Source organism: Rutidosis leptorrhynchoides, chromosome 3, assembly GCF_046630445.1.
Source record: "Rutidosis leptorrhynchoides isolate AG116_Rl617_1_P2 chromosome 3, CSIRO_AGI_Rlap_v1, whole genome shotgun sequence".
Classification (NCBI taxonomy): Eukaryota; Viridiplantae; Streptophyta; class Magnoliopsida; order Asterales; family Asteraceae; genus Rutidosis; species Rutidosis leptorrhynchoides.
Genome location: NC_092335.1, coordinates 294831254 through 294903342, shown reverse-complemented (window position 1 = coordinate 294903342; position 72089 = coordinate 294831254). Strand labels below are relative to the sequence as shown.

The window sequence follows — 72089 nt, the reverse complement described above, 5'->3', positions numbered from 1 at the left end:
TAAAGCTTATAATCAACGCTTCGCCGAACTATCCTTGATGTGTCCTAATCTTGTTAACCCCGAATCTCAAAGGATTGAGCTCTACATGCTCGGTCTCCCAAAAAGCATCAAACAAGGGGTGATGTCATCCAAACCCACTACTCATCAAGCCGCTATGAACATGGCTCGCCAACTAATTGAAACGGTTGACGAAATCGTAGTTCCGGCACCTAAGGCCGAGGATAAATCGGGCGGCAACAAAAGAAAGTGGGAACCCTCCCAATCAAGCAACAACAACTTTGCTAAGAAGCCTTACACCAACGACGGCAAGAGAGGTTATGCCGGGAACCTACCTCTTTGCAACAAATGCAACAAACATCACTTTGGCGAATGTAGTAAGTTAATTTGCCACCGGTGCCAAGGAGTTGGTCATAAGGCCAACGATTGTAAAAGTGCCACTCCCGTTGTTCGAAAGTGGCCCAATGCACCAAAGACGGGCACTTGTTACGAATGTGGTCAAACAGGTCATTATAGAAATGCATGCCCAAAGAAGAAAGATAACCCCAACACGCGCGGCCGAGCTTTCAACATCAACACCGAGGAAGCCCGGGATGACACTGAACTAGTCACGGGTACGTTTCTTCTCAACAATTCTTATGTCTCTTGCTTATTCGATTCGGGTGCCGATAAATGCTTTGTATCCAAGACTTTGACTCATTCTTTTAGCACTCCACCTCTTCCATTAGATACCACTTATACCATTGAAGTGGCTAACGGGAAACTATTAAGTGCCGACACATATTACCGGGGGTGTACGTTAAACATTTTGGGTAAGGAATTTGAAATTGACTTGATACCCATGGAACTAGGAAGCTTTGATGTAATAATCGGTATGAATTGGTTAGTCAAAACGAAATCTCACATCCTTTGTGATCTTAACGCAATCCGAATTCCTATCGAGAATGGTGAACCTTTGATTGTTTATGGCGATAAGAGTTGCACCAGACTCAACCTCGTTTCGTGCCTTAAAGTTAGAAAACTACTCCGTAAGGGTTGTTTTGCGATCCTTGCCCACGTTAAGAAAGTCGAGTCCGATGATAAGCATATCGATGATGTGCCAATTGTTAGTGACTATTCCGATGTATTTCCCGACGAATTGCCGGGTCTTCCGCCTCATCGACCGGTTGAATTCCAAATCGATCTTATTCCGGGAGCCGCACCCGTAGCACGTGCACCGTATAGACTTGCTCCATCCGAAATGCAAGAATTGCAAAGTCAAATCCAAGAACTACTTGACCGTGGTTTTATCCAACCTAGCCATTCACCTTGGGGCGCTCCGATTTTGTTTGTTAAAAAGAAAGACGGATCCCTACGAATGTGCATTGATTATCGTGAACTAAATAAATTGACGGTTAAGAACCGATATCCTCTTCCTCGCATCGATGACCTCTTTGATCAACTACAAGGGTCTTGTGTATATTCAAAAATCGATCTCCGCTCGGGTTATCATCAATTAAGGGTTAAGGGGGAAGATGTCTCCAAAACCGCTTTCCGGACTCGTTATGGTAGTTATGAATTCCTTGTCATGCCATTTGGTCTCACTAACGCACCGGCGGTGTTCATGGATCTTATGAACCGCGTGTGCAAACCGTATCTCGATAAATTCGTTATTGTGTTCATCGATGACATATTGATCTATTCTAAAAATGAAGAAGAGCACGAACAGCATCTCCGACTTGTGCTTGAACTTTTAAGACAAGAACAACTCTATGCCAAATTCTCCAAGTGTGAATTTTGGTTAAAGGAAGTTCAATTTCTTGGTCATGTTGTAAGTGACCAAGGTATTAAAGTCGATCCAACGAAAATCGAAGCCATTAGCAAATGGGAGACTCCTACTACTCCTACTCACATTCGTCAATTTTTGGGTCTCGCCGGGTACTATCGTAGATTCATCGAAAATTTCTCTTTGGTTGCACGTCCTCTAACCGCATTGACTCACAAGGGAAAGAAATTCATTTGGGCGACCGAACATGAATCCGCATTCCAAATCTTGAAAACGAAGCTAACCACCGCTCCTATCTTGTCACTTCCCGAAGGCAATGATGACTTTGTTGTATATTGCGATGCCTCAAAACATGGTTTTGGGTGTGTATTGATGCAACGAACGAAAGTCATTGCTTATGCTTCTCGACAACTCAAAATTCATGAACGAAACTATACGACACATGATCTCGAACTCGGAGCCGTTGTCTTTGCACTTAAAATGTGGAGACACTATCTTTATGGAACCAAGAGTACTATCTTCACCGATCACAAAAGCCTTCAACACATTTTCGATCAAAAGCAACTAAACATGAGACAACGAAGGTGGATTGAAACCTTAAACGATTACGATTGCGAGCTTCGTTACCATCCCGGGAAGGCAAATGTAGTAGCCGATGCCTTAAGTCGAAAAGAAAGAGCGGTGCCTCTTCGTGTCCGAGCCTTAAACATCACCATCCACACAAACCTTAATAGCCAAATTCGGGTAGCCCAAGATGAGGCTCTCAAGGATGAAAACATCTCTCTCGAACACTTGAACGTCCTCACCTCTCGATTCGAAGTTAAAGAAACCGGACTCCGATATTTCGCCGGAAGAATTTGGGTGCCTAGTTATGGGGATCTACGAAGCCTTATTTTAGATGAAGCCCATAAGTCACGATACTCGATTCACCCCGGTGCCAATAAGATGTACCACGACCTTAAACAACTATACTGGTGGCCGAACATCAAAAGGGACGTAGCTACTTATGTTTCCAAGTGTTTGACATGTTCCAAAGTCAAAGCCGAACACCAAAGACCGTCCGGACTACTTCAACAACCCGAGATCCCGCAATGGAAGTGGGAAAGGATAACGATGGATTTTATCACCAAGCTACCAAAAACGACGGGCGGTTATGATACCATTTGGGTTATTGTTGACCGTCTCACCAAATCCGCACACTTCATTGCCATGAAAGAAACGGACAAAATGGAGAAACTTGCACAACTTTACATTAAGGAGATCGTAGCACGACACGGTGTACCTTTATCGATTATCTCCGACCGAGATGGCCGTTTCGTTTCTATATTTTGGCGTACATTGCAAGAAGCGTTGGGAACGCGTTTAGACATGAGCACCGCATATCATCCTCAAACCGATGGACAAAGCGAACGTACAATTCAAACCTTAGAGGACATGTTACGAGCTTGCGTGGTTGATTTCGGAAAAGCTTGGGACAAGCACTTACCTCTCGCCGAGTTCTCTTACAACAATAGTTATCACGCGAGTATTAAAGCCGCACCTTTTGAAGCGCTATATGGCCGCAAATGTCGTTCACCTCTTTGTTGGGCCGAGGTAGGCGACGTGCAAATCACCGGACCCGAACTCATTCACGAAACCACCGAGAAAATCGTTCAAATCCGAGATAGGCTTAGGACGGCCCGAAGTCGTCAAAAGAGCTATACCGACAAACGACGCAACGATCTTGAATTTCAAGTCGGTGACCGAGTAATGTTAAAAGTCGCACCTTGGAAGGGTGTAATCCATTTTGGGAAACGCGGGAAGCTAAATCCGCGGTATATTGGTCCTTTCGAAATCTTGGAGCGTATTGGAACCGTTGCTTATCGTTTAGATCTTCCGCCTCAACTGAGTTCCGTTCATCCTACCTTCCATGTATCTAACTTGAAAAAGTGTCTTGCCGAACCCGATATCGTCATCCCTCTCGAGGAACTTACTATTGATGACAAACTTCATTTTGTGGAGGAACCGGTTGAAATTGTGGACACCTCCGTCAAGACATTGAAACAAAGTCGAATCCCGATTGTTAAAGTCCGTTGGAACGCCAAAAGAGGACCCGAGTTTACTTGGGAAAGGCAAGATCAAATGCAAAAGAAATACCCTCATTTATTCCCAATTCCGGAAACGCAGGATTCCGAGGAAGAAACAACGACTACTACGCTTACTTAAATTTCGGGACGAAATTTCTTTTAAGGAGTAGGTAATGTAACATCCCGCCTTTTTCCATTTACTTTTACGTTATACTAATTTAAACTCCGTTATATGTTTATAACATCTCCCGTTGATACGCGTTTTAAATTATCTCGTTTAGGTAATTTACGCACCCGAACGAAAGTTGAGGGACTAAACTTGACAAGGGATCAAACCCTTGACTAGGTCAAAGGGTCAAACCCCTTTCACCCATTCATTACCATCTCCCTATCTCTCTCTCTTTCTCTCTAGCAAGAACACACCCAATTTCCTTTCTCATTCATTCATCATCTAAATCCGGATTAGGGAGCTAGCAACCAAATAAATTACATATTCGTGATCCTCTCTTCATCCTCTTCATTTTGGTACCAACTTCATCTCATTTGGGTAACTTTTTAAAATCACTAGATTTTGTGTTCTTGATGTTTTTAACTTATAAAAGTGTTAATTAGTGTCTATGGCTCAAGTCTAACATGAATATATGATTTATATGCTCGATCTCGTTGTTTTAGTGTAACTAGCATGAACTTGAATTTTGGTGTGTTGTTCTTGAATTTTAGATGATCATATGTTGTTAGATGTTGAAAGTTGATGTTTTAATTGTGTTACTAGCATCACTAGCTTCAATTTGATGTGTAGGTTGCCTTAGAAAACTTCATGAGCTTGATTATTGATTTTTGGTGGAATTGAGTTAGGGTTTGAAGAACTTGAAGTGATTATTTGATGCGTTGATTGCCATGAATTGTTGTTAGTAAGTTGTTAGTTGTATTGTATGCTCCATTACCTACAAAATGGCATGTCACATGTATGCATTGAATGCCCAAATCATTAAATGTGCATTGGTGAGTTTGAAGCATTAATGTGGGCATTGAATGATCACTTGGTTGGAAAACTCGGTTGTTACAAATGAGGTTTTTGATTGTTAAATTGTGTTTAGTTGCATTCTATGTCAAAAGAGCTTTCCAACGATATAAGGTGCGAGTCCTAAGTGTTTGTGGTTTGCGTTTTATGCTTATTTGAAGTTTGGATCAAGTTGGACAAGTGAAACAGACCAGGCACCAGCACCCGCCTATTGTCGCGGCGCGACAGAAGGGTGCCGCGGCGCGGCATAAGCCGTGCCCAGCTTCTGTCTCCGGTGTCCATTTTATGGAAAATGTTTGGCATACTACGGACCTCCGATTCACATGAAACTTGTTCTAACATGTTCATATATGATTAAAAACCTCAGAAAAATAGTTCGGAACCCGACCCGAACGTGTTGACTTTCGTTGACTTTGACCGACCAAAGTTTGACTTTTAATCAAACTTAACCAAATATTTGTGCAATCGTTCTAACATGTTTTTATACTTGTACCTTGCATGAAACATGACAATTTGATTCACATGCTATTATGATCGAGTCTTAACGAGCCATAGGACTAATTGAACATCCTTGACCTATCGTGTTTACCGTTATTGATACAAACCTATTGTTTAGGTCAAGACTAGCATTGTTCTTTGCACACGTTTACTTGTTGAAGTACTTTACTACTCGTGCACTCAAGGTGAGATCATAGTCCCACTTTTACTCTTTTTGAACTTACATTTGGGATGAGAAAACATAAACATTTCTTTACTAAGTGAACACAAGTACAGGAAAACAAACATTCTACATACGAGTTTAGAACAAAATCCTCAATTCGATTATCATTAGTTACACTTGCCGGGTGTAAGCGAGAACTTATGTTGTATGGATCCATATGGGTTTGACAAACCCTCATTCAAACGGTTCGCTACCGTTTACGAATGAAATATATTTTCGAGAAACAGTGTATGTTCTAGCACTAAGTGATGGGGTTCAATGGAAGGAAATGTTAAGCATTGATAATTGGGTGCTCGTGAAACAAACTTTTGGAATGTATTACTATTATTTCATTGATGCAAATCTTGTGGTTCACTTGTACTTACTTACTTAAACCTATGATTTCACCAACGTTTTCGTTGACAGATTTCTATGTTTTTCTCAGGTCCTTGAACTATACATGATACATGCTTCCGCTCATTATTTTGATACTTGCATTGGATGTCGAGTATACATGCATACATGGAGCGTCTTTTGGATACTTTTAAATTGTGTCGCATAAGATTCATTTGTACTTAAAACTTTGTATCGTAACTTGTGGTGGAACTATTCTTGTAAAACTTGAACAACCTTTACATTTGAAATGAATGCGACATATCTTTTGGTCAAACGTTGTTTTAAAGACTTATGACCACGTAACGGGACCTAAGTAGACGGCGCCGTCAATGACGATTTGGTCGGGTCGCTACATTATTTTTCTTATTCGCCGAAGAATCAGATCTTATAGATTTCGAGGATTTTCTTCAAAATCCCTTGAATTCCGAAATTCAAATTCAACCAAGGCTACGTCAAAAGTTAAGACGCGCCTTATTTTCTAAATTCAACCCTCTACGTCAAAAGTTAAGACGCACCTTATTTTTCTAAATTCAAATGTGACTCCGTCAAAAGCTAAATCTCTATCTCAATCTTCACTCGTACTATTCGATTAATCGAATCATTTTATCCGCATTACTCAATGATGATAAAACTTTATTTATCAACTCATATTCGTCATGAAAACCTTTTATTGTTAACCATGACCACCTCGCTCAAATTTCGGGACGAAATTTCTTTAACGGGTAGGTACTGTGACGACCCAAAAATTTCCGATCAAATTTAAACTTAATCTTTATATATTTCCGACACGATAAGCAAATTCTATAATGTTGAGTCTTGAAAATTTTGGAACTGTTTCATATATTCAATTGGCCTTTGACTGTTTCCCGACAATTCACGAACAATTGTGTGTAAATAAATAAGTAAATAAATATGTATATGTAAATATAATTATAAGTGTATATATTAAGTTAAATTAATATAATGCCGTTTAATCATTTGAATTAAATATGTAGAGTAATATACAAAATAATTAATATGTTATTAAAATAAATCTATATAAATATATATATAAATTCTATATACAATTAATAAAATATGTATGTTGTAATATATATATATATATATATATATATATATATATATATATATATATATATATATATATATATATATATATATATATATATATATATATAGAATATATATAAATATTCAAATATTCACATATGTTATAGAATAAGTATTACGTAAGTAATAAAATGTAAAGTTAATATATTATTTGAAATTACAAGTTAAAGTATGAATGATATATCAATATTATTATTATTACTATCTTTATCATTAAAAAGTTATAATTTTTATCATTAATAAAATTATTATTATCAATTTCATCAAAATCTTTATTATTGCGACTTATTATTATTATTACTCTTATTATTATTATTACTCTTATTATTATAGTTATTAATATTATTATTATTAATATTATTAATATTATTATTATTATTATTATTATTATTATTATTATTATTATTATTATTATTACTATTATTATTATTATCATTATTTGTATTTAGATTATTATTAGTATAATTATAATTATTAATTATTAATTATTAATAACAATTATATAAGATCGTATGTACAACTTAGGATTCCAAATCAGTTTCACATATATTTCAAACTGTGCTTAATTGATTCTTCAGCACCTAAACACGTACGAACCAGGAATCAAACACAGTATTAATCCAAAATCTTGTTACAAGTCACTTTCTCTTTTTATTTTTTTTTTTGTATTTTTCTTCTTAACTTGATTCTTTTGGTTGACCTATTTTTTTCCTGTTATGAATCGATCACCCTATGATATTGATAAAATTCCTTCACTTTATACACTCTCTTCTTCATCTCTTCTTTCTTATCCGAAAAGCACCAAGACAATTATAGTACAGCTACTACACTTCCTGTTATGATTAATCACAAACCAAACCAAGAAACTTTTGTTTCTTCTTGCTCACGGTAACAACCTTTCGGGAACCACCTCACCACAAAACACCTTCATCGACACCCTAGCCATCAAACCCATTTCAATGTTATCTTCGAACCACAATAAACTGCACCACCTACGACTACTACTCCTCTCATTTCTGTTCGGATTCACTACAATACAAGCCACCATCGAACATCACTACTAAATATCTACAACTGTAGCTATGACTACTAGTTTGTTGATCCACTTGCAATAAAACCAAACCATGTAAGTCACCACCTTCAATCTTATTTTTCTTCTTTTCTTTTCCATCGTGAATGACCCAAAAATCATCACCATGAGTTTCATTCTTCCTACACATTTTCTTCTTTTATATATATACACCCATATTGATCACTTCCACAACCCATTTAAACACCCATATCGTCACCTTCTTCTGCTGCTACCTGTTCCTGAGCAAACCAGGCTGCTGCAGCTACTAATTGTTACCTTTCTATTTCGGTCGCTGTAAATAACTCAAAGACTTCCCAACTTTTGCAGGAACGAGATTACTATGCGGTACACTTAATTATTTATGTTATAGTTGAAGAAGAAAAACGTTGCTATGCATATATTTAAGATATGTATTATGTACGAATTTAAAAAGAAGAAACAGCCAAAAGGAAAGACAAAGTGTGATGGATTCCACTTACCATAAAAAAAAAGAGAAAGGAAAAGCTACATTAAAAGTAGATAATAGTGCTGCTGGTCCCTTTTCGATATTTGTTATAATTCAGTCAAGAAACCGAAACCTTTATTAATTTTTAAATGGACTAGTTGCAGGCCGGTCCACTTTATTCTTTGATTATAAATAAATTTTAACGTGTTAGATGATTAAATATGAAGTCAATGATGGTTGATGATGTTGTGAATGATTGATGATTGGCGTTAAAGTTGAAAACTATAAACCATAATGATAATGAATACCGTATGAATCTGTTTCTGTTATTTAAAGATGAATGATGATGAAGGAGGAAAAAGACGATGATGATAAGGAATACATGAATAGATGATGTTTAGGAGAAATAATAACGGGTGTAGATGATGAACCAAAATTCATGGTTTACTTCCTGCATTTTATTTTATTTCTTTCCTGGACCGAGCACAGCAAATGCCATTTTAATTATCGTGGGCCAATTTATGATGATGGGCAGAGATATATTTCTGTTGGGCTTCGGATTATCTGTTGGGCCGTGGCCAACTTTTATTTCCTGTTGGGCCGGATCAATACCATGTTATATGATTTTAATACGGAGCATAAATCAGAAAAAAACATAAAAGGAAGGATGGTGTGGAGTGTTTTGGGTGAGCGAGGGATCGTGGGTTCGAGCCCCGTCGTGCGCAATTGTTTTTAGAAAAGTTTTCAAAAGGGTATACACACTTATATTCTCATTTTCAATATTATTATTATTATTACTATTATTATTACGAACATAAGAATTATTATTATTAAAAATTATAATCATTATTATTATCATCATTATTTTTATTACTAGTATTATCATTATTATTATTTTTACAATAAATAAATATTGTGCATATAAAGTTAAACTTATAATAAACATTTTTTTTATATAAACATTCATATTTAACAAATGATGTATTTTTAAATATAATATTAATCATATATAAATATTAATATAACTATATAAATATTAGCCATTTTTAAAGATACATACAAATTGAATATATATAATATATAATTTAAGATATAATAAATTTGTTCGATTATAAATATATGTGTTAATATATATAAATGATATAGGTTCGTGAATCCAAGGCCAACCCTACACTTGTTCAATATAGTCATATGTATTTTTACTACAAAATACATTAGGTGAGTTCATTTGCTCCCTTTTTACTCATTACATTTTTGGGCTGAGAATACATGCAAATGCTTTATTAACTGTTTTACAATATTTATATGCGTGAGTTTCATTTGCCTTTTTTTACTCTTTTCGTTTTTGGGCTGAGAATACATGCAAATGCTTTATTAATTGTTTTACAATATTTATATGTGTGAGTTTCATTAATCCCTTTTTAAATGCTTTTGCAATATATATTTTTGGGACTGAGAATACATGCGCAATTTTTATAAATGTTTTACGAAATAGACACAAGTAATCGAAATTACATTATATGGTTTATGCCCCTTTTTATTAAGTCTGGTAATCTAAGAATTAGGGAACAGACACCCTAATTGACGCGAACTCTAAAGATAGATATATCGGGCCCAACAAGCCCCATCCAAAGTACCGCATGCTTTAGTACTTCGAAATTTATATCATGTCCGAAGGAGGATCCCGGAATGATGGGGATATTCTTATATGCATATTGTTAATGTCGGTTACCAGGTGTTCAATCCATATGAATGATATTTTTGTCTCTATGTATGGGACGTATGTTTATGAGAATTGGAAATATGAAATCTTGTGGTCTATTAAAATTATGAAATGATTATTTATGCTAAACTAATGAACTCACCAACCTTTTGGTTGACACTTGAAAGCATGTTTATTCTCAGGTATGAAAGAAATCTTCCGCTGTGCATTTGCTCATTTTAGAGATATTACTTGGAGTCATTCATGACATATTTCAAAAGACGTTGCATTCGAGTCGTTGTGTTCATCAAGATTATTATTAAGCCAATTATAGTTGGATATATTATGAAATGGTATGCATGTCTGTCAACTTCAGATGTAATGAAAGATTGTCTTTTCAAAACGAATGCAATGTTTGTAAAATGTATCATATAGAGGTCAAGTACCTCGCGATGTAATCAACTGTTGGGAATCGGTTATAATCGATATGGACTTCGTCCGGATGGATTAGGATGGGTCCTTTCACTCATCACCTTTGGTGTGGCCACGGGCTGTTGTGGTGGCAGGGAGGCTCTTTTTTGAGGTTTCTTCTTTCATTTCTTGCCTCTAGTGTGTTTTTAGCATCAGTGGCGTTTGGTGGTGTTGGAAATTCGTGTGTACTTTTACCAAATCAGATTAACGCAGCGGATAGTTAAAATAATAATCTTTTATTATTTCATGAACAAAATCTAACAAGATTAAATTTTCACTTATTTAATGAAACATGCACACGATTAATCTTTCCCAATGATCCAGTTACACCACTAATAATTGTCAAAATATGTAATTCACAAAGTGAGTAAACGATATACCTTTCTTGGAGAAATTGATGAGACGGAGAGAAACTTACGATCAAAAGTATGACAGTATCTTTGGATAGTCCACACTACACTTCAAACAACGTCAATGGATGCTAGTCCAAACCCAAGTAATAATTAATCAACCTTTGATTAATATTATGAATCCAAAATGATACTCCATATGAAACAATGTTATTTTCTCCTTACTACCTACCTTTTCAATTCTCCCGTCCATATATATAATATGAAGTAAAGTAAAGAGTATCAATCAATTTGGATCACGGATATATTTTCCTTTTTGAAAGTCGTATTTATGATTTACGCATTTTAACTTCTTTCGTAATTTTCTTTTTTAAAGTCGTATTTCTCAAATACTTTAGGGGTATATTATGTAACTTATAATTAATAATTTCTATCATGTCGCTTTCATGTGAATAGTAAATTAATTAATTTCGTTTCATTTACTATTCATATGAATAGTAAATGAATTAATTTCGATTTACTATTTTGTTACTTGAGTAATATATATACATCGTATATATATATATATATATATATATATATATATATATATATATATATATATATATATATATATATATATATATATATATATATATATATATATATATATATATATATATATATATATATATATATATATATATATATATATATATATATATATATTTTATTTGACGTCTCGGTGTATATGTGTGTGACCCCGAAGGCTCAACTGAAGTTGGCCATATAGTTATATGTTGTACCTTGCACATTAATCCTACAGACTCCCACTTGTGCATGGCACGACACCAAGTAACTATACAAACAATGGTAAGCGTCTAGCAACACGTCATTGTCCCCAAATTCATGTGGGGGTGGTTTCTTGAAACTGTTTATGGTAAGTTTTAAATGTCATTTATCCTTTTGTTTCAGATACTTTAGTTAAATTTGAGATATGGATCATCGGTCATTCTCATTTGTTTAACAATTTTGTTTCTCGATCTTAGAACTGAATTAGATCACCAAATTAATTAAGTATCATCTTTATTACATATGGGTGCGGCCACACAAATATCTTATTCATTCATCGAGGAGCTCAAAAAGTATCTAACTCCAAACATTTTAGAGGAACAAATCCTATATTGCGTACACGTGTCTATCACGAGCTTTACATTATACCCAATAATGGCCTTTATAACAGCCTTATTCAGGACAGCGTTTAACCATTTCAAAGTACAATGCTACACTCATCAAGACGGACGTGCATCTCAAGTCTAAGGACACAAAGACATAATCACTAAAAGATTCACTACTGACTACGATCCATGTAGTGACATCTCATGGTTGGGTCATTCCAATATTCATCATCAATGAATACATATGAATTTTGGTCTCAACAAGTTAACTATTCATCATCAATGAATATAACCAAAATTTCACATTAATCTTAATTCATGTTATTCCCATAACATGACCGATTATGGAGATTTTGAATAATCAACAATTATTCATGGATTAAACATGCTAATATATAACACAGTGATATAAATGAAAATGACCATATCAAGTATGTCAATTCATTAATATAAAACTGCTTAATGTTCCAAAAATATCCAAATATTAAATTACAAATGAAAAAGATCAGCAGCATAACGAAGTCCAATACTACTAGCATGATCATCATGCTTGTTGTGCATCATGGGCTTCGTGAACGGGTCAGCCACATTATCATTTGTATGAACCTTTAAGAATACTAATATCATTCCTCTTAATGACTTAATGAATGTAGTCAAACTTTTGAAGAATGTGCCAGATACTTTTATGTACATGTGATTCTTTCAAAAGTATATTAACACTCAAACTATCACAGTACATATTATAGAAGATTAAATGTTGTGTACTACTCTGAGTATAACAACAAACTTCCTTATCCAGACAGCTTTCTGAGCAGCTTCTCAGTCAACAATGTATTCTGCATTTGTTGTAGATTGTTCAATAGTGCTCTGCCTAGAGCTCTTCCAATCAACTGTCTTGTCCATCATGACAAAGAAAACAACGTGAATGGATCGAGAATCATCTTGATTAGTTTAGAAACTAGAATCAGTATAAAACTTAATACTTAACTCTTCTTCCAAATCACCGTAAACCAAGAACATATCATTAGTACTCTGCAAATACTAAAGAATATTCTTAACAACAATCCAATGTACTTCACCTGGATTATGTTGACAATGACTCGTCAAACTCAAAACCAATGAAACATCGAGTATAGTGCATATCATGGCATACATATCATATAGCCAAAGCATATGTGATACATTTCATTTGTCTCATCTCTTCTGCTGTGATAGGACTTTTGAGACTTTCTCAAGGTTATGCCCTTTTGCATTGGCAAAGCTCCATGCTTGGAGTCTTGCATGCTAAATCTCTACAAGATAATGTATGTACTTTGATTCAAACTAATAAGCCAATTGGATCTATTGTATAGATCCTCATTCTAATAATATACGTAGCTTCATCAAGATCCTTTATGGAAATACATTTTTCAAGCCAAGACTTGACATCTTGCAAGTTAGAATGTTATTTCTAGTAAGTAATATGTCATCAACATATAAGATCAAGAAGACTACTTTGCTCCCACTAGCTCTAATGTAAACTCAGGGCTTATCTTGGTTTTGAGAAAAATTAAACACTTTGATTTTCTCATTAAACTTAAGATTCTAGCTCCTGGATGCTTGCTTTAATCCATAAATGGATTTTAGAAGCTTGTATACTTTATTAGGATGCTTAGGATTCATAAACCCTTTTCGCTGAACCATATATACGTCCTTGCTTAGGTCACCATCTAGGAAAACAGTTTTGACATCCATTAGCCATATTTTATTATCATAAAAAGTAAGCATGGCAATAAGTATCCTAATTGTTTTAAGGCTCGCGACTGGTGAAAAACTTTCATCATAACTTTTTTTTACAAATCGAGCTTTAAAAGTGTTTACATTACCGTCCATATCAGTCTTCCTTTGAAGACCCATTTTTACCTCATTGTCTTACAATTGGGTAGAAGATCAATCAAGTCTCATACTTGATTATTCTTCATAGACTGCATATCTGTAATCATAGAATCTAGTCATTTTTAGATTCAGGATCTGATATGACCTCACGCAGCTAGAGGGTTCATCATAATCCCTTAGTTGAGGTTTATCTGAATTAATCAAATAATTAAACCTCATAAGCCGATGAGTTCTACTACATCTATAAAGTGCAGGTGTAACCCGTTCTGGCTCACCAACAGTGTGTTCAGCTTCAACGTGCGGTTGGCTAGTGCCTTTAGAAGGTATGTCACTTTGTAATTCTTGAATTTCTTCAAGATCTACTTTTTCCCACTGACTTCTTGTAAGAAAAGATCCCTTTCAAAGAATTCAGCAAACCAAGCAGTAAACACTTTGTTTTCCGCTTGGTAGTAAAAGTAGTAACCCATTGTTTCCTTTGGGTATCCCACAAAGTGACATTTGATACCTCTGGGTTCTAACTTGTTTGAAGTGTCACGTTTCACATACGCTTCACAACCCCAGACTTTTAAATAAGATAACTTAGGACTCTTTCCATGCCATAACTCATATGGTATCTTGTCTACCTTCTTGGTTGGAACCATATTGAGTATGCGTGCAGCAGACTCTAATGCATAACCCCAAAAAGACATCGGTAGAGTAGTTAGACTCATCATAGATCGAACCATATCAAGTAAAGTTCGATTCCTTCGTTCAGACACACCATTCTGCTGTGGCGTGTAAGGTGGAGTGAACTATGAGATAATCCCACAATTCTTTAGGTGGTCCAAAAAACTCTTGATTCATAAACTTACTTACTCCATCGGAGCGAAGTGCTTTAATGGTCTTTCCAAGCTGATTATCTACTTCATTTTGGAATACTTTTGAATGTTAAAATAGCTTTATGTTTATGTTTCAGCAAGTGAACATAATCATAGCTGCTGTACTCATTAGTAAATGTAATGAAGTAAAATTAACTAAATCTAAACATTGTTCTTAAAGGGCTACATACAACAGTATGTATTAGTCCTAAAAGATCTTTAGCTCTTTTACCTAAATTGGAGAAAGAAGCATTTGTCATCTTTTCACATAAATATGACTCGCATACATCAGATAACTCAGAGTCAATTGATTCCAAAAGTTCATTAGATTGAAGTTTTAAAATGCATTGTTTGTTTATATGACCAATATGACAATGTCATAGATAGGTCTTATTCAAATCTTGCTTGAAGACTTTGGCGATGTAGGTTTACATAGAATTCTCATTTAAAATTACACGATGCATATCAATTTCAAAAATACCATCACGTGGATAGGTATTAAGATAAATATATTATCCTTAGAAACTGAAATACCTAAGTGTGTAAATGCAAGTTCAATACTAACATCTTTCAAACTATGTCGCTCGCAGTATTGAGAGCATAATGCTATTGTTCCAACAAAACAATAAGACCACTTAGAGAAGTAAGTTCAGAGGTACCAATAGCTTTAACAAAAGCTTGATCCCCTTTGCCTACTTGCAAATCCAGTGTGTCTTTCTTCAGTCTATTACTTCTTCTCATTCCCTTCATATTGTTACAAGTGTGAAGGCCACAACCAGTTAACAAAGATCTAGGAATCACTAGAAGAAGTATATAACTATATATGGAATATACCTGATTTGCTAGTCTCACCAGCGTTGCCTTTTCTCAGCTCAGATTGGAAGATAGGACAACTTCCTTCTCCAATTGCCAACCTTTCCACAATGGAAACATTTGGCGTCTTTTGTTGGGCTTTCCTTCTTGGAAGGTGGAATATTTTTCCTAGAAAATGATTTGTCATTTTCCTTCCACAAAGTATTCGGCTTATTCTTTTTCACCCTTCAATCCTATTTCTTCCTGATCATCGAACAACATTCGATAATTATTTTGCTGAGCAGCAGCAACTGCCACAACAGGAAGAAAGGATATGGGTTCTAAACTTATTCAACTTCCAATTATACTTGAGAACAATTCTCAGGTTGCAATGCCAGTCTAGGAAGTTTGAACATTGAGTTTATCCTTCTCCAACAAAGAAGGAAGTGTGTTTTGGTTTACGTTTTGATTATTTGACATCTACAACAGATATAAGATTCAATTTAGTATTTTCGATATTGAGCTTTAATAAATTAACTACCCAAGTTTTTATAATATTTTTAAAAAACAATTAATTTACGAAAGCCTAAGATTCACATAGAGGTTCCATAGCCACATATGTTGATCAGCTAGCAGTTATGGAGTCTATTGGTAGGTAGCGGGTACCAATTGCATTACAAGTACAACTCTTAGATCTTTATGGAACCTAGAGATATTTGTAGTCCAACAAACCACTATTATCTAATGGCATGTTTGTCCCATCATTGCCTCGAACTCAGGTCTCACCGTGAATACGATTAAGTCGTCCAATTTGGAAACAGTGAAAATTCACGCTAGTCTCACTAGATCGAAAAATCCACCCCGTGACTATAATTCAGCCTAGTCTCACTAGATCAGAAAAATAACGAAGAGTGTTTGCAAGCTCATTGGATGGCATGACTTAAATTTGACGGGTATTTTGGAAAAAGTTTGTGTCAACGAATAATGCATGCACACAAGATTCGCTACACTATTGATTAAAAAAACATTTTAACAATTGTATATGTCGATTATGTTTGTGATCTAATTTGTTATTTAATTTATAGGATATAAAAATAACAAATACATAAACGTGTATCGTTTTAAAACAGTTTTAAAAGATGTCGTCCATATATATTATTTGACTTTAAAAATCATTTAACATTAAACTCGTTAGAGTTTAACTTATTTTAAAATCATCAATTTTAATCTTTGAAACTCGTTTAGAGTTTTATCTAATGTTTTCATCAAAAACATATATAACTTGAGTCTCAAAATTATTTAACTTTAAACTCGTTAGAGTTTAACCTTTTAAAATCATCAATTTTAATATTTGAAACTCGTTACCGGTTTTATTTAATGTTTTCATAAAAAACATTTAGCATATATATTCTAATCAACAATTATATATAAATGCAAAATTAAAACACAACCATGCATCACACACACATAGCCTAGCCCAAAAATCCTATGCTTGATCACATGAGCCGACATGAGATCAAGATGTCAAACTAAGGGTAATATCGTAGTTCCCACTTAATTCAAGAATCAAGTGAACCTGACAAATGCCACCGTTGTCAACTTGACCTGTTCGCCATCTTCTAAGTCAAAATCCACGTTGCATCTTTATCTTTAATCTTCATCTTATTACATTTATTTAAAATTGAAAAGTACAACTAATCTAATAGTTTTACAATTTAGAATAAACTTAAATACAATACTATGAAAATGTAAAATAAATATAATACAACTTTGGCTTCAAAATGGCCTTTCTAATAAAATAAATAATCAACATGACATAATATTGCCGTAATCAACAATCACAACAATCATACATAGGTCGGGGCATTATGGGCTATGTATGCAATCATAATTTTCATAACTACAATATTAAAACCTATATATGGCTTGTTCATGGTTATAATGCATGTGTATAACCATAAAATATAACAATCAACAATTATAATAAATATTCAAGCCATAACAATTAAATCTACAATTTAAAATAGTGATATTCTTTCAATCATATTTGTGCGTCATAAGGTTAAGTCTAAATCAACCGTGTTGACTTTAAAAACGAAAAAGGTTTCAACTTTTACCAATACACCACAAAGCTAAATCTAAAGAAAATCACGCGACAATTAAGATGGTGTAAAAGCGGCTCGGATACCACTGTTGGAAAATCGTGTGTACTTTTACCAAATCAGATTAACGCAGCGGATAGTTAAAATAATAATCTTTTATTATTTCATAAACAAAATCTAACAAGATTAAATTTTCACTTATTTAATGAAACATGCACACGATTAATCTTTCCCAGTGATCCAGTTACACCACTAATAATTGTCAAAATATGTAATTCACAAAGTGAGTAAACGATATACCTTTCTTGGAGAAATTGATGAGACGGAGAGAAACTTACAATCAAAAGTATGACCGTCTCTTTGGATAGTCCACACTACACTTCAAACAACGTCAATTGATGCTAGTCCAAACTCAAGTAATAATTAATCAACATTTGATTAATATTATGAATCCAAAATGATACTCCGTATGAAACAATGTTATTTTTTCTTACTACCTACCTTTTCAATTCTCTCGTCCATATATATAATATGAAGTAAAGTAAAGAGTATCAATCAATTTGGATCACGGATATATTTTCCTTTTTGAAAGTCGTATTTATGATTTACGCGTTTTAACTTCTTTCGTAATTTTCTTTTTCAAAGTCGTATTTCTCAAATACTTTAGGGTTATATTATGTAACTTATAATTAATAATTTCTATCATGTCGCTTTCATGTGAATAGTAAATTAATTAATTTCGTTTTATTTACTATTCATATAAATAGTAAATGAATTAATTTGGATTTACTATTTTATTACTTGAGTAATATATATACATCATATATATGTTTTATTTGACGTCTCGGTGTATATGTGTGTGACCCCGAAGGCTCAAATAAAGTTGGCCATATAGTTATATGTTGTACCTTGCACATTAATCCTACAGGTGGAACACCGCCCAGTTGGTGGTGGACACTGGATGTTGTCTTAACATGTTAGATCCGGCTTGATTTTATCTGGTAAATGTGGTGGTCCACCACCAAGTTGGTGGTGGCCACTGCGGAGACCGAATGTTGGTGGTTAAAGATCTGAACTCCGTAGGTTGGCCGGGCGAACCTACACACTATTGGTGGTGGTGTGTCCGTGGTAAACAGGTTGACAGAGGTAGTGGAGGGTGGGTTTCTGTCACTGGTTAAGGTTGCTTGACATCATGGGTGTGTACCGGGTCCTTTCCTTTCCGGGGGTGCTTTCAGTTTTGGGTCAGACGACGATCTCCCTATTGGAGATCTAGTTCGAAAATGGAGTGGAACTGGTTTTTGGCGGTTTAGGAACATTTTGTGACGGCGGCTGATGCTTTGTGGCTGCTTCGGTTGTTTTGTTATGGTGACGGTTGACGTTCACCCAATCGTTGTCGTTGTTTATTTTATGTAATGTCTATGTACTTAAGTTATCCTTTGTTGGCATGTATTTACTTTGCTGGTTATTTGTATTCTGCCCAGTTGGTAGGATCGTTAACTTGGTTTGTAGTTTTTGCCATTTGTTTGGCTAAGTTAGATTTCTTTTTGTATCGTTTGTACTTTTTGATCTTCAGATTCGATAATGTTATTACGTTTTTCGCCAAAAAAAAAAGGTAAATTCATTTATACGCTTATCTTATGCATGTAGGATAAAATAATAGGTAAAAAATAAGAGGTTAGACTTTAGAATAAACAAAAAGCAAAATATAATTATAACATTATTATAATATTTTATATATAATATATAATATATATATATATATATATATATATATATATATCGTTTATTGTTTATGTTTATTATGGAGAGAGTAATTTTTTTGTCTTTTTAAATATTTATTTAACATATTTAAAATTAGCTCCTTTCTAGATTAGCCGCTAATCAGGTGTGTGCAATCTTGGCATTATCAGCCTATCAGGCAAAACCGGATCATAATTTATGTTACTGCTGTTCATTTGATTTGATCTCCTATACCTGCCGACATCAAATCAACCACTGCCATGCTACTACACCGCCTTTCCTCAACAATATATAAACCCTAATTTCAATATTCATCGAAACACTACCGTTATTTATCCCCATTTTCATTTATAACTAATATATAAACCCTAATTTCAAGATTCATCGAAACACTCTACCGTTATTTATCCCCATTTTCATTTATAACTATTTCCAAATATGGTGTTGTCAAAAAGTTACAATTTCTCAGCTGTAACAGTTGTGGTTGTCTTAATAGTGTTAGCTGAAACAGTGGAATCAGGAATTGGGGTGAACTGGGGTACCGTATCAAATCACCGACTGTCTCCTTCAACAGTGGTTGATCTTCTTAAAGACAACAAGATTCATAAAGTTAAACTATTTGATGCTGACCCAGATTGTCTTCGAGCTTTAATGGGCTCTGGGATTGAGGTCATGGTTGGTGTCTCAAATGATCTGTTGGCTACCCTAAGTTCTTCTGTGGCTGCTTCAGATTTGTGGGTTTCTCAGAATGTTTCCAGATACATGATGGTTAAAAGCAACCCAGCTAACATCAAGTATGAATCTTCCTTTCCCTCTTTATAGTATCTATTTGTTTATATGTATATAAATAGGTAAACTTGGAAGTTTGGTATTTTTACTCGGATGTAAGCGGCAGTTATCCCATGATTGTTACCTCATACCCCAAATTGACAAGTGATTGTCAAAAAGGCTGGCAAGGAAATATTGGATGACAAGTGATTGCCCAAATTGATGCATAATGACCACGTGCCAAACTGCCACTATCTCGTCCTTCTTACCCTTTTTACCATAACTACATTTTTGTATTGACGAATTCTGTTATCTTTTTACAACATTTTAAATCCCCTGTGCAGATCTTTCTTTTGATCTTAATTTGTATATCTGAATGCTGCCTTTTTTCAGATATGATTGAGTTTAACTAACTGAGGTAGTTTATAGGTTTGCCGTTAGGAATAACTATATTAAGTGACTAATTATGCTGCTGATTAATTTCCTCTCTCAAGTATGCACATAATGTTACACTCTTGGAAGTTTGTATAGGTGGTTACATGTTTAAATGAACAAAAATCCTCAGCACAACTATATATTATATCTTTTTTAGGTTTACTAAAACTGATGTTACATCACTGACATTATAAAAAGTTAGCTAGCTAGTGGAACCTGACTACTCAAATTAGTATGAATAGAAGGTTTTTGAGGTTTAATATATTCATCTTTTACTATATTCAAATTATTAATATAGTGTTTATAGGTATTTTATGACATCATGTATTTGCATCGAAAGTTAATCAAAGTTTGTGATTCTTGTAATGTGAACCCAGGTACATCGCTGTAGGAAACGAACCCTTCCTCGCAAGCTACGGTGGTCAATTCCAGTCGTACGTGATGCCAGCCTTAACAAATTTACAACAATCGTTAGCAAAAGCGAATGTTGCACTCAACGTAAAGTTAGTTGTTCCTTGCAACGCCGATGCGTATGAATCCTCACTTCCTTCTCAAGGAGCATTCCGACCCGAACTTTCCCAAATCATGACGGATCTCGTTACATTCCTTAATTCTAACGGTTCCCCGTTTATCGTCAATATCTATCCGTTTCTTAGTCTTTACGGAAACTCTGATTTCCCGCAAGACTACGCGTTTTTCGAAGGGACAACTCACTCCGTTACCGACGGACCAAACGTTTATTATAACGCGTTTGATGGAAACTACGACACTTTAGTCTCCGCTCTTACTAAACTTGGATATGGGAACATGCCGATAGTTATAGGGGAAGTCGGTTGGCCTACAGACGGATCGGTAAGTGCGAATGTGAATTTTGCACGAATTTTCAATCAGGGACTCGTAGATCACGTTTTAAGCAATCAAGGGACTCCTCTTAGACCTCGTCAACCGCCTATCGATGTCTATCTTTTCGGTCTTCTTGATGAAGAAGCAAAAAGTGTACTTCCCGGGAGCTTCGAGAGACACTGGGGGATGTTTACTTTTGACGGGCAAGCGAAGTATCCGTTAAACCTCGGGTCGGGTATCGGGTTATTAAAAAACGCAAAGGATGTTGATTATTTACCCGCCAGGTGGTGCGTGGCTGACCCGTCTAAAGATCTTTCGGGTGCTGCAGACCATTTTAAACTGGCGTGTAGTGTTGCTGATTGTACGACTTTAAATTACGGGGGATCATGTAATGACATAGGTGAAAGGGGTAACGTTTCTTACGCGTTCAACAGTTATTACCAGGTGAAGAAACAGAATTCTCAGAGCTGTGAATTTGATGGGTTTGGGATTGTCACGTATTTAAATCCGTCGATGGGTCAATGCAAATTTCTTGTGGGGGTCGCTGATCGTGTTGTCACTAAGCATTATTCAGCTGGTTTGAGTTTGTATAGCAGATTTGTCATTGTTTGGTTATTGATATTTTGGGGTCTTATGATTTGAATGCGATTATGTGATGTTCGCATTTTTAGGTTTACGGAGTCGTTAGTTTGTCTGAGCACTAAAATAGATACCCATATACAAGTTAGTTAGATTTTTGTCGATATTTATGCGAGGCTTTTTTGTTGTTAAGACTTCACAAATTGCATATGCACAGTGTGTGTGTTATAAGATGTAAGCGACCATCAGCATCATTATCCATTGCATAAGTATTATACAGTAGTTTTGAAGCAAAGTATTCACTTGTTATTACAGGGTAATATAGTCAAATTTGTTAGGATCGATGCGTGTCGAGTCTCAGCAGCATCCACAAACGTATTATACTTTGGACCCACTGCTATATTATAAATTCATTCAATTGTGACTTGATGTTTTACAGTAATTTGTTAACTTTACCTTTGAAGACTATTGGTCATCAGGCAAGTGTGAGATATATAATACAAAACAATATAATCAAATGAGGAATGCTGCTGCTGCAACTAAACAACACTGGAAATACAATAAAGTTAAGATAGAGTAAGCCCAACCGTATCAATATCATACAATGTTATGTTGCAAGAGAAATCAAACTAACTAATCAAACTAGCTTGAACATGTAAGTAATACTTTCTCCCAACTGAAAAGCTGAATCAGGAGATCTACCATGTGCCCGCTTCTGGGCATATCCAGGATACATATGTTTGAAAAAAGGTGCGGTCTCATACAAAACCAGACCAGTCTTGTTAGCTTTCTTAACCAAATCCCATTTGTCATAAGGATCACCAACCTTGTGAGTCACATGTATCTCACCATCTTCTTTCTTAAGAAGCACTTTCGCATTCTTAAAAAACCCTTTCACCAACTGCTTGTTCAACCTGTTTATCATTAAACAAAAATGAGTCAAATTTTTCCATGTTATAACCAAGGTTGTAAAAGTCGGAGTTGTTCTAGACAGGGGACTAGTTGGCCATTGTTTGAATTGACTATATTTGATCGAATCAATCCACCAACATTTACAGACTAAATCCGACTTTTGACCCGTTGACAGACTTGGGCCATGTCTGGACCGACTAGTCCTTAAATCAATCAGACTAGTCGTCCGCCGTTGACTAACTTTGACTTTGTTCAAATTATCTTTTTTCTCGGGAACAGACTGACTTTGTTCAACTTGGACTAAATTTGATGGAATAAATCCAGACTATAGACTATGTTGACCCGTAGATGGGCCTTTGTCTGACCGTTGAGCTATGTCTAGACGGAGGACTAGTCCCCAAATCAGACTAGTCCCCAAATCAGACTAGTTGGGGGACTAGTTGACCGACTTTTACAACACTAGTTATAACAAACAGAATTGTTAAGAAAATAAAAGTATTATTACAGACTTGATTTGGCAAGCATTTGCTTCAGGGTAAGAGAAACCGACATGAGGGAAATTGTAAACGATACGATGGAAACGTTGAGTGGTGAGAAAGAAATGTTGGCTCATAGTTGTGGCATCAACACCACAAAGTACTACACAACCTTTTTCTTCAAGCTCTGTCATATTGCCGATTGCATTGCTGTATTTTTTCACTAGTTCCTCTGTTGGAACACAAATTATACTTATTTAACATGTTAATAAATAAATTAATATAATTCATAAATTAAATTAATAATAGGGAGTATAGAAGTTACTGTGGGTGTCGATGGTAGTTGCAACAATGTTATGGGCAGAACCAAACGCTGTGGCTAAACAAAGAGAGAAGGAGAAATCACCTTCACCAACTAAAAGTAATTTATGATTCGAGGAATAATGATGTTTCCATATCTCTTTTTTAGCTTCTTCTTCTTCTAACTCCGATTCCGATGAAGATGACCATGATCCGACATCATCTTCAAGAGCTGCTGCCGAAGAAGACGACATTTTTTGGCGTTGATTGCTGTTTCCCTTCCCCAGAATCTTCTTTTTCGGAAATGCGCCTTTTTGGGTGAAATAAATACTCCCTTAACTTTAATTAATACTCCATAATTTAAATTTATTTTCAATCAATAATCAATCGATATCGATATCAATAATCAAAGAAAATTGGTTACATATAAATTCTTTTTTTCCCGAAGAAAAAAAAAATAATTAAAGAAAAATAAAAGGAAAAAGGCCTTTACTAAACTTTAAGTTTTATATTAATTTTTATGGAGGATGTAAAATGATAAACGTAACCTTTTTTTCTAAAAACGAGAACTATATAAAACATAATTTTTCTCGGAATGAAAAAAAAGAAAGTACAAGGAACAAAAACAAGCAAAACCCGACGAGGCTCAAGATTAGCAAACTAATCCAAAACCGATCTAACCAAATAGAAGTTAACTAATCTTGAGTCAAACCACAAACCAAAAAACACCCAAACAAGACCATCAAAGAAATGTAAAAATACAAAGGCAACAGACCCTTAAGTAAAATGAACTAACACACCTAACCGATGACGTCATCCTCGATCCTAACGGTGGGACACGACAAAGAGACCTCGTCACTTTTGTTGTTGTTGACGGTACCTACATCTATGCAAGCCTTGAAAGAAAATGACGAGTCGTTGTCAGTCCCCTCACCGACGGGAGAACCCGAAGCAAGGGGACACAAATCACTCTCCCTAAACTCATAAAAAAGCCACCTTTCTCTAACGTTTGACTCGAACTCAAGCCCACGTAAGACCACTTGCAAGACCCAACCTCCGGAGCGCCTTTGAAAGAATTTTGGATCACAATCCCATCCTCTTCATCTTCAATGTAGTCTCGTAATCCAAACGAATCTCCCGAAGGAACCTTCTTCTTAGCCTTTTCTTTCACCTTATCTTTTACGCCACCATTCTTCAACCCTAGAGATGATGCCCGCGGGCGACGGGCACGGGTTCTATATACCCGCGACCCGCCCGTCGGGTTGTTTTTTTGCTCGTTGAGACCCGTTACCCGCCTGCGGGTAAACATATTTCGCCCATGCTCGTGACTTGTGGATACCGGTGACCCGCGGGTAAACACGCGGGTAATAATAATAATATACAACTTCATTAATTTTTTTTAAAGTTTGAAAATTTTATTAATTATATAGAATATGTACAATTAACGTGTGTAAAATGACGTGAAAGTCAATTTTTTTTACTTATATGTAATATTATATTTTAATCATTATTGCATTAAAAGTCAAATCCCTTTTATATTGATAATTGTATGTATAAATTCACGGATAAATAAAAAAATCTCATGTATTAGCGGATCGTGTTTTACCCGCGGCGAGTAGTATGTACCTGCGACCCATTAGCGGGTATAATTTTTTACTCATACCCGTGGGTAAGATTTTATGATTTTACCCGCTCATCACGGATCGGGTACTCGCAGGTCACGGGTTTTTTCTCGTCCATTGCCATCCTATTAATCACCCCGAACCTGTGAAATTTAGAATTTGATAAACGTAGCCTTATAATAAATTACGTTTAAACATTTATTGCAAAATGTTAATTTTTTATATTATAACATACTTTGCATACTTAAATTTAAACACTCAATTTATTCATGAAAATATATAATTTTATGTTAAACATATGAACTTTGCATGCTTAACCATAGCCAAGGTTGAAAATTCACTATTCGAGAATTAATCAATCGGGATTTTGAAAAGAGTAATCGGTAATTCGGAAATTAATCAAGAATTAATCAGATTGTTTTTTTATACATTAAATAAAAAATTTCAAAATTATATGTGTAAATATAGAAGAAAACTATAAACGTAATCATAAACTTTAACATAATTGTCTAAAATCGTTCATTTTGTTCAAAAACTCTTAAATTTTTAGTTTAAATTCACAAGAGAATGTGAACAAATTTTGACTTTAACGGACTTTGATCAACAAATCCGATTTGAACACATCACCCGACGTTGACCGATTAATTAAACGGATTATGGATAATCGAAACAGATTGTTCTTAATAACAAGTAATCGTGAATTAATCGGGGAGTAATAAGGTTTTATACAACATTCCATAGCCCTTAGCGCTATGATTATTATTTTTCATTTTTTATAGATAAAGGTAGAAAATAAATTGCTGAAACTCTTTATTTTGTAACATCTTTTAATTCTTTTACAGTACAAAATAATTATTCATAGTTCAAAAGAAACTTGATTAATTAATCGAGAGAACTATTATATGATTAAAACTATATATGTGTTCTTCGAAGAGATATCTCTAACTGTTGATAATAAACTCGTATGTCCTTTATCTACTTGCTTTTAAGACTTCCATTCTCGGATCCGATTTTGTGTAATATCATGGACGATTTTATGAAATTTCCATACTTTGTCCGACCATCAGAAGATAGTCCAGTAGTTGAAGACCTGAATTTATTGCAAGAGGTCTCGAGTTCGAATCCAATCATGTTTCTATGACCCATTTCTCCTTTGACATGTCTTCCGATTCGAGATCAAGCCTTTGACTTGTATTATAAGGACCACTTTTTCTCCTGCCGCTCTCCTCTTTGTTGGGGCGTTCATCAGATACAATTGTAACCTGTTCTGCCATTCCCCTGACCTCGTTTCACCTATTTTTCTCCCTTGACATCATTTTAATGATTGCTTAATTTCGCAAATTTTATCACAAATTTGTTGAGAGCGAAGAAAAAGCAAATAAAGGAACAAGTGCTACTACTGATTTCGCGATCGTGAGAAAAATAAATGAGAAGACTCGCGATCGCAAGTTTAGTGCTGGGTGGCAAGAAGTTAATTGATTGAGGAAACTTGTTCTCAAAGTTGTTTCCTTGTTTGTTTTTGCCTATAAATAGAACCCAATGTAACCCATAACAATGTACACGAAAATTATAATGAAAAATCTCTGGTTTGCACTCATGGAGTAAACTTTTCTCCGTGTTTTGAAGTTGAGATGTAACCACGCTAAATCCTGTGTCATTTATCTTTATCACTTTATGCTTTATTATTCATTTATCCTTTGTGGGTTAATGATTGATCTAAATCACATGTCTTGTTGGGGCCTTACGGATTCCTAACAAGTGGTATCAGAGCTTAGGCTCGATTTACGGGCACGATGGCAAATTGAAAGCAAGAAGAAAAAAACCGAAGTTACTGAAGCTGGTGGACTCGCGACCGCGAGACCCAAGGTCGCGATCGCGAGATGCTTTTGCCATAATTTTTTCAGTTGTTATTTGTTTAAAAAATGACGGGCTAGGATTTGTTTTGCAACATGTATCGAGACCAGATGACTTAGTTGTTTGTGATGAACTCATGGATATGTCTATGTGTAACACCCCAGATCTTAAACAGAGGTGGAAAGACGTTCCATATAGAGGAACGACGTTTCAAATGGTGGAACGACGTCTCAAAGTCCAAGAACGACGTTGTGTAATGAAGAATTGTGTAAATAGATGAACGGTGTTCCCCTTTGAGGAACGACGTTATTGATTTACGTAGGGGAGGAACGACGTTCCTGTTTCATGAACGACGTTCCTGTGCCAGAATCTGGGTTTTTGAGTTATTTTGTAAAGATAAGAAGGGCACTTTGGTCTTTTCACATGTGGACGTATTTAAAGCTTGAGATCAAATCTGGATCTCATTTCTATCTCAAACCTTATCCTTTAAAACACTCCCAACAAGAGAGAGAGAGCTTTAGAGAGAGAGAGAGAGAGAGAGAGAGAGAGAGAGCTTGATTCAAGGAAGAAGAAGTTAGTTCTACTAATTTAGAGCTTGAATCTTGTTCCATCTACTTACTAGCTACGTTTTGGTGTTGTGGTAAGTTTCAATTTCAAGTTCTAGTGCTCAATTTGAATTATGGCTAGGGTTTTAGTTATGGGTTGAGTGTAAGACCCATTTCCATGTTAAATTGGGGATTTTGGGTAAGATTTGTACACTTAGACTCAAAGACTCGTGAATTAGGGTTTGATGTTGTTAATTGGGGTTAGTGAGTCTTAAAGGTTGGTTAAATCACTAGCACACTTGGTGTTAGTGAAATGGGTGTCATTAGGGTTCATGGGTGGCCCAAATGCAAGTATTGACCTTGAAATGGGTCAAATAGGTATTGTGTGACCCAACTAGCAAAATGAGAATTTAATCACTCAAAACTTGTGTTAGTTGGTGTGTTTAGACTATAATCACTAGCTATTAGTGATTTGTGATAGTCTTAACCTAGGGTGGGTGTTAGTATTGCAAATGGGTCATAATTGCACTATGAGTCATAAATGCACAAGGAGTTATGAGTTGGTAAGTAGTTCAACTTATTTGTGTGTTTAATTGTATAATTAATGTAATAGGTACATTGCATTGAAGGTTGCAGGATTTCGTTTCACTATTCACCATAGTGACAAGGTGAGTGGAATAATTATACGTGTATGTATTGTGACACCGCTAATTTTTTTTTTAAATATGTATTCCGGCTTAATCACCCGCATAAAATGCTGGATTTTATCCTTCTCAATCGGTACCCACTGGTGGACGAACCTCAAGTTAGAGGTGAAGTATCTAAAAACCTCATCAATCGTCATGCTTTCTGTCATCTTCATACTCAGAAACTCAGTTTTTAATCTTTCCATCTCATACTCAGAACAATACTGCTCACGAACCTTAGCAGCGAATTTTTCCCAGGTTATTTGACTGATCTGTTCTTTGGGAAAATATGCAGTATTAAAGTCCCACCATTCCATTGCTTCACCTTTGAGAAGCCTACCAGCAAATAACACTCTAGGTTCAGGTTCACAAAAACATACTTCTAATGCCCACTCCACTTCTCTTAACCAATTAAGTGTCATTGTAGGGTTTGTGTGACCGCTGTACTAAGGAGGTTTGCAGCCTAAGAACTGTTTATATGTACATTTCTTTCTCGTCTTGGGAACTTGAAATGGATATATCATCTGATACGGAAATGACTGGTTATACTGGAATGGCAATTGAAGATGTTGATAGGAAGTTTGAGGAAACTGTGTGAAAGGACACGTCCTAATCCACCAGGATGAATACATTACATTTGGTTACATCGCGAGGTACTTGACCTCTATATGATACATTTTACAAACATTGCATTCGTTTTTAAAAAGACAAACTTTCATTACATTGAAAGTTGACGGCATGCATACCATTTCATAATATATATCTAACTATAATTGACTTAATAATAATCTTGATGAACTCAACGACTCGAATGCAACGTCTTTTGAATTATGTCATTAATGACTCCAAGTAATATCTCTAAAATGAGCAAATGCACAGCGGAAGATTTCTTTCATACCTGAGAATAAACATGCTTTCAAGTGTCAACCAAAAGGTTGGTGAGTTCATAAGTTTATTGTAAACAATAAAATTCATCATTTTGATAGAACACAAGATTCAAATACAGTACACCTATCTCGTGTACGAAACCAATTTTCATAATGCTTAGCAGAGTAGGTTCGTATCCTTTTCTCCCCCGTAGGTTGCCTCGCGATTTTTAAATAATCGTGCACATATCTCGTGCACAAAATGTAACACCCCGTCAAAATCCCTTTGACGGAACGTTAACTCTGGTCCCAGTGCTTGGCTTGACTTCTATGTAACGGCAACAATTTACAGCGGAAGCAATTAATACCTGAGAATAAAACACGCAAAATGGATCAACAATAATGTTGAGTGAATCTACAGGTTTTAAGTAAACAATACGGTATGTTTAAGATATACATTTCGAAAACGTTTAATAGTGGAAGACCACCAAGGTTCAATGTTAAAAGTTTGTAAACAGCTCCGTGTCCCGTTTAAAAGTTTGTTGACACTATCATGTCAAGCTTCAAATATTTGTAGACAATACCAAGACAAGTTTCTATCTCAATTGTTCGTAAACCACAGTTTCAAATAACGTTGTGTAGTATCTGAAAAACAGTTGTCAGAAAATAGTTTAAGTTCCTTGACCATGAGATTTTACGAGTACAACACAAAGTCATAAAACATTTGCATAATATGAGCACCTGAATACTAGCAATGACCCGAGTATAGAAGCCGCTATACCCGCCTTACCTCGTAAAATGTTATACACTTGTTCAAATTTATTTAATGTTAAAAGCAAAAGGCACCACAGTTTTTATAGCGGGTGAGGTTGTCAACCTAACGGATCCGTCCATCTAAATTGTGCTTACACCGATGATATTAAAAGTATTCAAGCTAGAGGCTTTTTGAACAAACTCAATATGCATATATAGTTCTCATGTCAATACAAAAGCATTTGAAAATGTAAGTATAACAGCGTGTATTCTCATCCCTGAAAACATGTAAAAAGCGGGACTATAGACTCACCTTTGAATAAAGCTCGGATTGAAAAGTGGACAATTAACTTGTACGGTTTACAGCTGAATAATGCAACCTAAGTATATGTATCTTAAATAAGGGTGGTTTCATAGTGTACGTTGTCTTATTGCTCGACTCGACGCGTTTCAAAGTAAAAGTCAACATATAGTCAAGTAATTCACGCAAGTGAAACAAAGTCAACCGAAAGTCAAACTTGGTCAATGTGGTCAACCAAAGTCAACATAAGTATGTTCATGTCAAATATTGGTCAACATGTCAAACCTAAGTCAAACAATACGTTTTAGGTCATGAATGATCATTTTCACAATTTCAGTTTATCGTTATGCACAAAGTTCATGAACACGTAGCACACTTAGCACATTATCTCATAGTACAAAATTCAAGTAAACATGGAAAACTCCAGATCATAAATATACTTAAAATAGATTCCAAAAAGTCCGGCCAGGGACTCATACGATAATTAAAAGTCAGGAATCAGAAGGGATACATTTGGGGTTTGCCAAGTCAGTTTCTGACCGCGCACTGATTTCATTTTGGCTATAACCGGAGTTAGGAACATGAAATTGATACAAGACCAGTGGCCATAGTTCAAGGACAAATCAAAGTAACACATATAAAAATCTAGTAACTTTTGTTTAGCCAATTTGCACAGTTTATTTGTGCAAGTTTAACATTCAGTTTTTAGCTCAAATCAGAATTCACATAAAGTATGGCTCTATTGTGCCCAATTCATAAGGTTTCATAGATTGACATAAACTAACAATAAGTCAAATATCATGTTAAGTTTCATTTCCAGAAGCATAGATGCTCAATCAATAAACACAATCCACAGAGTATAAAACAGTGAGCAATTTGCAGATTCGATTCTCATTTAGCTAGTCACATTCGCACGCGATTATCCGAAGATCTAGATACAATTAGCCTATGATATCTACATGAAAGATGAAGTAATTTTTGTCTACATTTCAAATATGCAAAGCTTTAATCACAGAAGTTAACAAATTTTATCATACAAGGTTATTTTCATGCAAGTGCTGTATAAAACTACTTTTACACTAATTCAAGCATATCTCAGGCTATACATAAGCAAACGACATGATATCCTAGTCTAAATTAAGTTTTTTTAAATTATATTCCCAGTGGTATAAGTCTCATATGCCAATTCGTTGTCTATCAATACCAGAATTCTGATCAAGCAACAAAAACACAACGATAATTCAAATTGACATAACTTAATCATACGGAAACGAAATCAAGCGAATCCAAAGCCTAAACTCAATAGTTTTTTTTGCAAGGAATCTGATTATAACATAATAATTAACATTTGAAAAACTTAATTTTTCTGATCAAAGAAAAACAAATTCGTTTTTAAACCCTAGCGCATCAAACAATCAAAATAACGATAACAATTAACACGTACGCGTATAGACTTGAGCAATTGACAACATAACTATGAAACTCTTATAAAAATCAGATTTTAAGAATTAGGGTTCATGTAAATATACCTTAGATCGCTAAAAGAATTATACCAACGCGTAGAGGAGTTCGAGAATTGCAAGTTTGATGTTCAAGGTTTAATCAAAAATTGAAAATTGATGGTGGTAGTGGTGTTGAAGGTCGACGGTAGCCAAAGGGAGGGAGGAGCTAAAAAGGTCGACTGGTATGACATGTTTGTGAGGGTTACAGTGTTTTAGGTTATCACTTAAGCATTTATATCAAGCTCTAACTCTCCTTATTAACACTTAAGCCCCTAAAGTAGTAAAAATTAACAACATAAGGGGTGAGGGGGAGGGGGTCGGCCGAATGGGGCCCTCTATGATTATCCCAGGCTCTTGTTTTGCAAAAGCGCATATTCGTGGTCCGTTTTAAGTGTCGTTTAGTCGTACCGAAGGCCCGAAACGCTAACCCAATCGTTAAACGCAACCAATCGCTTAATTTATTAAAAACCTAATAAATTAAATATTTTAAAAAGTTAATAATTAATAAAATTAATTATTAAAATAAACCCGAGCGTTTTGTTGCTCAAAAAACTATTATCAAAATCGTATCGTTTTTATCATATTTCACTATCCAAAATATTTATTTGAATTAATATCAACCCATATTAATTATTGTAACCCTCCAAAGGTCAAGTATGCATTTATTACACATAAACACATAAAAGTTAAATAATCGCTGTTAAATAAACTAACGGAAGGTTAACGGAAGTAACGGAAAAATCAGGGTTGTTACATTACCCACCTGTTATTGAAAATTTCGTCCCGAAATTTTAGTGATCGTCCGCTGAAGTAGTTTCCTCGGGAAACAATTACGGATACTTCAGCCTCATCTGGTCTTAATGTGTAAAGACCCGTCCTAATCCATCCGGACGAAGTCCATATCGATTATAAACGATTCACAACAGTTGATTACATCACGAGGTACTTGACCTCTATATGATACATTTTACAAACATTGCATTCGTTTTTGAAAAGACAATCTTTCATTACCTCGAATGTTGACAACATGCATACCATTTCGTAATATATCTTACTATAATTGACTTAATAATACTCTTGATGAACTCAACGACTCGAATGCAACGTCTTTTGAAAGATGTCATGAATGACTCCAAGTAATATCTCTAAGATGAGCAAATGCACAGCGAAAGATTTCTTTCGTACCTGAGAATAAACATGCTTTAAAGTGTCAACCAAAAGGTTGGTGAGTTCATTAGTTTAACATAAATAGTCATTTCATAATTTTAATAGACCACAAGATTTCATATTTCCATTTCTCATAAACATACGTCCCATGCATAGAGACAAAAATATCATTCATATGGATTGAACACCTGGTAACCGACTTTCACAATATGCATATAAGAATATCCCCATCATTTCGGGATCCTCCTTCGGACATGATATAAATTTCGAAGTACTAAAGCATCCAGTACTTTGGATGGGGCTTGTTGGGCCCGATAGATCTATCTTTAGGATTCGCGTCAATTAGGGTGTCTGTTCCCTAATTTTTAGATTACCAGACTTAATAAAAAGGGGCATATTCGATTTCGATAATTCAACCATATAATGTAGTTTCGATTACTTGTGTCTATTTCGTAAAACAATTATAAAAGTATTTCATGTATTCTCAGTTCAAAATATATTTCAAAAGCATTTAATAAAGCAGTTATAAAAACAGCGCATGTATTCTCAGTCCCAAAAATGTAAAGAGTAAAAGGGAATCAAATGAACTCACCTAATGTATTTTGTAGTAAAAATACATATGACTATATTGAACAATGCATGGTTGGCCTCAGATTCACGAACCTATATCATTTATATATATATATATTAACACGTATAATGGTAATCAAATAATTCCACCTATCAGTTATATAATATTTATATTTAGTGTTGTAGTTTATATAGAATTTGTACTAATTCCAATATATATTTTATTTATTTTTATATATTATATCTTAAATTATATATTATATATATTTATTTTGTATATATATATAATAAAAATGTTAATATGTTTGCTATATAATTATAGGTAATATTAATATAATTATGTATATATATATTAAGTATATTTTTATGTACAAAATCTTTATGTGTTATAATAATAATAATAATAATAATAATAATAATAATAATAATAATAATAATAATAATAATAATAATAATAATCATGCTAGTAATAATACTTATAAAATGATAATAATAATAATAATAATAATAATAATAATAATAATAATAATCATATTAATAAAAATAATAATAAAAGAGTACAACCTTTGAAGAAAGGAGCTCTAAAAATAAAACACCACTGCCCGGGCTCGAACACGAGACCTCTCATTCCATACCAAGTGACTAACCACTCCTCTATTTATTATTTTCTGTTTTATATTATGGGTTATATCTATATAACCCTTACGCTTCTGTTTCTAGTCCAACAAGCTAAACCCAATCTTATTTGTATTAGGCCCGATCATCTACCATTCATTAAGCCCACTACACGTTTTAATTAAACCCGATCGTGATTGTGGAGTTGTAGGGTTCGACCGACAAAAAAAATAAAATAATATAAACTGTATCACTTTTCTTCATTGTTCTTTCATCATCATCATCAATACATCCTTCCATAATCTTGATCAACATCATAATCAGGATTATACTATTCATCATCTTGTTAACTGTATCAACATCAATATTTAACAGAAACAGTAACGAAGTAAGCAGGTGCAGCAACCGTTAGAACTTTCGATGGTGTTGGGTTTTTCTGGCCAAAATAGAAAACGAAAATATGTTATAAAGATGATGGTGGTTGATGGAAGTGTTTCGTTGGTGGTGAACAAAATATATCGGCAACAATATCATTCAAATTACTATCGTTTTCTTCGTTACATCATTAACATCAACTATTCATCATCTTTCTCGAGTGTTAGAACTTAACAGAAACAACGGTAGTAGAACAGTATTTGCGGCAGACCACCATCACTCATCATCTTCGAATCTTTATCATCACCATCATCATTATTATAACAAGAAACGGTTTTGGAATAGCAACAAGCAATACTGTGGTGGTGTTTGTTGTGGTGATCGGTCAAAAAAATAAAAACAATACACAGTTGGTGTAACGAGGTAATTCGTGGTGGTCGTATTGTTGAAGAAGAAGAAAGAAAGTAGAGAGGTGGTCGATATGGGTGAAGTGTGTTGGCTTATTTATGGTGGTACCGGTGGTGTGGTTTTGAAGGAATACAAAAATAATAATGAGCTGCAGTTTACAACTATGGTGGCGATGATTCTTGAGGTGGCTCTAGGGTGGTGGTTCACGAGGCATGATATTATTAGGTGGTTGCGAGGTTCCATGATGGTGGTGTTTAAGCTATACAACAGGATAAAGTGGTAGTAATGAGTCGAACAAATTTGGGTTTTGTTGGAATAGATCATGATTAGAAAATAGCTACATTAAGTAAACGGGTTGGCATGGTGGTCGTGAGGTTGATATTGGTTGATTGTAACAGAACCTAACGCAGTCGTAATAGCATGAATTGATGGTGGTGGCGAGGGTTGAAGATGTGTGGTTATCAAATAGGAAGCATAAAACTAAGTTAGTAACAGTTAACTCACAAGTGGTGTTCGATTTGGAGTTTAGATCAAGAGGTGTTTGTGTTCGATGTTGGTTAAGCCGTGGTGTCAAGTGACCGGTTGATGGGTGATTCATGGAGGTGTGTGCCGTAGGTGATTGATGGGGTGAAAGGGAAGTGATGAAGAAAGTGTGTTGATTGATTAAGGTGTATGTACATATATATCATATGCATATTATAAATATATGTCAAGTGGTGAGGATATAAATCATAACACAGTAATATCTCAATGATTTAGAAATTAGCCGCCTCACTTTTGAATCATTGTGCCGACACTTTTAGCTCGAATGTACATCGTGTCCATTGCTAAACAGTTAATATATAAAAGTGATCAAAAAAAATCCCAAATTTTTAGTTTAAGTATATTTAATTATTTCAGTCATTACCTGATTGAAAACTGATCAAAAAGGTTTATTAATTATTTATTTTTTGTTCCATTTAACATGTACGGAGTACTAACATTTAATCTAAAAAAAGTAAAAAATATATTTATCAAACCTAAAATCTTCGTAATCGATTTACAGTTAAACTTTTATTTTAAATTTTCATGAACATGTATTATATCTATATAGAAACTAACAAAACGTCAACCGAGTGTTACTGACGTTTATTAATTAGGCTCGAAATCACTTATTTTTAATATCTTCTCCTTCTATATATAAACAGTTTTTAAATAGCAAGTTTAACTTACTAAAATAAATATAATATATATTTTTAAACAAATAGGTTTAATATAATTTTATATATTTACGAGTAATATTTATATATATAATTATATATATATATATACATATATATTTATAATAATAGTTTTCACTACATCACATATTATTTTACATATTTATTTTCATCAATAAAATTATTTATTATTTCAAATAATATTTCAAATTATTATAAATATATATATATATATATATATATATATATATATATATATATATATATATATATATATATATATATATATATATATATATATATGTATCTATTTACAATTAATTGTTCGTGGATCGTCGGGAATAGTCAAGGTCAAATGAATATATTAAACACAGTTCAAAGTTTTTAACATTACAGACTCTGCTTATCATGTCGGAAACATGTAAAGATTGAGTTTAAATTTGGTCAAAAATTTCCGGGTCGTCACAGTACCTACCCGTTAAAGAAATTTCGTCCCGAAATTTGAGTGAGGTGGTCATGGCTAACACTAAAAATGTTTTCATGACGAATATGAGTTGATAAATAGAGTTTTATTACTAATAAGTAATATGTATAAAATAATTCGATTACTCGAAGCGTATGAGTGAAGCTATTACCAAAGAGTGAAATTAGGAATCAAAGATTCGTCTTAACTTTTGACGTGATAACGGATGAATTTAAAAGAAAATAAGGTGCATCTTAACTTCTGACGTTGTCTTTGTTGACTTCCGGAATTCAAGGGATTTAAAGAAAATCTTCGAAATCTAAAAGATTTGATTCTTCGGCGAGTAAGAAAATTAAGATCTCTATAATTAAATACGGTGATCTGCCTCTTTTAATCTGTCTGATATTTCTATTATAAATTAAACTCTTCCGTTCCATTATTCTCACCATTCCTATATTTTCTTTCTTAATTCATACATCTAAAAGATTATGAAAATGCTTAATCCAGTTCTGATCCTTGTCCTTATCCTTACTATCGCAACAATCATTCTCCTTTTCCATCTTACTCCAGAGGAATCAGTTTACTTCTACTACGCTCTTGGGTTTATAGTGTTTTTAGTTCTTCCGAGTCTTTATATTGCAATATGCATTGGTATACAAAGTTTGTAATTTCTGTGTTTGTGTCTGGCTTTATATTTCTTGTTATGTTTCAGAGCTCCATGCTCTTGTTTTCTCTTCTCGACTTCAATTCAAGCGAATAATGGTCCAGAACTTGTAGGTATGAAGTTTTGAATAATCATAATATATTATACAGAAAGGAAAGGTGATAGCACGATTTGATTTGTCAAATTACCAGAATCACTGAGAATAGAGCTATCAAAAATATATTTTCTTGGTATGTTCAGAGGTTATTTAGAATGAAAGAGTGATGTAACATAGCACATGATGATGGTATGATTCACTGTGAACCATCATCATGTTTCATTAGAAACTCCGCATGACTTACTATAATATAATCACGTTGGTCGGGCGTCATTATATTATATTAACCCATGCTTCAATTCCCAACACTTCTCCACAATTCATTCATAGTTTATACTTAGATTTTACAGAAGTTTCCAATATAATGGAACACCGAGAGTACGAAGAGGTATATAATTTCGGACAAGAATATTTATGAAAATATCCTCAGAAATATCGAAGATATTTATGATGATATTTTGGAATTCCTAAGGTCGAAGGTTTATGAAGAAAAATTTTCTGCAAGATTTTAACATGACTTCGGAACAAGATATTCTCTAAAGATTTTGACGGATCCAGAATTACCTGGATTCTTTGAATATAGAGTTTGGTCCTTGTATTTGTCCTTGGTCTCCTTCATGGTTAGCTCAATCCGTTTTTCATTACTAAATTTTTCTATCGAGCGTTCCCAACACTCCATTCTTTATCATCAAACTCTTGGCCATTAAGGCCATCTACAATTTTTCTGTTTCCTATGCATTTAATGCTACGATATCTGAATCATCGGTTATCAATGTAAGATGTTTTCAGGAGAATTGTGTTTTTTTTTTTTAGATGATTAAACGCTGATGGTAGTATGGTGGAATATAAAAGGTTCCCCGGTAACAACAAAAGAGTACGTATATATATCAAGGTTATAATATGGTTGTTTTGAAAGAAAGGTCGAAATTGATTTGCTGGAGCTGTGACAAAAATAGACTAATCCAAATGAAATTCGAAGTTGATTTGCTAAAGCTGTGACAAAATTGGCTACTTTGAAAAAGAATTACAATGTTATTTTCACTAATAACAATGCAAAAGGAGCTAGCACAGATACGTGTTAAACGTTTACTCAGGTTCCGAGTGTTTGTAGGTGCATAACGATATGCATCAATCTTTTCTTTAATAGTTGAAGTGCGGTTGGTTCATCCTCTCGATCGAGGTGTTTTGAAGAGTCATGAAAGGTTTTGAACGCAGATTGTAATCGTCAAGATACAAATGAGGTTTAAGATGAAATCAAGTGGCAAACTTGAAAAATTGTTTAGTTTCATATGTTATAATCAATATTTTAATTCATTTTAATTGTCCAATGTTATTAGTCCTCAGTCGATAGTCCACAGTTGACAGTCCAATAATTCATATATAGTTTAATATATAACATTCGAATTAATTAATACATATCGTGACCCGTGTACATGTCGCAGACTCGATCACAACTCAAACTATATATATTATTTGAGAATCAACCTCAACCCTGTATAGAGAACTCGATCATTACTGCATATAGAGTGTCTATGGTTATTCCAAATAATATACATAGATGCGTTGATATGATATGTCAAAACCTTGTATACGTGAGTGCGTGAAATAAATAACAGAAATTAAATGACGATAAATAAAATTACTAGAATGTAAATTGCGATAATTAAATTGCGAAAAAAATAAAATGTAACCAGTTAGCTAGGAACAGTTAGCTAGGAACAGTTAGCGTGGATTATTAACAAAATTCTTCTCATAATTAATTTGTTTGTTTCTAACAAATTTTATTTTGTAAAATGTTTTCTTCATTATGCCACTTGTCGGATTCTGATAGGTCAAAATCCAATTACAAAATTGAATGAAAATGGTTATTCTGCGGTGAATAGATACGTATATCGGTGGATGTAAGTAGGATAATAAATGACCGTTGAATTAGATTCAAAGAATGTACAGTGTAACTTATTAATGTGAAATCTAAATATTCCTCGGGTATTACCTACCCGTTAAAATATTTTCACCATTAACAGTTTGTACGAAAGAATTTTTAATTACAATCTTTATGGAAATATATATATATTTTCTTCAGATATAATCATGGATTTAATGAGTCAATATGATATTAAACTCATTTGATTTACCGTTTGAACAAGAATATATAATCTCTAAAACATTAGAGTTTACATAATCATCATGTCGAACAAAGATAAATGATGTAGAACGTCATGTTGAATGATGATTATACTCAATGTACAGAATGAGATGTCGAAGCTAGTGATGTGGATGTTGTTATTGGTGGTACTAGTGATGTTGGTGCTAAGGTTGGTGATGTGACTGGTGTTGGTGATACTGCTGGTGCTTGCAAACTGTGTACCGTGCTCTCTAAAGTTAACACTAGAGCTCGGAGTTCTTTAACTTCTTCTACTAACCTTGGTTGGTTATTAGTGTGAGGTAGAGATTAGATATCTTCTCTAGTTCCGTTAATGGTAGTCTCAAGACGAAAAATTCTAGCAAAAAGGGTATAAACGGTGTTACGAACAGGTTCGCCGGTGAGCGGGTCGAGTACTCCAAGGTTAGGTGGTAGATTCGATTCTTGATATGGAGTACCTTCTTCCCTTCTCCATAGGGTGAGTATGTCGTGAACCCACCCCCATTTTCTCCAGTAATCACGATAGTTGATTGATTGATGTTGTAACGACCCGACCAAAATCGTTATTGACGGCGTCGTTAACTTAGGTCCCGTTGCGTGGTCGTAGTCCCTATATGAGACTCGTTTGACCAAAATTATGTCGCGTTCATTTGAAAGGTACAAAGTTTAGTTTAACAAACGGATCGACAATAAGTTTAAGTTTACAAAGTTATAAAGTATGAATGAAATAACTTGCGACATAATTAGTTTGAAACCACAGTTGCTATAAATAGCGTAAGTAAGTAGACAAAAGTTTGAATCCAAAAATGCTATCCCTAGCGTATGCATGCATGGTAGACTCCAATCAAGTAATAAAAGAGTGCGGAAGCGTGTAACAAATAGCCATGTGAAAACCTGAGAAAACATAGAAGAATCTGTCAACGCAAAAACGTTGGTGAAATCATAGGTTTGAGTAAGTGAGTAAAAGTAAAGTAAGTCGAACCACAAGATTTGCAAAGTTGAATAATAGTACATTCTAAAAGTTAATATTCACGAGCACCCCATTATCAAAACTTAACATTCCGTCCGTTGAATACCCCATCAATAGTGCTAGAACAAACACTGATTCTCGAAAATATATTTCATCCGTAAACGGTAGCGAACCGTCAAAGATGAGGGCTGTCAAACCCATATGGCCATATAACATAAGTTCTCGCTTACACCATCTGATGTAACTAATGATAATCGGATTGAGGATTTTTGTTCTAAACTCGTATGTAGAATGTTTGTTTTCCCGTTCTTGTGTTCACTTAGTTCAAAAGAATCGTTTATGTTTTCTCATCCCAAAAGTAAGTTCAAAAGAGTAAAAAGTGGGACTATGATCTCACCTCGAGTGCACGAGTATAAAGGTACTTCAACAAGTAAACGTGTGCATGAAAGTTGCTTAGCCTTGACCTAAACAAGTAAGTTATATCAATTAACCGGTTACGACACAAGGTCGGGTGAAATGTGTTCAATTAGTCCTATGGCTCGTTACGACTCGATTAATATAGCATGTGAATCAATTTGTCAAGTTTCATGCACGATACAAGTAGTTAAGTATGTTAGAACGATTGTATAATCGTTTGGTTAAGTTTGACTAAAAGTCAAACTTGGTCAAAGTCAAAGTCAACGGGGTCGGGTATCCGACAATTTTCCCAAGACGAGAAGTCATATAAGAGCCTAATAGTCAAGTTTCATGTTAAACGGAGTTTTAGTTAAGCGGAAACATTTTTGTGACATTTAAAAACAAAAGAGAGTGGCCTGGGGCTTTTGCGCGGCGCGCACTGGGTTGCGCGGCGCGCACCCAAGTGCAATTTCTGGTCAGAACTCAACCAAGAAGGCAAACATCTGGGATCTCTGATTCTGCGCGGCGCGCGGGTAAATGCGCGGCGCGCAATACCTGGGAATCATGCAGTTTGCAGAAAAATGGTCCAAGTCACGAACCAAAATACAAACAATCACATTTTATGATCCGCAAACAATTAGAACATGTATCTTATATCATCGGAAAGGTATTTTTACAAGGAATACAACTAAACACAATTCATCAATCACAAACATCATTTACAATAGCCGAAATCTCATCAAGTGATCAATAAAAGTCCATTTTCAAAGTTTCAAGTTCATCAATCGCATTTTAAGTTTCGGGAATCCAATTCACACATATGATATGCCGTTTTGAGGGTAATGAAGCATACATTACTACTAAACACTAACAATTAACATTTCATGGCATTCAAGCATCAAAAGTTCATGTCAAGAACTATCAAACCCTAGTCAAACATCACAAAATCATTAATCGGGTTTTTGAAGTTTTCTTAATCAACCTACACATCAAAATGTGACTAATGATACTAGTAACACAATTAAAACATGCACTTTAACAATCTAACAACATTAACTCATCCAAAATCAAGGATTAAGCAAACCCATTTCAAAAACTCAAACTAGTTACTCCAAACCACAAATCGAGCAAACAAAACATATATTCATGTTACACACGAGCCATAGACACTAACTAACACAATTTCAAGTATATAAAACGAATTTAGAGAAATTTAGTGTTTTAGAAATGTTACCCAAACTTGATGAAATTGGTATCAAAATGTAGAGGATGAAGAGAGGATCACGAATATGTAATTTGTTTTGAAGTTTGCTTCCCGATCCGAATTTAGATGATGAATTTGTGATTTTGGTGTTTATGTTCATAAAAGAGAAGTAGAGAGAAAAAGAGGAAGAAATGTGGAAGGTGTTGGTGGAAATGAATGGAGGAGGTGAAGTGGTTGACTAGTTGACCTAGTCACCACTTTGCCCACTTGTCAACTTAAGTCCCTCATGTTTCAAAGCGGGTGCGGGAATTAACCAAACGAATATTTTTAAAACGCTCGAGTAAACGGGTGATGTCAAAATTAAATAGCGGGAATATAATGAACGTTACTCACGGAAACTATTAATTTAAATACAAAAGATTATGTTTTTAAAAAAAAAGACGGTGTTAAAATTAAATTTAACGGAAAAACGCGGGATGTTACATTATCCACGCCTCAAAAGAAATTTCGTCCCGAAATTTAGTTGGAAGTAGTAGTTGTTGAATCTTCCTCGAGATCTTGCATTGCCAATTCTACGAGTGAGGGAGAAGTACGTCCTAGGGTATTTCAACGAATTTTGACGGTCGGGATCATATGTTGTTTTAAGGTTTGGCTTCACAATTTATGGTTTCAACCGGTCCTCCTAGGAAGTGAGGGTTATCGTCGATAGTGAGTTCATCAAAGAAGATAACAAGTTCTCGTTTCGCAAAACACGTCTTTAAGTTGATTCATAGAATGTAGGATAAACGGAGACTCAAAATGAGTCGGAAAATCTAAACGGCTAGCAACGGGTCCAAAACGCCCCAAGATTTCAAAAAGGATCGAAATATAGCGGATTTAGCTTCCTACGTTTCCCGAAACGGATTGCACCTTTCCAAGGTGCGACTCTTAACGTGACGCGGTTTCCCACGCGGAATTTGAAATGTTTACGTCTAACATCGGCGTAGCTCTTGGTGATTACGAGTCGCGTAGGGTTTTACCTGAATATGAAAAAATTTTCTCGGTTGCTCATGAATAACCTCGGCCCCGGTGAATTGATCATCGTTTACTTGGTTCGACAAAGGAGAATGACGTTTCCGGTCACATGTGGTTTCAAAAGGAGTGACGTTAAAACTCGAATGAAAATCATTGTAGTACGAGGATTCGGTTAAAGGAAAATACTTTTCTCAAGTAAATTTGAAGTTGGTAATACAAATTCGTATTATGGTTTTCAAGACTTAAATCGTATGTTTGTTCGGTCCGTCGGGTTGTGGATGGTACGCGGTACTCATGTCTAAACGCGGTCCCGAGGCTTTTTGTAAGGTACTCCAAAATCTAGAAGTGAAACGAGGATCTCGATCCGAAACGGGGTACATTTCCCTAAGGCATATTGAACAAGTTTGCTAGGAATTGAAAACGTTAGCTAGGACAAGTTTCTCAAGAAAATTCGCGTCGCGGAAGATTTATCGGTTTCCAAAAACGTTCGTCGGGGCAAGTTCTTATCGGGTTTTGAAAACGATTGTTAGGACTATCCACCCTCGCGGCGAATACTTGTATGACGTGAAGAGTCGCTCTCCATTGAGAATTTAGAATAAGGACCTCCTGAACCGGAAGTACGAGGGTGATGCAAGAGAAGTTTCTGCCCCGATGTGAGCATAACGAGTAAATTGTAGTTAGTCAATAAGACTGCGCGAGGACGAGCTAGTATACCCGTGCGACATACGGTTGAAGTCGAATGGAATTGGTAATTCATTCGGAAGCATAAATATAATTTGACAATAATTGAAGGTGTGTCCCCGGTATGGTTGTTATAAATATTCTCGGAGTTTTCGGATGTCCAAACCTGAAAAGGTGAAGTCATGTACATGGCACATGGTGGTGTTTAGGTTGATCGAGTCTAACCACCATCACGCGTCACTAGAACTTTGGTATGTCTTACCGTAATATAACTACGTTGATCGAGTGTAGTTATATTACGCTAACTCATACTTCCATTCCCACATCACTCCATAGTTTCAAGTTCGTGTTATCGCGAAAATCTAAAATGAACAAAATGTAACGACGTTTCAAACGTGACTCGTATTAAATCGAAAGAGTTTCTACAACTCTAAAGAAGCGTTTCCCCGTGGGAAGTGTATAAATGATTGTTCACGTCAAATCGGTTCGATTCAAACAATAATGTATTTAGGTACGAAAAGAGTAACGAGTCATGATAACGAGTAGTACGCAACCGTAGCGATAAACAGTGATGACGATACTCATCTAGAGTAGTGACGGTGACTTTACAATACTTATGAATAGTAAGATGAGACGGGGTGAATAACAACCATGGAGTCAGAGTTCCCGAACCAAGGTGGCAGAATACGAGCTCGTATGATGAAGGTTGGGTACCATTAAAAATTCTTCCTAAGAATGATTCAAGTATAATGCACAGGTAGTCAAGTAAGTGCTATCTATAGCAAATGTATGTCAGAATGCAATGATTAACTATCTGGTTGTAGTCTAGACTCACTAATGCGTCCTAACGACTCTGTCAGACACACTAATGCACGTCCTAGATCCCTACAACCAACGCTCTGATACCACTTGTAACGACCCGACCAAAACCGTTATTGACGGCGTCGTTAACTTAGGTCCCGTTGCGTGGTCGTAGTCCCTATATGAGACTCGTTTGACCAAAATTATGTCGCGTTCATTTGAAAGGTACAAAGTTTAGTTTAACAAACGGATCGACAATAAGTTTAAGTTTACAAAGTTATAAAGTATGAATGAAATAACTTGCGACATAATTAGTTTGAAACCACAGTTGCTATAAATAGCGTAAGTAAGTAGACAAAAGTTTGAATCCAAAAATGCTATCCCTAGCGTATGCATGCATGGTAGACTCCAATCAAGTAATCAAAGAGTGCGGAAGCGTGTAACAAATAGCCATGTGAAAATCTGAGAAAACATAGAAGAATCTGTCAACGCAAAAACGTTGGTGAAATCATAGGTTTGAGTAAGTGAGTAAAAGTAAAGTAAGTCGAACCACAAGATTTGCAAAGTTGAATAATAGTACATTCTAAAAGTTAATATTCACGAGCACCCCATTATCAAAACTTAACATTCCGTCCATTGAATACCCCATCAATAGTGCTAGAACAAACACTGATTCTCGAAAATATATTTCATCCGTAAACGGTAGCGAACCGTCAAAGATGAGGGCTGTCAAACCCATATGGCCATATAACATAAGTTCTCGCTTACACCATCTGATGTAACTAATGATAATCGGATTGAGGATTTTTGTTCTAAACTCGTATGTAGAATGTTTGTTTTCCCGTTCTTGTGTTCACTTAGTTCAAAAGAATCGTTTATGTTTTCTCATCCCAAAAGTAAGTTCAAAAGAGTAAAAAGTGGGACTATGATCTCACCTCGAGTGCACGAGTATAAAGGTACTTCAACAAGTAAACGTGTGCATGAAAGTTGCTTAGCCTTGACCTAAACAAGTAAGTTATATCAATTAACCGGTTACGACACAAGGTCGGGTGAAATGTGTTCAATTAGTCCTATGGCTCGTTACGACTCGATTAATATAGCATGTGAATCAATTTGTCAAGTTTCATGCACGATACAAGTAGTTAAGTATGTTAGAACGATTGTATAATCGTTTGGTTAAGTTTGACTAAAAGTCAAACTTGGTCAAAGTCAAAGTCAACGGGGTCGGGTATCCGACAATTTTCCCAAGACGAGAAGTCATATAAGAGCCTAATAGTCAAGTTTCATGTTAAACGGAGTTTTAGTTAAGCGGAAACATTTTTGTGACATTTAAAAACAAAAGAGAGTGGCCTGGGGCTTTTGCGCGGCGCGCACTGGGTTGCGCGGCGCGCACCCAAGTGCAATTTCTGGTCAGAACTCAACCAAGAAGGCAAACATCTGGGATCTCTGATTCTGCGCGGCGCGCGGGTAAATGCGCGGCGCGCAATACCTGGGAATCATGCAGTTTGCAGAAAAATGGTCCAAGTCACGAACCAAAATACAAACAATCACATTTTATGATCCGCAAACAATTAGAACATGTATCTTATATCATCGGAAAGGTATTTTTACAAGGAATACAACTAAACACAATTCATCAATCACAAACATCATTTACAATAGCCGAAATCTCATCAAGTGATCAATAAAAGTCCATTTTCAAAGTTTCAAGTTCATCAATCGCATTTTAAGTTTCGGGAATCCAATTCACACATATGATATGCCGTTTTGAGGGTAATGAAGCATACATTACTACTAAACACTAACAATTAACATTTCATGGCATTCAAGCATCAAAAGTTCATGTCAAGAACTATCAAACCCTAGTCAAACATCACAAAATCATTAATCGGGTTTTTGAAGTTTTCTTAATCAACCTACACATCAAAATGTGACTAATGACACTAGTAACACAATTAAAACATGCACTTTAACAATCTAACAACATTAACTCATCCAAAATCAAGGATTAAGCAAACCCATTTCAAAAACTCAAACTAGTTACTCCAAACCACAAATCGAGCAAACAAAACATATATTCATGTTACACACGAGCCATAGACACTAACTAACACAATTTCAAGTATATAAAACGAATTTAGAGAAATTTAGTGTTTTAGAAATGTTACCCAAACTTGATGAAATTGGTATCAAAATGTAGAGGATGAAGAGAGGATCACGAATATGTAATTTGTTTTGAAGTTTGCTTCCCGATCCGAATTTAGATGATGAATTTGTGATTTTGGTGTTTATGTTCATAAAAGAGAAGTAGAGAGAAAAAGAGGAAGAAATGTGGAAGGTGTTGGTGGAAATGAATGGAGGAGGTGAAGTGGTTGACTAGTTGATGTGAAGGTGAAGGCCATCTTACGCGATCTCAGGAAAGATTTTTGATATGAAGAGTTTAGTGACAGTAATTGATAGTTGGATGGTATTCTCAATGCATAATTTACATAGATATATATATAGTACCAGGATCCCTTAAATTAAGGAGAAATTTACGAGAGATATCAGGCAAGGTCTACAGTAACAGATACGCTAAGATATGAATTGTCAGATACGCTAAGATATGAATTGTCAGATACGCTAAGATATGAATTTTGTCTATACACTATTCATGCAGTCAATACAGTAAAACGTGTCTAGACTAAGAATAATGAGCATGTAATTTCCTAAGGATGATAAGCAGATGATTTCTGACAAAAATGATAAGCAAAACTTTTGACATGCAGACACGATCGAAGTCCAGACTAACTAATGCATCCTAACGACTATCAGTTAGACACACTAATGCAAGACCCGGTTCACTAAGACCACCGCTCCGATACCAACTGTAAAATAGTTGGGGACAACCACCGTCCCACCCAGTGCCTTCCCAGCTAACCGCCTGGTGACCACTGAGTGTACCTCAGATACTGATTTTAGGGCCTGCCACTCGACTACTGCCAACCCTCATAAGGGATCGCAAGGAGTAAGAGCCAATGCTTCGTCACAGGTAACACTGTGAGAACCTCCTTTACGACTAACCCGCCACACATGGACGGCGTTATACCAGCTCTGATACCAACTGTAAAGACCCGTCCTAATTCTTCCGGACGAAGTCTATATCGATTATAAATGATTCACAACAGTTGATTACATCATGAGGTACTTGTCCTCTATATGATACATTTTACAAACATTGCATTCGTTTTTGAAAAGACAATCTTTCATTACCTCGAAAGTTGACAACATGCATACCATTTCTTAATATATCTTACTATAATTGACTTAATAATACTCTTGATGAACTCAACGACTCGAATGCAACGTCTTTTGAAAGATGTCATGAATGACTCCAAGTAATATCTCCAAGATGAGCAAATGCACAGCGAAAGATTTCTTTCGTACCGGAGAATAAACATGCTTTAAAGTGTCAACCAAAAGGTTGGTGAGTTCAGTAGTTTAACATAAATAGTCATTTCATAATTTTAATAGACTACAAGATTTCATATTTCCATTTCTCATAAACATACGTCCCATGCATAGAGACAAAAATATCATTCATATGGATTGAACACCTGGTAACCGACTTTCACAGTATGCATATAAGAATAACCCCATCATTCAGGGATCCTCTTTCAGACATGATATAAATTTCGAAGTACTAAAGCATCAGGTACTTTGGATGGGGCTTGTTGGGCCCGATAGATCTATCTTTAGGATTCGCGTCAAATAGGGTGTCTGTTCCCTAATTCTTAGATTACCAGACTTAATAAAAAGGGGTATATTCGATTTCGATAATTCAACCATATAATGTAGTTTCGATTACTTGTGTCTATTTCGTAAAACAATTATAAAATTATTTCATGTATTCTCAGTTCAAAATATAGTTCAAAAGCATTTAATAAAGCAGTTATAAAAACAGCGCATGTATTCTCAGTCCCAAAAATGTAAAGAGTAAAAGGGAATCAAATGAACTCACCTAATGTATTTTGTAGTAAAAATACATATGACTATATTGAACAATGCATGGTTGGCCTCGGATTCACGAACCTATATCATTTATATATATATTAACACGTATAATGGTAATCAAATAATTCCACCTATTAGTTATATAATATTTATATTTAGTGTTGTAGTTTATATAGAATTTGTACTAATTCCAATATATATTTTATTTATTTTTATATATTATATCTTAAATTATATATTATATATATTTATTTTGTATATATATATAATAAAAATGTTAATATGTTTGCTATATAATTATAGGTAATATTAATATAATTATGTATATATATATTAAGTATATTTTTATGTACAAAATCTTTATGTGTTATAATAATAATAATAATAATAATAATAATAATAATAATAATAATAATAATAATAATAATAATAATAATCATGCTAGTAATAATACTTATATAATGATAATAATAATAATAATAATAATCATATTAATAAAAATAATAATAAAAGAGTACAACCTTTGAAGAAAGGAGCTCTAAAAATAAAACGCCACTTCCCGGGCTCGAACACGAGACCTCTCATTCCATACCAAGCGACTAACCACTCCTCTATTTATTATTTTCTGTTTTATATTATGGGTTATATCTATATAACCCTTACGCTTCTGTTTCTAGTCCAACAAGCTAAACCCAATCTTATTTGTATTAGGCCCGATCATCTACCATTCATTAAGCCCACTACACGTTTTAATTAAACCCGATCGTGATTGTGGAGTTGTAGGGTTCGACCGACAAAAAAAATAAAATAATATAAATTGTATCACTTTTCTTCATTGTTCTTTCATCATCATCATCAATACATCCTTCCATCATCTTGATCGATATCATAATCAGGATTATACTATTCATCATCTTGTTAACTGTATCAACATCAATATTTAATAGAAACAGTAACGAAGTAAGCAGGTGCAGCAACCGTTAGAACTTTCGATGGTGTTGGGTTTTTCTGGTCAAAATAGAAAACGAAAATATGTTATAAAGATGATGGTGGTTGATGGAAGTGTTTCGTTGGTGGTGAACAAAATATATCGGCAACAGTATCATTCGAATTACTATCGTTTTCTTCGTTACATCATTAACATCAACTATTCATCGTCTTTCTCGTGTGTTAGAACTTAACAGAAACAGCGATAGTAGAATAGTATTTGCGGTAGACCACCATCACTCATCATCTTCGAATCTTTATCATCACTATCAGCATTATTATAACAAGAAACGGTTTTGGAATAGCAACAAGCAATATTGTGGTGGTGTTTGTTGTGGTGATCGGTCAAAAAAATAAAAACAATACACAGTTGGTGTAACGAGTTAATTCGTGGTGGTCATATTGTTGAAGAAGAAGAAAGAAAGTATAGAGGTGGTCGATATGGGTGAAGTGTGTTGGGTTGTTTATGGTGGTACCGGTGGTGTGTGAAATGTCCCGTTCTTATTGATTAAAAACGTTCCATATTAATTGATTTCGTTGCGAGGTTTTGACCTCTATATGAGACGTTTTTCAAAGACTGCATTCATTTATAAAACAAACCATAACCTTTATTTCATAGATAAAGGTTTTAAAAAGCTTTACGTAGATTATCAAATAATGAAAATCTAAAATATCCTGTTTACACACGACCATTACATAATGGTTTACAATACAAATATGTTACAACAAAATAAGTTTCTTGAATGCAGTTTTTACACAATATCATACAAGCATGGACTTCAAATCTCGTCCTTATTTAAGTATGCGATAGCGGAAGCTCTTAATAATCACCTGAGAATAAACATGCTTAAAACGTCAACAAAAAATGTTGGTGAGTTATAGGTTTAACCTATATATATCAAATCATAATAATAGACCACAAGATTTCATATTTCAATACACATCCCATACATAGAGATAAAAATCATTCATATGGTGAACACCTGGTAACCGACATTAACAAGATGCATATATAAGAATATCCCCATCATTCCGGGACACCCTTCGGATATGATATAAATTTCGAAGTACTAAAGCATCCGGTACTTTGGATGGGGCTTGTTGGGCCCGATAGATCTATCTTTAGGATTCGCGTCAATTAGGGTGTCTGTTCCCTAATTCTTAGATTACCAGACTTAATAAAAAGGGGCATATTCGATTTCGATAATTCAACCATAGAATGTAGTTTCACGTACTTGTGTCTATTTTGTAAATCATTTATAAAACCTGCATGTATTCTCATCCCAAAAATATTAGATTTTAAAAATGGGACTATAACTCACTTTCACAGATTTTTACTTCGTCGGGAAGTAAGACTTGGCCACTGGTTGATTCACGGACCTATAACAATATATACATATATATCAAAGTATGTTCAAAATATATTTACAACACTTTTAATATATTTTGATGTTTTAAGTTTATTAAGTCAGCTGTCCTCGTTAGTAACCTACAACTAGTTGTCCACAGTTAGATGTACAGAAATAAATCGATAAATATTATCTTGAATCAATCCACGACCCAGTGTATACGTATCTCAGTATTGATCACAACTCAAACTATATATATTTTGGAATCAACCTCAACCCTGTATAGCTAACTCCAACATTCACATATAGAGTGTCTATGGTTGTTCCGAAATATATATAGATGTGTCGACATGATAGGTCGAAACATTGTATACGTGTCTATGGTATCTCAAGATTATATAATATACAATACAAGTTGATTAAGTTATGGTTGGAATAGATTTGTTACCAATTTTCAATTAGCTAAAATGAGAAAAATTATCCAATCTTGTTTTACCCATAACTTCTTCATTTTAAATCCGTTTTGAGTGAATCAAATTGCTATGGTTTCATATTGAACTCTATTTTATGAATCTAAACAGAAAAAGTATAGGTTTATAGTCGGAAAAATAAGTTACAAGTCGTTTTTTTAAAGGTAGTCATTTCAGTCGAAAGAACGACGTCTAGATGACCATTTTAGAAAACATACTTCCACTTTGAGTTTAACCATAATTTTTGGATATAGTTTCATGTTCATAATAAAAATCATTTTCTCAGAATAACAACTTTTAAATCATAGTTTATCATAGTTTTTAATTAACTAACCCAAAACAGCCCGCGGTGTTACTACGACGGCGTAAATCCGGTTTTACGGTGTTTTTCGTGTTTCCAGGTTTTAAATCATTAAGTTAGCATATCATATAGATATAGAACATGTGTTTAGTTGATTTTAAAAGTCAAGTTAGAAGGATTAACTTTTGTTTGCGAACAAGTTTAGAATTAACTAAACTATGTTCTAGTGATTACAAGTTTAAACCTTCGAATAAGATAACTTTATATGTATGAATCGAATGATGTTATAAACATCATTACTACCTTAATTTCCTTGGATAAACCTACTGGAAAAGAGAAAAATGGATCTAGCTTCAATGGATCCTTGGATGGCTCGAAGTTCTTGAAGCAGAATCATGACACGAAAACAAGTTCAAGTAAGATCATCACTTGAAATAAGATTGTTATAGTTATAGAAATTGAACCAAAGTTTGAATATGATTATTACCTTGTATTAGAATGATAACCTACTGTAAGAAACAAAGATTTCTTGAGGTTGGATGATCACCTTACAAGATTGGAAGTGAGCTAGCAAACTTGAAAGTATTCTTGATTTTATGAAACTAGAACTTTTGGAATTTATGAAGAACACTTAGAACTTGAAGATAGAACTTGAGAGATATCAATTAGATGAATAAAATTGAAGAATGAAAGTGTTTTTAGGTGTTTTTGGTCGTTGGTGTATGGATTAGATATAAAGGATATGTAATTTTGTTTTCATGTAAATAAGTCATGAATGATTACTCATATTTTTGTAATTTTATGAGATATTTCATGCTAGTTGCCAAATGATGGTTCCCACATGTGTTAGGTGACTCACATGGGCTGCTAAGAGCTAATCATTGGAGTGTATATACCAATAGTACATACATCTAAAAGCTGTGTATTGTACGAGTACGAATACGGGTGCATACGAGTAGAATTGTTGATGAAACTGAACGAGGATGTAATTGTAAGCATTTTTGTTAAGTAGAAGTATTTTGATAAGTGTATTGAAGTCTTTCAAAAGTGTATAAATACATATTAAAACACTACATGTATATACATTTTAACTGAGTCGTTAAGTCATTGTTAGTCGTTACATGTAAATGTTGTTTTGAAACCTTTAGGTTAACGATCTTGTTAAATGTTGTTAACCCAATGTTTATAATATCAAAAGAGATTTTAAATTATTATATTATCATGATATTATGATGTACGAATATCTCTTAATATGATATATATACATTAAATGTCGTTACAACGATAATCGTTACATATATGTCTCGTTTCAAAATCATTAAGTTAGTAGTCTTGTTTTTACATATGTAGTTCATTGTTAATATACTTAATGATATGTTTAATTATCATAATATAATTTTAACTATATATATAACCATATATATGTCATCATATAGTTTTTACAAGTTTTAACGTTCGTGAATCACCGGTCAACTTGGGTGGTCAATTGTCTATATGAAACCTATTTCAATTAATCAAGTCTTAACAAGTTTGATTGCTTAACATGTTGGAAACATTTAATCATGTAAATATCAATCTCAATTAATATATATAAACATGGAAAAGTTCGGGTCACTACAGTACCTACCCGTTAAATAAATTTCGTCCCGAAATTTTAAGCTGTTGAAGGTGTTGACGAATCTTCTGGAAATAGATGCGGGTATTTCTTCTTCATCTGATCTTCACGCTCCCAGGTGAACTCGGGTCCTCTACGAGCATTCCATCGAACCTTAACAATTGGTATCTTGTTTTGCTTAAGTCTTTTAACCTCACGATCCATTATTTCGACGGGTTCTTCGATGAATTGAAGTTTTTCGTTGATTTGGATTTCATCTAACGGAATAGTGAGATCTTCTTTAGCAAAACATTTCTTCAAATTCGAGACGTGGAAAGTGTTATGTACAGCCGCGAGTTGTTGAGGTAACTCAAGTCGGTAAGCTACTGGTCCGACACGATCAATAATCTTGAATGGTCTAATATACCTTGGATTTAATTTTCCTCGTTTACCAAATCGAACAACGCCTTTCCAAGGTGCAACTTTAAGCATGACCATCTCTCCAATTTCAAATTCTATATCTTTTCTTTTAATGTCAGCGTAGCTCTTTTGTCGACTTTGGGCGGTTTTCAACCGTTGTTGAATTTGGATGATCTTCTCGGTAGTTTCTTGTATAATCTCCGGACCCGTAATCTGTCTATCCCCCACTTCACTCCAACAAATCGGAGACCTGCACTTTCTACCATAAAGTGCTTCAAACGGCGCCATCTCAATGCTTGAATGGTAGCTGTTGTTGTAGGAAAATTCTACTAACGGTAGATGTCGATCCCAACTGTTTCCAAAATCAATAACACATGCTCGTAGCATGTCTTCAAGCGTTTGTATCGTCCTTTCGCTCTGCCCATCAGTTTATGGATGATAGGCAGTACTCATGTCTAGACGAGTTCCTAATGCTTGCTGTAATGTCTGCCAGAATCTTGAAATAAATCTGCCATCCCTATCAGAGATAATAGAGATTGGTATTCCATGTCTGGAGATGACTTCCTTCAAATACAGTCGTGCTAACTTCTCCATCTTGTCATCTTCTCTTATTGGCAGGAAGTGTGCTGATTTGGTGAGACGATCAACTATTACCCAAATAGTATCAAAACCACTTGCAGTCCTTGGCAATTTAGTGATGAAATCCATGGTAATGTTTTCCCATTTCCATTCCGGGATTTCGGGTTGTTGAAGTAGACCTGATGGTTTCTGATGCTCAGCTTTGACCTTAGAACACGTCAAACATTCTCCTACGTATTTAGCAACATCGGCTTTCATACCCGGCCACCAAAAATGTTTCTTGAGATCCTTGTACATCTTCCCCGTTCCAGGATGTATTGAGTATCTGGTTTTATGAGCTTCTCTAAGTACCATTTCTCTCATATCTCCAAATTTTGGTACCCAAATCCTTTCAGCCCTATACCGGGTTCCGTCTTCCCGAATATTAAGATGCTTCTCCGATCCTTTGGGTATTTCATCCTTTAAATTTCCCTCTTTTAAAACTCCTTGTTGTCCCTCCTTTATTTGAGTAGTAAGGTTATTATGAATCATTATATTCATAGATTTTACTCGAATGGGTTCTCTGTCCTTCCTGCTCAAGGCATCGGCTACCACATTTGCCTTCCCCGGGTGGTAACGAATCTCAAAGTCGTAATAAATAAATAATTCAATCCACCTACGCTGCCTCATATTCAGTTGTTTCTGATTAAATATGTGTTGAAGACTTTTGTGGTCAGTATATATAATACTTTTGACCCCATATAAGTAGTGCCTCCAAGTCTTTAATGCAAAAACAACCGCGCCTAATTCCAAATCATGCGTCGTATAATTTTGTTCGTGAATCTTCAATTGTCTAGACGCATAAGCAATCACCTTCGTCCGTTGCATTAATACACAACCGAGACCTTGCTTTGATGCGTCACAATAAATCACAAAATCATCATTCCCTTCAGGCAATGACAATATAGGTGCCGTAGTTAGCTTTTTCTTCAATAACTGAAATGCTTTCTCTTGTTCATCATTCCATTCAAATTTCTTCCCTTTATGCGTTAATGCAGTCAAGGGTTTTGCTATTCTGGAAAAGTCTTGGATGAACCTTCTGTAGTAACCAGCTAGTCCTAAAAACTGGCGTATGTGTTTCGGAGTTTTCGGGGTTTCCCACTTTTCAACAGTTTCTATCTTTGCCGGATCCACCTTAATACCTTCTTTGTTCACTATGTGACCGAGGAATTGAACTTCTTCCAACCAAAATGCACACTTTGAAAACTTAGCGTACAATTCTTCCTTCCTCAATACTTCTAACACCTTTCTCAAATGTTCACCGTGTTCTTGGTCATTCTTTGAGTAAATAAGTATGTCATCAATGAAAACAATGACAAACTTGTCAAGGTATGGTCCACACACTCGGTTCATAAGGTCCATGAACACAGCTGGTGCATTAGTTAAACCAAATGGCATGACCATAAACTCGTAATGACCGTAACGTGTTCTGAAAGCAGTCTTTGGAATATCATCTTCTTTCACCTGCATTTGATGATACCCGGAACGTAATTCAATCTTTGAATAAACAGACGAGCCTTGTAGTTGATCAAATAAGTCGTCGATTCTCGGTAGTGGGTAGCGGTTCTTGATGGTAAGTTTGTTCAACTCTCGGTAGTCGATACACAACCTGAATGTACCATCTTTCTTCTTGACAAACAAAACAGGAGCTCCCCACGGTGATGTGCTTGGTCGAATGAAACCACGCTCTAAAAGTTCTTGTAATTGGCTTTGCAGTTCTTTCATCTCGCTGGGTGCGAGTCTGTAAGGAGCACGAGCTATTGGTGCAGCTCCTGGTACAAGATCTATTTGAAATTCAACGGATCGATGTGGGGGTAATCCCGGTAATTCTTTCGGAAATACATCGGGAAATTCTTTTGCAATGGGAACATCATTGATGCTCTTTTCTTCAGTTTGTACTTTCTCGACGTGTGCTAGAACAGCATAGCAACCTTTTCTTATTAGTTTTTGTGCCTTCAAATTACTAATAAGATGTAGCTTCGTGTTGCCCTTTTCTCCGTACACCATTAAGGGTTTTCCTTTTTCTCGTATAATGCGAATTGCATTTTTGTAACAAACGATCTCTGCTTTCACTTCTTTCAACCAGTCCATACCGATTATCACATCAAAACTCCCTAACTCTACTGGTATCAAATCAATCTTAAATGTTTCGCTAACCAGTTTAATTTCTCGATTCCGACATATATTATCTGCTGAAATTAATTTACCATTTGCTAATTCGAGTAAAAATTTACTATCCAAAGGCGTCAATGGACAACTTAATTTAGCACAAAAATCTCTACTCATATAGCTTCTATCCGCACCCGAATCAAATAAAACGTAAGCAGATTTATTGTCAATAAGAAACGTACCCGTAACAAGCTCCGGGTCTTCCTGTGCCTCTGCCGCATTAATATTGAAAACTCTTCCGCGGCCTTGTCCATTCGTGTTCTCCTGGTTCGGGCAATTTCTAATAATGTGGCCCGGTTTTCCACATTTATAACAAACTACATTGGCATAACTTGCTCCGACACTACTTGCTTCGCCATTACTCGTTCCGACACCATTTGTTCCTTTCGTTCTATTAACCCCTGGTCCATGGACCTCACACTTCGCCGCGCTATGACCATTTCTTTTACACTTGTTGCAAAATTTGGTGCAGAACCCCGAGTGATACTTTTCACACCTTTTGCATAGCTGCTTCTGATTTTTGTTGTTGTTGCGGTTATTATTGTTGTTAGGATGATTGTTGTAGTTGCTGTTGTAGTTGCTGTTGTTGTTGTTGTTGTTGTTGTTGTTGTTGTTGTTGTTGTTGTTGGGCCGTTTGTTGTAGTTGCGATTGCTGTTGCGATTGTTGGGATAATTGTTGCGATTATTGTTGTAATTGTTGTTGTTGTTGTATTGGTGATTCTTATCACCGTTTTCCTCCCACTTTATTTTGACTTGCTTCACATTGGCCTCTTCAGTAGTCTGTTCTTTAATTCTTTCTTCAATCTGGTTCACTAGTTTGTGAGCCATTCTACATGCCTGTTGTATGGAGGTGGGCTCGTGTGAACTTATATCTTCTTGGATTCTTTCCGGTAATCCTTTCACAAACGCGTCGATCTTCTCTTCCTCATCTTCGAATGCTCCCGGACACAATAGGCACAATTCTGTGAATCATCTTTCGTACGTGGTAATATCAAATCCTTGGGTTCGTAACCCTCTAAGTTCTGTCTTGAGCTTATTGACCTCGGTTCTGGGACGGTACTTTTCGTTCATCAAGTGCTTGAATGCTGACCACGGTAGTGCGTACGCATCGTCTTGTCCCACTTGCTCTAGATAGGTATTCCACCATGTTAACGCAGAACCTGTGAAGGTATGCGTAGCGTACTTCACTTTGTCCTCTTCAGTACACTTACTTATGGCAAACACCGATTCGACCTTCTCGGTCCACCATTTCAATCCGATCGGTCCTTCGGTTCCATCAAATTCTAAAGGTTTGCAGGCAGTAAATTCTTTGTAGGTGCATCCTACACGATTTCCTGTACTGCTAGATCCAAGGTTATTGTTGGTATGTAGTGCAGCCTGTACTGCGGCTATGTTTGAAGCTAGAAAAGTACGGAATTCCTCTTCATTCATATTCACGGTGTGTCGAGTAGTCGGTGCCATTTCCTTCAAAATAGTCAAATGGAACAAGTTAATCATATAGAATATTAAGAGTAGTTAATAGTATTTCGTAGCATAATATGAACTCATTTATAAAAGCTTTTTCTTCATATTAGCGTTTTATAAGTTTAAATTCGGGTAGTACCTACCCGTTAAGTTCATACTTAGTAGCTAATATACAATTCAACTACTACAATTCTATATGAAAAACTGATTATAATAATATTTCGCGTTCAAACTTTTACACAATATTTTACAAACTTACAATACCGCTTATTTTACATATAGCATGAAATATAGCACACAATAAATTTGATACAAGATGGTTGTGAAGATAATTCTAGCTAGTACACAAGTCGTTCAGCAAAGGCAATAAAGACACGTAATTCATACGTCCAGAAACAAGTCATGCATTCTGGTTTTACTAGGATTACTTCCCATCCTTGGTCTTGTGGAACATAACCGTTATGGCCGTTGATAAGACAGCGTGTTGTAACGTCGTCAAAGGGGCGAGGGTTACGTAATGTCCAACAGTCCCGTAACAATCTAAAAACCTCTTTTCTTACCCCAATTACCGACTCCGTCACTTGTGGGAACGTTTTGTTTAATAGTTGTAGCCCGATGTTCTTGTTCTCACTTTGGTGAGAAGCGAACATTACTAATCCGTAAGCATAACATGCTTCTTTATGTTGCATGTTAGCCGCTTTTTCTAAATCACGAAGTCCAATATTCGGATATATTGAGTCAAAATAATTTCTTAACCCATTGCGTAAAATAGCATTTGGGTTCCCCGCAATATATGCGTCAAAGTAAACATATCGTAACTTGTGGATTTCCCAATGTGATATCCCCCATCTTTCGAACGAAAGCCTTTTATAAACCAAGGCATTCTTGGAACGTTCTTCGAATGTCTTACAAACTGATCTCGCCTTAAATAGTTGTGCCGAAGAATTCTGACCGACTCTAGACAAGATTTCATCAATCATGTCTCCGGGTAGGTCTCTTAAAATATTGGGTTGTCTATCCATTTTGTGTTTTTATACTGTAAAATAGACAAGAGTTAGATTCATAAAAAAAAATACTTATTAATACAAGCAATTTTTACATATATCATAAAGCATAAGCACACTATATTACATATATTACACCACACGAATACAACTATCTTATTCCGACTCGCTTGTTTCTTCTTCTTCGGTTTTGGTTCGTTTTGCCAAGTTTCTAGGGATATATGATGTTCCCCTAATACGAGCCGTCGTAATCCACATTGGTTTAGAAAAACCTGGTGGTTTAGAGGTTCCCGGGTCATTGTTACAACTTAAGGACTTCGGGGGTTGACGATACATATAAAGTTCATCGGGGTTGGAATTAGATTTCTCTATTTTTATGCCCTTTCCCTTATTATTTTCTTTTGCCTTTTTAAATTCAGTTGGGGAAATTTCTATAACATCATCGGAATTCTCGTCGGAATCCGATTCATCGGAGAATTGGTAATCCTCCCAATATTTTGCTTCCTTGGTGGAAACACCATTGACCATAATTAACCTTGGTCGGTTGGTTGAGGATTTTCTTTTACTTAACCATTTTATTATTTTCCCCACCGGTTCTATTTCTTCATCCGGTTCCGATTCTTCTTCCGGTTCCGATTCTTCTTCCGGTTCCGACTCTTCTTCCGGTTCCTCTTCGGGAACTTGTGAATCAGTCCACGAATCATTCCAATTTACATTTGACTCTTCATTATTATTAGGTGAGTCAATGGGACTTGTTCTAGAGGTAGACATCTATCACATAATATCAAACGCGTTAAGAGATTAATATATCACATAATATTCACATGTTAAAAATATATAGTTTCCAACAAAATTTGTTAAGCAATCATTTTTCAAGTAAACACGGTCGAAGTCCAGACTCACTAATGCATCCTAACAAACTCGATAAGACACACTAATGCAAAATTCTGGTTCTCTAAGACCAACGCTCGGATACCAACTGAAATGTCCCGTTCTTATTGATTAAAAACGTTCCATATTAATTGATTTCGTTGCGAGGTTTTGACCTCTATATGAGACGTTTTTCAAAGACTGCATTCATTTATAAAACAAACCATAACCTTTATTTCATAGATAAAGGTTTTAAAAAGCTTTACGTAGATTATCAAATAATGATAATCTAAAATATCCTGTTTACACACGACCATTACATAATGGTTTACAATACAAATATGTTACAACAAAATAAGTTTCTTGAATGCAGGTTTTACATAATATCATACAAGCATGGACTCCAAATCTCGTCCTTATTTAAGTATGCGATAGCGGAAGCTCTTAATAATCACCTGAGAATAAACATGCTTAAAACGTCAACAAAAAATGTTGGTGAGTTATAGGTTTAACCTATATATATCAAATCATAATAATAGACCACAAGATTTCATATTTCAATACACATCCCATACATAGAGATAAAAATCATTCATATGGTGAACACCTGGTAACCGACATTAACAAGATGCATATATAAGAATATCCCCATCATTCCGGGACACCCTTCGGATATGATATAAATTTCAAAGTACTAAAGCATCCGGTACTTTGGATGGGGCTTGTTGGGCCCGATAGATCTATCTTTAGGATTCGCGTCAATTAGGGTGTCTGTTCCCTAATTCTTAGATTACCAGACTTAATAAAAAGGGGCATATTCGATTTCGATAATTCAACCATAGAATGTAGTTTCACGTACTTGTGTCTATTTTGTAAATCATTTATAAAACCTGCATGTATTCTCATCCCAAAAATATTAGATTTTAAAAGTGGGACTATAACTCTCTTTCACAGATTTTTACTTCGTCGGGAAGTAAGACTTGGCCACTGGTTGATTCACGGACCTATAACAATATATACATATATATCAAAGTATGTTCAAAATATATTTACAACACTTTTAATATATTTTGATGTTTTAAGTTTATTAAGTCAGCTGTCCTCGTTAGTAACCTACAACTAGTTGTCCACAGTTAGATGTACAGAAATAAATCGATAAATATTATCTTGAATCAATCCACGACCCAGTGTATACGTATCTCAGTATTGATCACAACTCAAACTATATATATTTTGGAATCAACCTCAACCCTGTATAGCTAACTCCAACATTCACATATAGAGTGTCTATGGTTGTTCCGAAATATATATAGATGTGTCGACATGATAGGTCGAAACATTGTATACGTGTCTATGGTATCTCAAGATTACATAATATACAATACAAGTTGATTAAGTTATGGTTGGAATAGATTTGTTACCAATTTTCACGTAGCTAAAATGAGAAAAATTATCCAATCTTGTTTTACCCATAACTTCTTCATTTTAAATCCGTTTTGAGTGAATCAAATTGCTATGGTTTCATATTGAACTCTATTTTATGAATCTAAACAGAAAAAGTATAGGTTTATAGTCGGAAAAATAAGTTACAAGTCGTTTTTGTAAAGGTAGTCATTTCAGTCGAAAGAACGACGTCTAGATGACCATTTTAGAAAACATACTTCCACTTTGAGTTTAACCATAATTTTTGGATATAGTTTCATGTTCATAATAAAAATCATTTTCTCAGAATAACAACTTTTAAATCAAAGTTTATCATAGTTTTTAATTAACTAACCCAAAACAGCCCGCGGTGTTACTACGACGGCGTAAATCCGGTTTTACGGTGTTTTTCGTGTTTCCAGGTTTTAAATCATTAAGTTAGCATATCATATAGATATAGAACATGTGTTTAGTTGATTTTAAAAGTCAAGTTAGAAGGATTAACTTTTGTTTGCGAACAAGTTTAGAATTAACTAAACTATGTTCTAGTGATTACAAGTTTAAACCTTCGAATAAGATAGCTTTATATGTATGAATCGAATGATGTTATGAACATCATTACTACCTTAATTTCCTTGGATAAACCTACTGGAAAAGAGAAAAATGGATCTAGCTTCAATGGATCCTTGGATGGCTCGAAGTTCTTGAAGCAGAATCATGACACGAAAACAAGTTCAAGTAAGATCATCACTTGAAATAAGATTGTTATAGTTATAGAAATTGAACCAAAGTTTGAATATGATTATTACCTTGTATTGGAATGATAACCTACTGTAAGAAACAAAGATTTCTTGAGGTTGGATGATCACCTTACAAGATTGGAAGTGAGCTAGCAAACTTGAAAGTATTCTTGATTTTATGAAACTAGAACTTTTGGAATTTATGAAGAACACTTAGAACTTGAAGATAGAACTTGAGAGAGATCAATTAGATGAAGAAAATTGAAGAATGAAAGTGTTTGTAGGTGTTTTTGGTCATTGGTGTATGGATTAGATATAAAGGATATGTAATTTTGTTTTCATGTAAATAAGTCATGAATGATTACTCATATTTTTGTAATTTTATGAGATATTTCATGCTAGTTGCCAAATGATGGTTCCCACATGTGTTAGGTGACTCACATGGGCTGCTAAGATCTAATCATTGGAGTGTATATACCAATATTACATACATCTAAAAGCTGTGTATTGTACGAGTACGAATACGGGTGCATACGAGTAGAATTGTTGATGAAACTGAACGAGGATGTAATTGTAATCATTTTTGTTAAGTAGAAGTATTTTGATAAGTGTATTTAAGTCTTTCAAAAGTGTATAAATACATATTAAAACACTACATGTATATACATTTTAACTGAGTCGTTAAGTCATCGTTAGTCGTTACATGTAAATGTTGTTTTGAAACCTTTAGGTTAACGATCTTGTTAAATGTTGTTAACCCAATGTTTATAATATCAAAAGAGATTTTAAATTATTATATTATCATGATATTATGATGTACGAATATCTCTTAATATGATATATATACATTAAATGTCGTTACAACGATAATCGTTACATATATGTCTCGTTTCAAAATCATTAAGTTAGTAGTCTTGTTTTTACATATGTAGTTCATTGTTAATATACTTAATGATATGTTTAATTATCATAATATAATGTTAACTATATATATAACCATATATATGTCATCATATAGTTTTTACAAGTTTTAACGTTCGTGAATCACCGGTCAACTTGGGTGGTCAATTGTCTATATGAAACCTATTTCAATTAATCAAGTCTTAACAAGTTTGATTGCTTAACATGTTGGAAACATTTAATCATGTAAATATCAATCTCAATTAATATATATAAACATGGAAAAGTTCGGGTCACTACAGTGTGGTTTTGAAGAAATACAAAAATAATAATGAGCTGCAGTTTACAACTATGGTGGTGATGATTCTTGAGGTGGCTCTAGGGTGGTGGTTCACGAGGCATTATATTAGGAGGTGGTTGCGAGGTTCCATGATGGTGGTGTTTAAGCTATACAATAGGATAAAGTGGTAGTAATGAGTCGAGCAAATTTGGGTTTTGTTGGAATAGATCATGATTAGAAAATAGGTACATTAAGTAAACGGGTTGGCATGGTGGTCGTGAGGTTGATATTAGTTGATTGTAACAGAACCTAACGCAGTCGTAATAGCATGAATTGATGGTGGTGGCGAGGGTTGAAGATGCGTGGTTATAAAATAGGAAGCATAAAACTAAGTTAGTAACAGTTAACTCACAAGTGGTGTTCGATTTGGAGTTTAGATCAAGAGGTGTTTGTGTTCGATGTTGGTTAAGCCGTGGTGTCAAGTGACCGGTTGATGGGTGATTCATGGAGGTGTGTGCCGTAGGTGATTGATGAGGTGAAAGGGAAGTGATGAAGAAAGTGTGTTGATTGATTAAGGTGTATGTACATATATATCATATGCATAATATAAATATATGTCAAGTGGTGAGGATATAAATCATAACACAGTAATATCTCAATGATTTAGAAATTAGCCGCCTCACTTTTGAATCATTGTGCCGACACTTTTAGCTCGAATTTACATCGTGTCTATTGCTAAACAGTTAATATATAAAAGTGTTCAAAAAAAAATCCCAAATTTTTAGTTTAAGAATATTTAATTATTTCAGTCATTACCTGATTGAAACCTGATCAAAAAGGTTTATTAATTATTTATTTTTTGTTCCATTTAACATGTACGGAGTACTAACATTTAATCTAAAAAAAGTAAAAAATATATTTATCAAACCTAAAATCTTCGTAATCGATTTACAGTTAAACTTTTATTTTAAATTTTCATGAACATGTATTATATCTATATAGAAACTAACAAAACATCAACCGAGTGTTACTGACGTTTATTAATTAGGCTCGAAATCACTTATTTTTAATATCTTCTCCTTCTATATATAAACAGTTTTTAAATAGCAAGTTTAACTTACTAAAATAAATATAATATATATTTTTAAACAAATAGGTTTAATATAATTTTATATATTTACGAGTGATATTTATATATATAATTATATATATATATATATACATATATATTTATAATAATAGTTTTCACTACATCACATATTATTTTACATATTTATTTTCATCAACAAAATTATTTATTATTTCAAATAATATTTCAAATTATTATATATAATATATATATATATATATTTAAATATATGTATCTATTTACAATTAATTGTTCGTGGATCGTCGGGAATAGTCAAGGTCAAATGAATATATTAAACACAGTTCAAAGTTTTTAACATTACGTACTCTACTTATCGTGTCGAAAACATGTAAAGATTGAGTTTAAATTTGGTCGGAAATTTCCGGGTCGTCACATAACGCTCCCACGTGAACTCTGGTCCTCTTCTCGCGTTCCACCGAATTTTAACGATAGGAATTCTGCTTTGCTTCAACCGTTTGACCTCACGGCCCAAGATTTCAACAGGTTCCTCAATGAAATGAAGTTTGTCGTCGATACGTAGTTCCTCTAAAGGAATAATCAAATTATCGTCGGCTAGACACTTCTTTAGATTTGATACATGGAAAACGTCATGAATACCGCTGAGTGCTTGTGGCAGTTCCAATCTGTAAGCTACCGATCCAACTCTTTCAGTTATCTCAAATGGTCCAACATATCTAGGACTCAGTTTACCTCGTTTCTCAAATCGTACAACACCCTTCCAAGGTGATACCTTAAGCATAACCTTGTTACCAACTTCAAACTCTATGTCCTTCCGTCTAACATCGACGTAACTCTTTTGACGACTTCGAGCCGTTCTCAATCGTTCCTGAATCTATAGGACTTTCTCGGTTGTCTCCTGAATAATCTCAGGACCTTTCAATTGACTATCTCCCAATTCGCTCCAACAAACGGGGGATCTACACTTCCTTCCATACAACGCTTCGAAAGGTGCAGCTTTAATGCTCGCATGGTAGCTGTTATTGTATGAGAACTCAGCTAGTGGTAAATACTTATCCCATCCGTTTCCGAAATCAATGACACACGCTCTCAACATGTCCTCAAACGTCTGAATAATTCGCTCGCTTTGGCCATCCGTCTGGGGTGATATGATGTACTCATATCTAAACGGGTCCCCATTGCTTTCTGTAATGATTGCCAAAACCTGGAAGTAAATCTGCTGTCGCGATCGAATATAATGGATATAGGCACTCCATGCCTAGAGACGACTTCCTTAATGTAGATCTGAGCCAACTTCTCCATTTTATTGGTTTCTTTTATCAGTAAGAAGTGTGCGGACTTAGTGAGACGATCCACGATAACTCAAATAGTATCGTGACCTCCCGCCGTTCTCTACAGTTTCGTGATGAAGTCTATGGTAATACCTTCCCACTTCCACTGGGGAATCTCTGGTTGAGTTAATAATCCTGATGGCTTCTGATGCTCAGCCTTGACTTTAGCGCAAGTCAAGCACTTTCCGACATAGGTAGGAATATCAGCTTTCCAATTTGGCCACCAATAAGACGCCTTCAAATCGTGGTACATTTTATCTGATCCCGGATGAATTGAGTATCTCGACTTATGTGCTTCCTCCAACACTAGTTCTCTCAATCCACAAAACTTTGGTACCCAAATTCGGTTAGCAAAATACCGTGTTCTGTCCTCCTTGATGTCAAACTTCTTATCCATTCCTCTGAGAAATTCAACATCGACATTTTCTTGTTTCATGGCTTCTTGTTGTGCTTCGCGGATTTGTGATGTGAGATTCGTAAGGACAACTATGTTTAGCGCTTTAACCCTAAGAGGTTTCTCTCACTCCCTTTCTACTTAAGGCATCCGCCACAACATTCGCCTTGCCCGGATGGTATTGAAGTTCGCAGTTATAATCGTTAAGTAGTTCCATCCAACGTCGTTGTCTCATGTTGAGCTGTTTCTGATCGAATATATGCTGTAAACTCTTATGGTCAGTGAAGATAGTGAACTTGGTTCCAAATAGGTAGTGTCTCCACATTTTAAGTGCAAAGACAACAGCTCCTATCTCAAGGTCGTGCGTAGTGTAGTTCTGCTCGTGAATCTTTAACTGACGCGATCCATAAGCAATAACCTTGTTTCATTTCATAAGCACGCAACCCATTCCTTGACGTGAGGCATCACAATAAATAATAAAATCTTCACTTCCCTCGGGTAGAGACAATACTGGTGCAGTTGTAACTTCTCCTTCAACAACTAAAATAGAGTCTCTTGCGGTTCTGACCACTCAAACTTCTTGCCCCTATGTGTCAACGCGGTTAATGGTCGGGCGATCTTAGAGAATCCTTCAATGAATCTCCGGTAGTAACCAGCTAGACCCAAAAATTGCCTAATCTGCGTTGGCGTCTTTGGAGTTTCCCAATTCTTAACTGACTCAATCTTTGCTGGATCGACCTGTATTTCATTGGCCCCTACAACATGGCCAAGAAATTGTACTTCTGGTAACCAAAAGTCACACTTAGAGAACTTTGCATACAACTGCTCTTCTCTAAGCATAGTCAATATCGAACGTAGATGCTGCTCGTGCTCTTCTCTGTTCTTGGAGTACACCAATATATCATCAATAAACATGATCATATACATAGCATTGTATATGTATATTTAAGTTGTTGAGAGCCAAAAGCAGAATTACGCGGACTATAATCTAAAGTTATAGAATATTCACTGAAATAAGTACAACAGTTATGTTTTCGCGCTAATAAAGGACTGCGGTTTAATCCGCTGAGTTTCCGCGGACACTTAGGCAGCTCTCAGACTACGGATATTTTGAATACTATAAATAGAGAGCATGGCCTCTCATTTATGAGTTGTTGATTCTCTGCCATTTTGCCCAAGCCTTTGTGATTTCCACTTGTGATCTTACCCAAAGGATTTTACATTGTGCTTAGGTGAATTATGCTAATTAACAATCAAGACCGGGTCGGGGTGGTTGATCACTTAATTGCTAAAGTGAAAGACGATCATCAGGGCACAAAATAATCATCAAACATCCCATCCTTCATCTTATTATTGCACTCTATCCTTAATTAAGCAACAACTTAATATAGGATTGATCAATTGGCACCATCCGTGGGACTCATTTTGCAAAATTAAACTGAATTTTTTTTTGTCTTGTGCTATCAAACGATTAATTCTTCGGTTTAGTTTCAATCATGTTTTTGTTGTGATGATTTGCAGGAGCATACGTTTGAAATTGGCAGTAAATTGCTCGATTGTTTCGAATAATGAGCAATTTTGGAAATGATAGTGATATACTGTTTGCTGTGCGAGCGGATGTCCAAAAAAGAGGAAAAAAGCGAAAGTTAGCTAAAATGTATCAAAGTTGGCAACTCGCACCAATTAGTTTCCCAAAAATGCAGAGTGATGATTTCTCTGAAATGCCGATAGTAGTATCGTGAAAAATCGCGGAAACTGGAATTACAGTCATGAAATTTCATATTGATAATGGCAGTAGTGTTGATATTATCTACGAACAATGTTTCGTTCAACTGCCAGAGAGTATTAAAGCAAACCTGCAAACAACTGCGGTTTCGCTAACTGGTTTTGCAGGAGAATCTTCATTGCCTATAGGCATTTTGCCATTAGACATTGAGCTTGTTGATATAAATGATGATGCTTTGGTGCGACAAGCACGATTAGATTTCTATGTTATGCGAGCCTCATCCCGCTATAACATGCTGCTGGGAAGAACCGCTATAAGTAGATTTGGAATTATCCCGTCTACAATTCATGGCATGATTAAATTTCCAACGTATAAAGGGGTCGCCACAATATGTTCAATGCGCATCATGCCTATTTGTGCGGCTGTTAATATAAAAACCGCAGGACAAGAAACTGCCGCAAATGCGGGTAATATGGAAATGATTAATACTGCATATCCCGAGTAGAAAATTAAAGTAGGACGCAATGTCAGTGCGGATACTAGGAAACAAATTGTGCAACTGCTGGTTCAGTACATGGACGTTTTCGCTTGGTGCGAAAATGACATGACTGGTGTTCTGCATCATATTGCGGAACACAGGCTTAATGTAAATCCAGCTCTAAAACCTGTAGTACAAAAGCGAAGGGGTATGGCCCCAGATCGCGTAAAATGGCTGTGCGAAGAGGTAACAAAATTGGTGCGAGCTGGAATTTTACGAGAAGTTCAATACCAATCATGGATTGCGAATTCAGTTTTGGTGAAAAAACCTGATGGTTCTTGGAGAATGTGTATTGATTACAAAGATTTGAATAAAGCATACCCTAAGGATAACTACCCGCTTCCAGAAATTGATTTAAAGGTGGAATCTTTACATGCTTTTCCATATAAATGTTTTTTGGATGCGGCAAGAAGTTATCATCAGATTCCAATGGCTCAAGAGGACGCAGATAAAACCGCATTTCATACCGGGAAAGGCATATATTCCTATATAATGATGCCTTTTGGTTTAATCAATGCGGGTGCGACATATCAACGTTTGATCGATACTGTGTTTGAAAAACAAATAGGGCGTAATCTTAAGGCTTATGTAGATGATTTAGTGATCAAAAGCACAACGCAAGAGCGAATTATTGAAGATATGCGCGAAACATTTGATACACTACGAAGAATAAACATGAAGCTTAATCCGTTAAAATGCTGTTTTGGTGAAACAGAAGGAAAAGTTTTGGGATATCTTGTTACAGAACAAGGTATTCAAGCTAATCCAAAAAAGATCGCGGCTATAGAAAACATGACTGCGCCAAGAACGGTTAAAGGGGTACAAAGTTTGACAGGAAAGCTGGCCGCATTAACACGTTTTTTGTCTAAAGCTGCTGAAAGGCAGTTGCCATGTTTCAAAACTTTAAAAGGTTGCGTGAAGCAAAAAAGTTTTGTTTGGTCCAGTGAAGTAGAAATCGCGTTTCAAGAGATGAAAAAGTTGTTGAAAACTTTGCCTACGCTAATAGCGCCGGTTGATGAAATGCCCCGTCCTAATCCATCCGGATAAAGTCCATATCGATTATAAACGATTCACAACAGTTGATTACATCGCGAGGTACTTTACCTCTATATGATACATTTTACAAACATTGCATTCGTTTTTGAAAGACAACATCGAAAGTTGACAGGCATGCATCACATTTCATAATATATCAGATTATCAACGACTTAACAGTAATCTTGATGAATTCAACGACTCGAATGCAACGTCTTTTGAAATATGTTATGAATGACTCCAAGTAATATCTTTAAAATGAGCAAATGCACAGCGGAAGATCTCTTTCGTACCTGAGAATAAATATGCTTTAAAGTGTCAACAAAAAGGTTGGTGAGTTCATTAGTTTAACATAAATAATCATTTCCATCATTTTAATAGACCACAAGATTTTCATTTCTCATAAATATACGTCCCATACATGAGACAAAAATAATCATTCATATGGATTGAACACCTGGAAATCGACTTTCACAATATGCATATAAGAATATCCCCATCATTCTGGGATCCTCCTTCAGACATGATATAAATTTCGAAGTACTAAAGCATCCGGTACTTTGGATGGGGCTTGTTGGGCCTGATAGATCTATCTTTAGATTTCGCGTCAATTAGGGTGTCTGTTCCCTAATTCTTAGATTACCAGACTTAATAAAAAGGGGCATATTCGATCTCGATCATTCAACCATATAATGTAGTTTCGATTACTTGTGTCTATTTCGTAAAACATTTATAAAAGCGCATGCATTCTCAGTCCCAAAAATATATATTGCAAAAGCATTTAAAAGGGGAGCAAATGAAACTCACGCATATAAATATTGTAAAACAGTTAATAAAGCATTTGCATGTATTCTCAGCCCAAAAACGTAAAGAGTAAAAGGGAGCAAATGAAACTCACCATACTATATTTTGTAATAAAAATACATATGACGGTATTGAACAAATGTAGGGTTGGCCTCGGATTCACGAACCTATATCATTGGTTTGTATATATTAAAACGTATAATTGTAATCGAAAAATTTATTATATTTTAATTTATATATTACATATTTAATTTGCGTTTATATCCAAAATGGTTATTATTTATATAGTTATATTAATATATCCATACTTGTTTAATATTATATGTAAAAATCAATAGTTTGTTATTTGTAAGTATTTATATATATAACATTAGTAAGTTTGATATATATAGTTATATGAAATTTTAATATAATTATAGTATACGTAATAAGTATATTTCATGTACAAAATATTTATCTGCTTAAAAGGTAGTTTTTGAGATTAACAAGGAGAATGTTAATAATCATAGTATTTAATAATAATACCTATTTTGATAATAATATTAGTAATAACAATATTAATAACAATAATTATAATTGTAACTAGGGTGATGATAACGATAATAATAGTTGGTAACTACTACTTATATTAGCGGTAATAACAATAATAACTAATATTTATAATACTTATTAATAATATTTATTAATAATTAATAATACTAATACTAATGAAAATTTTATTACTTAACGATAATAATAACAATAATACTTGTTCTAATACTTTTTTTTGATATTAATAATAGACAATATAATAATAATAATTAAAATAACAATAATAATAACAATAAGTAGTAATAATAAAAGTTTTAGTAAAAAAAACTACCTCAAAATAGGGAAAAAAATAAACTGCTCGCGACAGGACTCGAACCTGCGACCTCTCGTATAACAAACTCCTTGCTGAACCATTGAGCTGCTTATCCCTTTCGGTTTTAATACACGACCTATATCCCAATAACCCGTTCCTCTCTAACTTGGCCCAAATCATAAAACATAAACCAAGTTTCGGCCCAACCAACATGGCCCAACAATTTAATTTTTCCAAACCCACTTTATAGTCTAACTTAATAATTGGTTTGAGTTTATAATTGTGGATCGACATAAACAGTGGAACCGGGATGCCATCAACATTTTTTTTTTGCGCGTCGTAGGACAAATGGGTCTTGGCTTTTGAGATTGAACATCACAAAAAAAAATAAATAATAATAAAATTGAGTAGGGTCTCGCTTAGTTTTTTTTCTTCAATAGTTAAAAAAAAATTTAGTAACAACAGGAACTGAATCATCGAGTTGTGGTTGTGTGTTTTCAAACAGAAACGGAAATTAAAAGATCATAAATAGTTGCAGCCGTAGCAGTTACAAATGGGCTGTTCAACGGTTGTCGTGGTGGTTCATGGCAGCGGTGGAGCTGCAAGACAGAAAGACAAGCAGAGTGATGGAGGTCGAGTAAAACAGAAAAAAAACAAAAATAAATAAACAGCAACAGGTTACAAGGGTTCGGTGATGGTGTCACGAAGAAGAAAGGAGAGAGAGAAGAGAGGTGGCGACTGTGGTGTTGATGGTTGGTTATGGTGTTGGGTTGTGAAGGTGGAGGTTTAGGTTTGTTTCTCGGATCGAAAAGGAGGGTAGCATTAGTTGATCGTGGTAGTGGTGGTGTGATTATTCATCATGAAACAGAAGGAAAACAGAAAATAATAGCAACAGTTTTGA

General features: G+C 34.9%; 2 protein-coding genes across 2 annotated transcripts; one reads left to right on the top strand and one right to left on the bottom strand.

The window, feature by feature from the left end:
- The first annotated feature begins 19980 nt into the window (after window positions 1-19980).
- LOC139897418 (glucan endo-1,3-beta-glucosidase 5) lies at window positions 19981-22487 on the top strand. The gene is made up of 2 exons (XM_071880112.1): window positions 19981-20412; window positions 21199-22487. Exons 1-2 carry the CDS (start codon window positions 20057-20059, stop codon window positions 22304-22306), a joined length of 1464 nt encoding a protein of 487 aa, XP_071736213.1. The 5' UTR covers window positions 19981-20056; the 3' UTR covers window positions 22307-22487.
- Window positions 22488-22767: 280 nt separating this feature from the next.
- LOC139897417 (uncharacterized protein At4g26485-like) lies at window positions 22768-24230 on the bottom strand. The gene is made up of 3 exons (XM_071880111.1): window positions 23957-24230; window positions 23665-23863; window positions 22768-23157 (listed from the first exon to the last, which is right to left on the bottom strand). Exons 1-3 carry the CDS (start codon window positions 24183-24185, stop codon window positions 22881-22883), a joined length of 705 nt encoding a protein of 234 aa, XP_071736212.1. The 5' UTR covers window positions 24186-24230; the 3' UTR covers window positions 22768-22880.
- Between the last annotated feature and the right edge of the window lie 47859 nt (window positions 24231-72089).

Coding starts and splice junctions, on each gene's coding strand:
- LOC139897417 (XM_071880111.1), bottom strand. CDS start 24,185: ATGTCGTCTTCTTCGGCAGCAGCTCTTGAAGATGATGTCGGATCATGG. Junction 23,864..23,956: donor AACTACCATCGACACCCACA/GTAACTTCTATA, acceptor GTGTTCCAACAG/AGGAACTAGTGAAAAAATAC. Junction 23,158..23,664: donor GCAAATGCTTGCCAAATCAA/GTCTGTAATAAT, acceptor AATGATAAACAG/GTTGAACAAGCAGTTGGTGA.
- LOC139897418 (XM_071880112.1), top strand. CDS start 20,057: ATGGTGTTGTCAAAAAGTTACAATTTCTCAGCTGTAACAGTTGTGGTT. Junction 20,413..21,198: donor AGCAACCCAGCTAACATCAA/GTATGAATCTTC, acceptor ATGTGAACCCAG/GTACATCGCTGTAGGAAACG.